This window comes from Pteropus medius, unplaced genomic scaffold (assembly GCF_902729225.1).
Source record: "Pteropus medius unplaced genomic scaffold, Ma_sr-lr_union100, whole genome shotgun sequence".
NCBI lineage: Eukaryota > Metazoa > Chordata > Mammalia > Chiroptera > Pteropodidae > Pteropus > Pteropus medius.
Genome location: NW_024356397.1, coordinates 1,706,502 through 1,776,275, shown reverse-complemented (window position 1 = coordinate 1,776,275; position 69,774 = coordinate 1,706,502). Strand labels below are relative to the sequence as shown.

General features: G+C 47.9%; 5 protein-coding genes across 5 annotated transcripts in view; all 5 read right to left on the bottom strand.

Annotated features, from left to right (window-relative positions):
• Window positions 1-3,614, bottom strand: part of LOC120602251 (keratin, type II cytoskeletal 2 oral-like) — an 8,274-nt gene extending 4,660 nt beyond the window's left edge. Inside the window, 4 exon segments of the mRNA XM_039862359.1 lie at window positions 282-342; window positions 1,693-1,913; window positions 3,034-3,257; window positions 3,260-3,614. Coding sequence (XP_039718293.1) covers window positions 282-342; window positions 1,693-1,913; window positions 3,034-3,257; window positions 3,260-3,614 — 861 coding nt within the window.
• Window positions 3,615-14,826: 11,212 nt separating this feature from the next.
• Window positions 14,827-20,532, bottom strand: KRT3 (keratin 3). Its single transcript, XM_039862072.1, is given in 14 exon segments — window positions 14,827-14,976; window positions 14,978-15,183; window positions 15,651-15,685; window positions 16,041-16,261; window positions 16,584-16,709; window positions 17,151-17,315; window positions 17,578-17,673; window positions 18,042-18,102; window positions 18,657-18,877; window positions 19,941-20,097; window positions 20,099-20,135; window positions 20,138-20,203; window positions 20,206-20,316; window positions 20,319-20,532. Coding segments are annotated over 14 exon segments (1,866 nt in total).
• An 8,349-nt stretch (window positions 20,533-28,881) lies between these two features.
• On the bottom strand, window positions 28,882-35,362 carry KRT4 (keratin 4). Its single transcript, XM_039862202.1, has 9 exons — window positions 34,874-35,362; window positions 32,995-33,209; window positions 32,009-32,069; window positions 31,171-31,266; window positions 30,496-30,660; window positions 30,110-30,235; window positions 29,455-29,675; window positions 29,163-29,197; window positions 28,882-29,072 (listed from the first exon to the last, which is right to left on the bottom strand). Exons 1-9 carry the CDS (start codon window positions 35,360-35,362, stop codon window positions 28,882-28,884), a joined length of 1,599 nt encoding a protein of 532 aa, XP_039718136.1.
• Window positions 35,363-41,627: 6,265 nt separating this feature from the next.
• Window positions 41,628-53,444, bottom strand: KRT79 (keratin 79). Its single transcript, XM_039862071.1, has 9 exons — window positions 52,961-53,444; window positions 50,782-51,002; window positions 49,667-49,727; window positions 49,467-49,562; window positions 44,137-44,301; window positions 43,794-43,919; window positions 42,918-43,138; window positions 42,201-42,235; window positions 41,628-41,927 (listed from the first exon to the last, which is right to left on the bottom strand). Exons 1-9 carry the CDS (start codon window positions 53,429-53,431, stop codon window positions 41,722-41,724), a joined length of 1,602 nt encoding a protein of 533 aa, XP_039718005.1. The 5' UTR covers window positions 53,432-53,444; the 3' UTR covers window positions 41,628-41,721.
• A 5,149-nt stretch (window positions 53,445-58,593) lies between these two features.
• KRT78 (keratin 78) lies at window positions 58,594-68,229 on the bottom strand. The gene is made up of 9 exons (XM_039862181.1): window positions 65,698-68,229; window positions 65,087-65,301; window positions 63,978-64,038; window positions 63,416-63,511; window positions 62,371-62,535; window positions 61,892-62,017; window positions 59,407-59,627; window positions 59,091-59,125; window positions 58,594-59,010 (listed from the first exon to the last, which is right to left on the bottom strand). The coding sequence occupies exons 1-9, from the start codon at window positions 66,061-66,063 to the stop codon at window positions 58,751-58,753; spliced, it is 1,545 nt and encodes a 514-aa protein (XP_039718115.1). The 5' UTR covers window positions 66,064-68,229; the 3' UTR covers window positions 58,594-58,750.
• Window positions 68,230-69,774: the final 1,545 nt, after the last annotated feature.

Below are 69,774 nucleotides of genomic sequence, written 5' to 3'. Positions count from 1 at the left end.
TTACAAGTATTTATGAACTGTTATTATTTCGTCTGTAGGCTGAAAACCCTGATCAATGCTTTACAAAAAGTTTTTCATTGTTAATTGACATTACTAATCAGTTCATCAGTCACCTTGTAAGATGTCATCCCTACCAGCAACGTACTTACTCAGAGCAGCTGTCCTCATCAAACACCTCATTTCCCTGTATGCAGCATAGGGTCACTGTGCCCAGAGCTGACTCTGCTCTCTCCATGGCGGCAGTGCCCAGAACCTTGACCTGCCTGTCCCAGCTCACTTACCTTCTTGAGTCCCACAAACTCATTCTCCGCCGCAGTGCGTTTGTTGATCTCATCTTCATACCTGAGACAGAAAGAGGCACACATTTAGACAGTGACATTTCAGAAGTAAAAAAAAAAAGAGAGAGACTCTCAAGGACTTATACAGAATGTCCCCTCCTCGCTCAGAGACAGGACCTGGGCTCAGAAGTTCCTCACACTCAGTTTAATGCCATCTTGAAATTCTTAATAATTTTTAACAAGGGTCATGCATTTTCACTTTGCACTGAACCCCAAAAAGTATACAGCCAGTTCTGCCTAGAGGCCTTTCAGAGGTCAGGCCACTTCGTCACTCTTCTCCCTCTAAGTCTCGATGGCAGGCTGAGGTATGGGCAGTCAGGGTTTGGGGAGACTCCAAGGAGCCAGACCACTAGCCCGGCTGACAGACATCACAAAGCACACTGTGCAGATGAGAGGCCCAGAAAGATATTTGCTCAGAGCCACTGTTTCTGTTTCTCTTTTCATTAATTAGAGTTGCTTTTGTAGAAATTTGGCGTAAGAGTGAATTCATGTCTTCTGAAGGCATCAAGGTTATGAGCTTTGTGCCTGTGAATGACTAAAATCTCCCACCAAGAGTTTAGATTTCAAGAAGGTCGAAGACCAGAATGATTCCGGGAGAAAAGAGGTTTTAGGCAATGGGAATATGAGTTGCCACTGGATTCCCAGAGCCTAGCAAGGAGCCTGCTACCTATGCGTGCCCACAAGATTTGTGCAGTTGAATTGGAATGGGGCCTCTCCAGAGCATGTGTGCCCAGCCCCGGTGGGTCCTGACCTTTGAGGATATCTGGAGCTCCCTCCCACATTGAGAGGCCCTGTTTACCTCTCACAGACCTCAGACGGTGTCCACTACAGCCCCAAACATGCAGGAGGTTGACAAAAGCTGCAGAAATGGGATTGGACTGGGCACACACAGAGTGCTGTACAAAGTGGGGCCTGGACAATCTGTCCGGAATCCCCAGGAGATCTTGGGCACTCAGAGTCCTAGTTGCTGCCCTATACCCACTGATTCAAAAATGAATAGGACTGGAGCACAGGAATGTGCATTTTTGACAAACTTCAAAGGGAATTCTAATGTATAGTAAAGTGTAGAGGTCTCTCCATCCTAAAAGGCTTCAAACTTTGGGAGGCCTTCTTGTTCGTCTGGGCTGATGTAGGAGGGAGCCTACTTGGAGACTGAAAAATACATCTTAATCAGCCACCTAGAAGTCTCAGTCCCCACCTTCTCCCAGCCTTCTGCTTGCTCATGCTGCCCTAGATAAATCTATCCAAGAGTATTGACTGAAGGTGTAGTTGGGAACAGTTAAAATCTCAAATTGGGGCCACGCCTCCCTGCTAATCCCCCAGGAAGTAAAAACTCCTCGGTCAGAGCCCTCACTTCTTTTTGAAGTCTTCTACCAGGCTTTGCATGTTCTTCAGCTCTCCTTCCAGGTTCCCTCTCTCCCCAACAGCCGAATCCAGCTGCCTGCGTAGGAAGCTGATGTAGGATTCAAAGAAAGGCTCCAGGTTGTTGGGGCCCGAGCCAGAGCCCGTGGTGTGCTGCTGGAGCAGATTCCACTTAGTTTCCAGGACCTTGTTCTGCTGTTCCAGGAACCGCACCTGGCCAGAAAAGGAAGAAAAGGGGGTCAGCCTCTTGAATTGGGCAGATGGGGCCACCCATTCCAAAGCGTAGAAATGTGAGACATGAACCCAGTTTTTCAAACTGCAATAACCTCTGGAGGTTTCGTTGTTGTTGTTTTGTTTGTTTGCTTTTTGGAATTTTGGAAGTTTGAGGATTTAGAAAAGGGAGAGCTAGAATATATTAGGTGCTTAGTCTATATCAATTTTTGCATATTCTGTCATTTAATCCTCACGACCACCTGTAAAGGAGGTGTTATTATCTGTATTTTGTAGATAAACTGAGGCTCAAAGAGCTTAATTAAGTGCCCAAAGTGATGTGGCTACTAAGTGACAAAGCTAAGAGTCAAACCACGCACTACCCTAGTCTATTGGGATCTTTCAGAATAAAACTAAAGGAGGGCAGCATAAATAAAGCTATTTATCATTGTTTTTAAGTGAAAACTTGTTCACCTCTGTACAGGCAGTAAAAACAGTCAACGAGATCTAACTTTCGCAATGTTGTTTCAAATTTTCCTTAGCTGTTTCCCCTCTCAGTTACTTGGCTTACAGCTGACTGAGGCTTAACTTGCCATCCCAGGCTCACATTCCAAACCCAGCACACCCTCTCCTGTCCCAGCATGGACCACTCGATTTGATAGCGGCTGAAGCACAGCACCATTCGGAAGGTTAAGTCAGTTGCTACTCATCATTGAGAGGCAGTCCCAAGATGTCTACTAGCGCAAGTTTGTTTACCAGCTAGTTTAGATTATCAAGCAATTGCTTTTCAAGAGCAAATAAACATTAGCTGAAACAATGTTACGACTAATGCCCTAGTCTCAAAAAGAGCTAAGAGCATGTTTGGACCCTCGCCTCATTTTCTGACCTCCCATCCCTAGAAGGAAATCTGAACCCAGAATCATTTCCCCATTTCACAGCTGGAAAAACAGGGCCCAAAGACCAAGAGAGGCATGCTCACTATCCTGTAGGAGCCAAGGCAGAACCAGAACAAGAAGCCACACCCCTGTCTCTAAGCCTGGCAGATCACACTGGCATCTTTCTATACCAACCCCCCGAGTGGCCCAAACCCCCCGCAACACCTCTGGGCTTTGTTTGTCCTCACCTTGTCAATAAAGGAGGCGAACTTGTTGTTGAGGGTCTTGATCTGCTCCCGCTCCTGGGCCTTGACCTGCCCAATCTGGGGGTCGATCTCCACATTGAGGGGCTGCAGGAGGCTCTGGTTGACAGTCACTTCCTGGATTCCCCCAGGGAAGCCACCAGACCCAAAGCCTCCAGGCCCACCAAAGCCACCTGGTCCTCCAAAGCCACCAACTCCACCAAAGCCCAGCCAGCCCCTCAAAAGCCCCTCCCACACCTCCTATTCCTCTGCCACCAAAAGCCACCACCAAAGCCACCTCCATAGCCACCTCCATAGCCACTGCCACAGCTGCTACGCCCTCCCCCAAAACCACCAGCCCGGGAGCCACCAGCCACACTGATGGAGATGCTCTTGTTGCCACCCAGATTATAGAGACTGCGACTGCCAAAGCCACCTGCTCCGCTCCGGATCCCACAGGCCCCTCCACCTGCTCCCCCAGAGCGGGCCACACAGCTCATCCTGCTGCTGCCGGAGATGACAGCGGAGCGGCCAGAGAAGCCCTGGCTCCCACCACTGAAGGACTTCTTGCAGACTTGTCTGTTCATGGTGAAAGAGCTAGGGATTGAGCTAGCAAATCACTTAGCGAGAGCTGAGAAGGATGAAGGCAGAGGATGAGGACAACAGAGGAGACTGGCCTTTATATACCAAGGAGTTTAGCTTGGCAGAAGGAGAGGCCAGCAATTAGCTGAGAGTCATCTTGGGTTTGGTTTGCCTCCCAGGCAATAAGTTATTTCTATGTTCCCAACACACCTCAGAAATAATCCTCTGGACCAAAATGACTTTGCTTTCTTAGCTTAATCACCCAAACTTGCCTTAGTTGACAAAAGACTGGAGCTCTCCTCCCTCCCTTTGTATGATTTCCTCAAGGGTCTTAGGGAACTCAAACAGCACCTGATCCAGCAGGATGACTGGGTTTTAACATCAGGGAATTAGGAGCCACTGATCTCCATGACACAGGGGTGAGGACCAGACAATCTTTTCCAGGTGGGCTGGGTCATTTCCTGCAGTGCCAGTGACTTGTCATCTATGCCCATCTCTTCAGAGAAATATCCAGAGGAGGATTTGGGGTTGGATGAGGGGAGATGAGAGGTACACTGTCCCCACAGGGTGCACTCAGGCACCACCTCAGCCAAAGACATCCCTGTAAGCCAGCCTGCCATTTGAGCTGAAAAATGCTGCCCATGGGAAACAAAATTGAAGATAAAGTGTCTGACCTATGGGAAAAGTGAGGGTCATATATGAAGCAAACAAATATGAAGCTTGAGAAGAAGAAGTGGACGTGGGCAAAGAGGAGTCTCTGACCAAGCCCCTCCACCACCATCCTAGACCAACAGCAGGGGATTTATGGATCCAAAAGCAACAGTGGACAGAATGTAGGCATCCTCCAGTTGGCTGATGAAGTCAGCTCAGAGAGCCCATTCATGTTAGGAGGAGAGTGTGTGCTGTATCAGATCTGGCAGCCTTAGGATCTCCTATCTCCTTCACCGTCTGGTCTGAGTTAAAGACCCCTCTCTGTTTTCCCACCATATCCTGTACTTTTCCCACGATGGCCATGACATAACGTATACGTCTGTATTTTTGTCAGTATCCCTCTAGGCCCTGAGCTCTTTGAAGGAAGGGATTGAATCCTACTCATTCTGAATCTCCAGCTTCTTACATAGGGTCAGCACAACACAAACATGTGTTAACTTGGCTGATGACCAGTGGCTAAGAATATGACTATCTAGACTCAGGTCCCACCCCAGTCTTATGGAATGAAAATCTTCAGAGGAAAGGTTTGAGAATCTACATTTTTAACAAGCCCTCCATGTAATTCTTAAGATCGGGGAAGTTTGGGAAGCCCTAGTCTAGTATAGACTAAAGGCATCTCAGCTGGGGTGAGGAGTGGGGAGATGAAGGACCCTTGGTGATGAAGTGGGTACACTGATGTGTTACTTCTCTAACATCCAACACCTCAACTGTCTTAAACCCCACGCCAACCCACCTCCACACCCAACCACAGGGCAAGAGACATTTTTCAAATTGTTATCTACATATGGGATTTCACGAGATATGACAGAAGTAGGAGAAAGTGATTCTAGACTCCCCCCAGAAATAGGTGGTTGGTATATCTCCAGAATTCCTGTCAAATTAGCAGCAAGCACTCTGTCTTCCTGGGATGGTTTCCAGACAAGGCAGTCTGGGGCAGAGGATTGGTCTAAAAGACCCCGGAGAACCTCGAATTGAGCAATTTTAAGTGCTCTGCAGCTAATTTTCAGTTCTTTACTCTAGTTTGTCTAGAGCCAGACTACCTGGTTAGAATCCCAGCTCCACCACTCACTAGTTCTTTGATCTTGGACAAGTTATTTATCTTCCATGTGTCTTGATTTCTTCAACTATAAAATGAGGATGATAATAGCAGGTACTTCACAGCGTTGTTGTGAGTATTAAACAAGTTAAATAAATATAAAATGCTCATTACGATGTTTGACACATAGTAAGCACTGCCCATTGAGCAATTGCTAGTACTCTATTTCAGGACATGGAGGAAGGGAATCGCTTATGTTTTGCCTTGGCTGTTCTCAAGAAAACTTTACACCCCTGAGAAACCAAAAAAAAATGCTAGTGGAAGGAAGCTGAGTGTGAGTGGAGAGTAAGAAAATCAAGCTGAGAGAGTAAAGAGTGAGATCTCTGCTGGGATGGATTTGGGCTGGGCAACCTTGGAATGTGATTTAATACATAAGTCTGTGTTCTGATCTGTCAAATCCCTTCCTACCTCGTTGGTTTGTGGTGAGCCTCACAGGATATAATATAAGTGAAAGTCCTTTGAAAATTACAAAATGCCACACAAAAGTAAGGTAATTGTGGTCTAACAGAAAGCTTGTCATCGTGGACTTCAGAAGACCTGGTTTCAAATCCTCATCTACCTCTCGCTGTGTAGTGATCTTGGACAAGGTACTTGACTTCTTCGTGCTTCTTTTTCCTTATTTGTAAAATGAGGATTCCACCCCACTTGCAGGATCGTTTTGATATTTAAATACTGTCCAGCAACAATGTTTGAATTTTTAAATCGACATTATACATTCAGACAATCCAAGTAGAAGATTCTTTGTTGGATTTTCTTTGGACATTTATTCTACCCATTAATTGAATGTCAGTCTCTCTTAGTAAGGTCTTTATTCATATTCTCTAAAATTCCTTTAAAAGCAGATCAAATGCCCTCCCTGGGAAGAAAGCTGAGCCAGGCTCGCCTGAAGTCCCAGGTGAGAGCCCAAAGCAAACAAGAACAGACATTAGTGCCTCCGATGCCTTTCCCCTCCCTTGGCTCCAGTGCTGAGGCAGCCGTGGCAGCGTCTTCGATGTGGCTCACCTCTGCCACCCTGGCATATGCTGGAGAATAGGGATGGAGAGAGGCGATGAGCAGATCACAAAAGCATGGGTTTGGGTTGGGTTCCTCTAATCCGCGAGTCTGCCAAAGCATCACCTTATTTATCCGGTTGGGGTTGTTTTCTCAGCAGTTGACTGAAGCTACTGGAGATATCCCGAGTTAGCATCCTTGGCAACATTTTTGTTATTCACTGCAGGATCGTTTAGAGCAGTGGCATCTTAATGGACTGCCTGGTGCCAACGGTCTGAGTTCTAGTCATTTGCCTGCCAGAACATTCTGTGTGAAGGTTGCCAAGTGGCTGAGCACTCTGGATCCTTATTTCTGCACCTATAAAATAGGGGGAATTGTCATCAAGCAGAGTTATTCCCTCTAGTGAAATTATTATCTGGCATTCATTGAAGTGAGAATGCTTAAGAGTGGCCTTTGATAGAATTGTGAGTGGAGGAATCATGAGACAGTAGTCATTACCAAGTCAAAGTGAGCAGACCTACCTTCGTACCAGGAGCTGAGGATGAGGGGTGATAGTTATATGCCCCTTCATGCGTGTGGATTCACAGATCCAGTTTTCAAGATCATCAATTTGTTCCTCCCCCCGCCACAAAAAAACAAAAACAAAAAAATTGAACAGCGATTCAGGATATGCTACCCCTGGACCGATCATTGCCATTGTTTTCTCCTTTTTAGCATGTTAAAATAAAAATTTATCACTACTGAAATAACTTTATTTAATGAATGAACAATAAAACTATATTACCATATAGAGCTAGCTAGCTCCCTTTATAGCTAAAGCTTGATAAAAAAGTAAACATCTAAATATAGCTAAATCTCTTAGTAAATCCTTTAGTAACTAAAGGATTTAGCTGTTAGGAAAGACAATTTATTTTAATTCTGGACTTATCTCCAGACTTAATTAAAATACTCTTCAACTCACCCCTTTAATCCTTATCTGGTACTAGAATATCTCCCAGTGGGTGGCTAGGGCAGAATTTCATCTCCTCAGATAACTGATAAAAAAAAGTTCTGTGGTCGAATAAATTTGGGAAATGAAAATTCTATAGCTTTCTCTTAGGGTTTTAATAAAGTTCATTTACATATTAAAAGCCCTGAGAAATCCTATAGAAAAGAAGCATTTACTTTTACTTAATTAGAGCTTCCCAAACAAACTTAAAAACAAAACTTTTCTCTCTTAACCCTTGTTAAATGCTGTTGAATATACTTAGAGAAACACTAGTTCAACTATGCATCCAAAATAGAAAAGAATATGTAGATAAGGCAGTCAGGGGGTTAAGGCATATAATGTCAAGGAGATTTGCCTCATCCCTGGAGAGAAAACACTTGCTCAAAGTGAGACAGAGAAAGCTGAGAGCATTCTTAGCACAGGGCCATGAAGCAGGAGAAGCTCTCTGGGATGTTGGAAAATAGAGAAGATCCCTGGGGACCAAATTCTCCTGTCAATGTATATTTCTCACCAGCCACGGATCCAAAAGCTATTACTCTTTCCTTAGAAAGCACCATGGAAAAGGGGCCTTATTCTTTTTCATGGCATGCTCGATTTTCTGGAGTTCAAATGACACCACCTCCTCCTTCTCTTTGCAGCTTGGAGGAGTGGAAAACATGGAGGCCTTGGAGTTAAGCAAGTTGTTATACCCTCAGACTTCAGTTTTCTGGTCTGTAAATTGGAGTAGCATAGCTTCTGATCAGGTTGCAGTGAAGACTACAGGAGGTAGTATTAGAAAGCCCTCATATAGGGCAGTACTCAGAATTTGGCAGCCCTTATGATGATGAGGAGGAGGAGGAGGAGAATGTAAGAAGCCTTCCAGGAAGTTATCAATTTGGAGGCTGAAGAAGAGGGTGGAGTTCTAAGGATAGCCCAGTTTAGGGTCAGTGAAGCATCAAAGTCTGATTTTTGCATAAAATTGCAAGGAATCTGCATATGAATTGTAAGTTACATAAAAGCCATTCTGCTGTTTCCCACTCTGGGGTTCATCAGTAATGCAATCCATCAATCAACGAATATTTATTGAGCTGTTATATATTTCCCAAAATTATGAGGACTATGATTTAGTGAAAATAATGTTTTTTTCCAAGTCTTTACTCCTATCACCTGTCTATGAAAAAAATATATAAATGACTGAGGTTGATTGAGTGCCTGCCATATACCAGGTAGTGAATCAGGCTGTTTACAAGTATTGTTTCAGAAAAGTTGCAAAAAAAACTCAGACCAGCAAGAAATCGGGCAGCACCCGGAGGTTTGGAGTAACTCAGTTTTATTACACTGGCGGTTCCAGAAGAGCTAGTGCTCTGAAAATCTAGGTGCAGAGCTTAGGGGCAATTTCACTTTTCTACCCATGTTGTTACAGTTGGCGTGGGCTGATTTACAGACCCTTGAAATTGCTATGGGCTACGGGCAGTTACAGATCATGGTATTTTCTATCTAACAAGTACTAAAGCAATACATCTTTAGGGGAGGGTGAGTTCTCAGTTCACCCTGAGATCTCTGGCCTTGCAGCAAGCATGTTTACAGAAGCAGAAAAAAGAAATGATTAGAAATGTTGGTCAATTAAGTGGGAAATTCCTCTTCGGTATCATTTCTAATTGTCATAAAAATTGTGCAAAGCCGGAATTTTCATTTCCATTTTACAGATAAGGACACAACCTTACTGAGGTTAATTAACTTACCTCAAGCCAATTAGCTGACTGAGCTGGGATTTTAATCAGACCTTCCAACTCCAAAGCCTGTTGTAAATTCATGGATCGTTTTTATCTATGTGGACTTCGGCAAGTCAATATACACCATCCCAGAGTGAAGAGTCCACTTTGACATTTAAAGAGCCCACTCATAGAATGTAATGGACAGCTAGCTGTACCTCGAAGCATCAACTTCTGTTAATGAAAACAGTTTTAAACTTACTAATTTCTCTTTGGCCTCAGAGAAACACCCATCATTATCAATGTATTTCCCCCAATCAGTCTCTCTGACTTCTCTGCTGGAGATTAGAACTCTCCAGAGGTGACCATGGGCCCGCCCACCCGCACAGAGCCTCAGCAGGAAAAACCTCTCCTGCTAATATGGGAACATCAGATTTGGTTTCTGTTTCCTCAAGACTCCAGAGAGCTGTTAGCACCACGTGCCAGAGCTGGTACAAGAGAGGACATCCAGGAGGCCGAGAAGTCAGCCACCCTCGTTCAGCAGCATAGCACAGTGGTTACGAGTGCAGGCTTTGGATTTGAGGCCCAGACCTACCACTGCCATTGCTGACACCAGTCATGTTACCCTGCCTGTAAGCCTCAATTCCTCATCTGGAAAATGAGGATAATTATTACTTGCCTCCAAAAATAGTTGTGAGGGTTAAATGAGATGGCATGTACAAAATGCCCAGCGTATGAACCAAAAAGTTAGTTGTTTAATGGTTTTGTTTCTGTTAGTATTTAACATGTTAACAATTTAATATGTTAAATTGGACAGCAATTGCATTTAGGAGTCTCCCCTACCCTTTTCAAGCACCTCATTAGCTCAGTGACATTCACAGCACCTACTATGTGCCAGGCACTGTGCTGGGCATTGAGAAGCACATAGATAAAAAAGGCATATCCATCCCTTCAAGTAACTTCCATTCTAGTGCGGAGAACAGACACCGAAACTAGTCATTTTAATATACTATGGTGAGTGATATGGGAGTTAAAAGAGTGATGGGAGCACAAAGAGACTTTCAGGGCCACATGGAAAGTCCAGGAAAGCTTTCGGGAAGCAGTGCCTGAGTGATCTTCAATGAGAAGTCAGAGCTAATCAAGTAATTGAAGGTAGAATGAGCATTCTTGGCCCTGGGGACAGATTGTCAAAGGCACAGAGGCATCAAAGAGCCGAGTTTATACCAGAACCACAAGCGCCTCACAGGCTACTGGCACAGGTTTTGAAAGTACCCACATAAAGCCATACTGTTTACCTGGCTTGTTTCCTATGTCTTTATCCGGAATAAAAGGACATTTCTATTTTAAAACAAACGAACCTCTAAAAATGTATATTTCCCTCAAATTCAAAATGGTCTCTGTTCAGCTCAGCTATAACCAATATCACAACCAAGGGCCCTTTCCTAAAGAGAGAGGTGAATGAAATGACCTCTTGCTTGATGCAAGGCTTCCCAACAACAGCTCTACTGATGTTTAAGGCTGGAGAATTCTTTGGGATCTGTCCTGAGCATTGTAAGATGTTAAATAGCAACCAAGCCTCTACCCTCTAGATGCCAGTAGCACTCTTCCAGTTGTGACAGCCAAAAAAGGTCACCGGACTTTGCCATATGTTCCCAAGTGGGAGGGAATTTGCCTCACTGAGAATCATCGATTTATTGCCATCTAGAACCACCTTTTCCTGCCTCTGTCTTCTCCAGGACTTAACGAAGTCATCACCATTTAGTGATGTCACCATGGACTCCAAAGGTACCAGATTGCTCCCACCATATCTCCATCAGTGATTTCACAGGAGAACCAACCAGCCTTCAGCCTTCAGCCTGGGCTGAAAATGTGGGTGGATGGTTCACTTGATTTTAGGCACAACAGAGGTGTACATTGTACAGTCTGCCACCAGAGGGACTTGTGAGGGATATAGATAGAATACATGAAGAGGTATTTTTAGAACTTAAGTGTGTTTTTCTTCATCATCCCAGTACTGTTACAAGATGTCCACATTTCTGGTCTTGGCTGCAGAGAGAGAATGTACCTAGGTTAATGAGATAAGAAGGCAGAGAGAAGAGGCAGCCCAAATCCCAAAAGATGAGATATCTGATGATTGGCTAACAAAAACCCCACCCCACTCTGGACAAGACGGAGAAGCATCACACAGAGATTTACCTACAAACTACCCAAAACTTTATATGCAAAACTTGATCATCAGCAATCACATCTGGATCATCAACCAGCACATTCTTGTAAGAAACAATCCCCTGATTTCCTTCACTGAGCCTTTTGTGGCTGTGTCGCCATCACTGTTGATACTTGCTCTGGCCTGTAGTGTAGCCTGCATCCCAGAAGGAGATAGAAGAAAATAACCTGAAATCTTAAAACAGCTCTAGGTCTCCTTAACATCAAAGGATGTCTGAGCCAGTGAGTCAACAAGCTCGTAGAACAGGAAGGTGCTGTGCTGTTTTGAGCTTTCTTTCCAGTAATATGTGTGGGGAGGCAGGGGGGCGTCAAGAGAGAGAGGAATAGGCAGAGAAGAATGAATGGTGGTACAAGTTAGTAGGGGGGATAGAAATTGGGTCCTCTATGTCATCACAGGAGGATGTACCACTCCACACCCAAGGAAGAGAGATGTGGAACAAAGCAGAGAGAGCAAAAGAAATACTCAAACATTGACCAGTGGCTCCAAATCCCAGTTTAGAGCCCAGACATACAAGTCAGCATTAGTCAACAATCTCTGTGAGATCACCCTGTGGGCAAAAAAAAAAAAAGAAAGAAAAAGCCTTAGAGGATTGGACAAGAATGGACAGCACAGCACCAAGTGGCTCCCTACTCAAAGAATGAAAAGTCTAGTCAAGTACAAGAAAGCAAACCCAAGCCCAGTGACTAAAGAGCACTTGAAAAGTCAACATACCAAGAAATTCTGTAAATTCCAAGGGGAAAGGAAGAGAAAGAGCACTCAGAATCAGATAAAGTTCCCTAGGGGTATTTCAGCCTGGAGTAGAAATAGTCAGGGCTGGGCTGAGACTATCTAGCTAAACATAGAAATATCTCCCTCAGTCTCAGGTCCTGGCTACTATCACTGGCTACTCTCTCATTTAAGAAGCTGTATGGATACCCCCCAGCCACTGGAGGGCTACTTTGGTAGTAGAGGTCTCCTATAAACTCTCACAGGATGAACGGCCAGTTACGGTACAGGGAGGAACAGCAAAAGCAAGAGGCCACCGTCCAAATGTAAGCCTTAAGACCAGTGGACAGTGTCCTAAGGAAGACTAGGCCTGTTCTGGGCTTCCCCTGGAACCCTTGACCTCTTAGGTGGAGACATTCTGGAAAATCTGGACCAGGCTTACTGCCTAGCTGATTGTCCTAGCAAACTCTAAGTGCTGGGCTTCCTTGGAGCTCAGCCTAGGCCCTCTTCTCTTCCATGCCTCAGAGAGAACCTATCAGTTCCATGGCTTTAGGAACCACCCTAACCATCCTTATGCTGACGATGTCCAAGGGTGATGTCCAGCCCTGACCAACTTCCCTTCTGAATCCGCCTTCATATCTCTGACGGTAGCCTGGATATCTCCACTCAACTATCTCTTGAGCAGCTCAAACTTACCTAAAGCAAAGTCCTGACGTTCCTCCTCAGACTCATCCCACCCTCTTGCTGGGAAACTGGGCATCCTGATTGAATCTTCCATGTCCTCTATGCCCCACATCTAATCCATTAACAAGTCCTGTCATTTTCTCCAGTTCAGACCTGGTTTCTTTTCTTCATACACTTCTCGCAACTTGAAGTTCTTTTATTTGTTGTTGTTGGGCTCCCTCACTAAAACAAGAGCAAGAGGCAACATTTTATTTTTGCCCACCAATGCATTTCCGACATGTAGCCCAGTGTCAGAGGGTAAACACTTAATGAACATTGGTTGAAGGAAGGATTTCAATAATAATGACTTCATCCAGGATGAAGCAACTGTCCCATAACTGGCCTGGCACATTCCCATAGGGCCAATCCTCTGAGCCGGGGCAGGCATTGAGTCTCCCCACCCATCTCTCCTTGACCCTAGAGGGATACCAGCCAGAAAAGACACCTTCCTGCCCCAAAATGAGGCAAATAACTGCTAAATCCCACCTCCTTCATAGAGCTGTCCTGGGAAATCAGAGTGGAAATGGCACTGTACTGCTTTGCCAAGTGTGGACAGGGGATTTCCACATGAATCTCTTCAAGCCCTAGTTGCTGATTTCCTTTGTTTCTTTTTAACTGTCGTTTTCCTTCTCTGAAATGAATTCAGCCTTGGCCTAAGATGGATACACTGCTTCCCTGGCCTTACCTGGCTAACCATTTCTACTCCATCGCCTGTGTGTTCTGAGTGTCCCCTCGCAGCCAGATGTGCCAGGAGGGCAGCAATGCAGCCTCAGAAACAGTGTGGGGAAGTGGAAGGAGCTTGGGTCTACCTCTGGCTCACACCGTCAGGTATTCTATGATCTTAATATTACCCTAAGCAAGCCACTTCACTCTCAGAGCCTCAGTCTTCTCATTTCCAAATGAAGTTCTTGGACTCCATGCCCGTGAGTCCTTTCGAGACACGACAGTCCAGACAGCACTCCGCATGGCTAACTGGGGACTTCCTGGCGCAGAGCAGACACCAGGAGCGTCCATGGCTGACTGAGAGAGCACGCAAACAAACAGTGCTCAGGTGCAGGACATTTTCTGAGGGGTGTTCATAGTTGTTTACCATGAAGGAGGTGCTTCCGTGGAAAATACTGAGTTAAAGGTATTTACCAGATATTCCTTGCTACGAGATTTATCTAAACCTCTAATATGTGCTCCAAAGAGAGAAGATTAACGGACACAAAGCCTTTTTTGCAGAGCTCCCTAACAGACTGAGTCAGACTTTGAGGTAAGTGGCTCTCAGGAAATCCCTGCAGGCCTGGGCTTCTAGCAGGTCACACTTTCCCAGGTGCAGCTTAATGCAGGAAAAGCTTTCAGGTTGTCAGCTGGAGTGGGAACCAGCATGAAGGAAAGAAGTCCTCTGTCCCCAAGCCCCTCGGCAACTCAAAGCTCTCTTAGGTTCCCCCAAATGAGAGAAGGCAAAGAGGAGATGACTGTCTGCGTGGGCCGCCTTCCTCCTAGAGTACAGCCTCCTGGAGTGTGCCGCAGCTCTCAGCCTAGTGTTCAAAGAACAAACCAACAACCAGATCTTGCCCTTTTAGATCCCACGCAATGAGCAGAGGAACAGTACTCCAGCGGTTCTGAGTGTGCACAGCCCACATGGAGAGAGTGAGAGAAGTCAGTCCAGCGGGGAGAAAGGTGTCCAGAGAAGACTCAGAGGCCCAATGTGAAACACAATGCACTTTATTGGAGACAGAATGGATCAGTAGAAGGGCCTGTGTTATACACATCAGAACTGTGGTGACCATTCCATCCACAGAGGGGACCCCAAAGGCAGCAGAAGGTGGCGGCTGAGGCCACACCTAGACAATCACAGGCACAGGCTGGAGCCAGAGAGAGCCTGGAATTTTCACGGCTGTGCTTGGCCAAGGATCTGGATGGAGGAGCTCGAGGCCAGGCTCTTCTAGCTCCAAAGATCAGCCCCACTCGGAGGGAGGGGGAGAACCAGGGGAGGCGGGGGAATGACGCTGAGGATGCTACTGGTGCCTTGTCAGGGGGGAGGAGCAGATGGGGACAGGAGGCGATGGGGAGGCAGCGGTGCCCATGCGCGACGCGTTATTTATCTGGAGCAGCGCTGGGAGGACTGGGAGAACGTGATGCTGCCACCTCGGTTGCTGCCTGAGCTGAAGCCTCCACCACTGATGCCACGGCGACCCCCGTAGCCAGAGCCGAAGCCGCTGCCGCTTCCGAAGCCACTGCCTCCACCCTCCACCGAATCCACTGCTGCCTCCAAAGCCATTGCATCCGCCGAATCCACTGCCACCGCCGAATCCGAATCCACTGCCACCTCCGAATCCACTGCCGCCTGCCCCGCTGAAGCCGCTGCCGGCGCCCCCTCCCACGCTGAAGCCACCGCCAAAACCTCCTCCATAACCACCTGCAGAGGCCGAGGTCGTGTTGCTGCTGCTGACCACGGCTGCAGGAGAGAGGACAGTACGGTGATCCACGCTCAGTGCCCAAGACACTGTGTTATAATTAATGATTTGCTGGGCCCAGGATGATTGAGAGGCGATCAAGGCCGCTTTGCACCTGATGACCATTGTGATACATTCTAATGTCATAAGGTGTTCAGCCCCAAAGTGTTAAGACAGCATGAATTGTCCAGTGGTTCCTTCTACATACAGTCAACTCTTGATGATGCCCTCAGAGATTAATCAGAATTTCTCCTCCCATTCATTAACAGGCTCCCTACTGGATATTCCCCATGTGTATAGACCTATTAATAGTGCCCAGAATCCAGAACAATTACAAAAACATATCTGCTGCCCTTTCCACCACCTCCAACACCCATAACAATATTTTTTAAGTTAGTTGCTACTGCCTTGTATTGCTACAGATATTTCAGAACCAATTCTCATGGTTGTGGTTACTTTAGCTACTTACAGATGCTGACAGCATTCTGGCACTCTCCAGACATCCTGTATGAGAAAACAAGAAAAAGCTCCATCACAAAGCAAATTTCCAACAAGTCTAAGAATGAAGGGGATGAATTCAGCAACCCAAACTAAATTCAGAAGCCTGGCAGATCAGTCCTGTTTCTACATGGTCCTGTGGGCCACGACAGAGACCCCTAGGCACACTGGTTGCATATGTGTTTTGTCTAACTGTGGAGAGAGTGGGTTGATCAAGACAAACGCTTCTCTGCGAGGCTTATGGAAGGTGGGGAACTCTCTCTATACAGCAGGCCTCCAGCCCCATTTACGTGGTCACTTATCCGGCCCTCAGCATGTGACTTGTGTCAGGGGAGATGGGGAGTTGGAATTGGAGACCCACCTGCACTCCTCGCCTTCCAGCAGCTTGCGGTAGGTGGCGATCTCCACATCCAGAGCCAGCTTGACATTCATCAGCTCCTGGTAGTCACGCAGCAGCCGAGCCATGTCATCCTTGGCCTGCTGTAGGGCAGCCTGCAGCTCTTGGAGTTTGGCATTGGCGTCCTTGAGGGCCATCTCCCCACGCTGCTCAGCTTCTGCGATGGCTGTCTGAAGGTTGGCATTCTGGAACAGGGGGAGATAGGAGAAAGCATGAGTGCAGTAAGAGGGTCCTAGGCTTGCTGAGTCTTAGAATAGATTATCCCAGAGCAATCTTCTTAAGGTCAGTCAACATCATCCCTTCACTAGCATCTCTATTTCATCTTCATCCATGGAGCTATTTCCCTTGTGGATTACCAAGTATCTAGACCGGCTTGGTCTTTGAACTCCCTGGAAGATGGAGATGACCTGAGATGACCCCAGAAGTGCATCCCAAACTAAGAGTCCTGAGATTCTAGCCCCCACCCTCAATGGTCAGCCCAGGCGCCAGCATCTATTGCCATCTCACCTGCTTCTTCACGCTCTCGATCTCGGTCTGCAGCCTCTGGATCATCCTGTTGATCTCCATGATCTCATTCTTTGTGCTCTTCAGGTCATCGCCATGTCGGCCAGCCGTGGTCTGCAGCTCTCCCAACTGGACAACAGAAGGGGAGATGGGATGTTCATGCAGCTTTTCCTGACTTCTTTCTTCATCTCTAACATCAACCATCCAACCTTGAGGTGCTTAGTAAGTGTTTGTTAAAATGAAAGAGTTATGTGTCAGCAGGGACACCTCTGAGGCAGCAGGGGAGAGAATATCTGAGTTGTTATCATAGAAGATTCTCCCCCCTCCCCCCCCGCCCCTGCAGTCCCTGAGCAAGCTAAAGTCAGTCCATGTGGCCTGGCAAGGGACAATAGAACCACCTTCCCCCAGAGGGCAGCACTAAAAAACCATTTCTGCAACTTAAAAACCATCAGAGGTATGTCTTCAGAGAGTAGAAGCGGGTGTATCCAGTGACTCATCACCTAGGAGTCCCACAGGCCACAGATTCCCTGAGACCTTCAGTGGATCCCCTGAGAGGGGCCTAGCTCCCACCTTGGTCTGGTACAGGGCCTCAGCCTCAGCCTTGCTCCTCTGGGCGATCTCCTCATACTGGGTCTTGACCTCAGCGATGATGCTGTCCAGGTCCAGGCAGCGGTTGTTGTCCATGGAGAGGATGACAGACATGTCACTGACATGACTCTGCATCTGGGACAGCTCCTGCCAACACAGAGGATCCTCTTTACTCTTGGGACTTCTATAATATGCACTCAGAGAACCAGAGAAACTCCTGACCCATTCACTGACTCAGCTTTGAATGTGATCTACCCCACCCTGCCCCGCAGCCCATCCTGCAGAACCCCAACAGGTGGGTTTATCTCTAGGCTCAACCTTTCCAGGACCTAACACCAAATGCCTCAGCCTCAAATCTGAAAACATCTCACCCTCCTTCTGTCCCCCTCTTAGTAGGAAATGCCCTCACCATATCATAGAGGGTCCTCAGGAAGTTGATCTCTTCTATTAAAGCATCCACCTTGGCCTGAAGTTCCACCTTGTTCGTGTAGGCAGCATCCACTTCCTGAGAAAGACAGAAGCATAAAGATCATAGTCCCCTAAAGACCAAGCAACAAACTGTAACTGCAGAAAGGAAGAGTCAGGAGGATCAGGGCTGGTGATTGATCAGTCTTTGTCTGAGGCTGGTCTCCACATGAAGGAGTAATATGCATCTCATTGAGGTGGTTTAAGTTCAACCCTATTCAAAAACTAAACGTGAATGAGCTGACTTATTTAGGGACCTTTCCAGACTAAGTTGCACCTGGCTGCTGTTTTTTGCCCCAACTGCCTGAACTTGGCAGCTCCATGGCAATGGAATAAGGAGATTTCCCCCAACCCAGCTGGAAACCTGCATCTACAAGGAGCCCCAGGAACCTCACATATAGCCCTTACCTTCTTCAGGGTCACAAATTCATTCTCAGCAGCTGTACGTTTATTGATTTCATCCTCATATCTGTCAGAGTTAAAAAGAACTAGCTGAGTTTGGGTTTTGAGGTAATCATAAACACCACTGCTCTCTATAATTCTGAACAATCATCTCTTCCGCCTTCTGTTCCTCTCCACCCCTCTTAGATGAATACATCCTTTTTACTATCTCCCTTTTAGGAGAGCCAGCCATTCCGATTTGTTCAGGCAGGCTGTCCTAGTTTTAGCATTGCAAGTCCCATGTCCTGGGGAAACCTCTCAGTCCTGGGATGGCAAACTGAGATGGTAGGTCAACACACCATGAGTTGTCCCAGCATCCTTCGGATCTTAGAACCAGGATCTTCCCCAACCTGGCTTCTGAAGAAGTGCTCCCTCAATTGTAAACTCATCCTGCTAGACACAATTTCATTTGTAAAGGACTATCCTTGGAGAAGGAAGGTGAAGTGGAACCTAATGAACCAAGCTGTCCTCCATGAAGATAAGGGGAGGAAAATAGGCTAAGTGCCCAGCAGGCAGGAAGAATGCAGTAAAGGCTGGGACTTCGAGACAGGGTGGCCCATGGCATCTGCCCCTGTCACTTACTTCTTCTTGAAGTCCTCTACCAGGTCCTGCATGTTCCTCAGCTCTGAGTCCAGACGGCCTCTCTCTGCCAGAATGCTGTCCAGGTAGCTCCGCCGGGAACTGATATAGTTCTCAAAAAGGGGCTCAAGGTTGTTGGTGCCTGTGGTGAAATTGGTGCCCTGCTGTTGGAGCAGGTTCCATTTGGTCTCCAGGACCTTGTTCTGTTGCTCCAGGAACCGCACCTGCAGTGCATTGAGTAAAGCAACATCAAACAACACTTGTAGCAGAGGAGTAGAGGGGCCTTGGCTCAGATAGGACAGGGTGTCTGTATCTCCCCATCCCACAGCATAAAGGCCTAGAAAGGACATGAAGATAGGCTTCAACCGTAGCTGAAGAGGATACTGTCAGATGGTCACATCGGTCAGGCCACTAAGCATGCAGCATGGTTTAGAAAGTTACAGAAAAAGGAGAGATGGGGCGAGGAAACTGAAAGGATTTCCTGCCTGGACATAGAAGTAAAGATGACCTCTCTGTTCCTGGAGATTTCATGACTATATCTAACTTCCAAAAATACAGTAGACTGCAAAAATGTACTTAAACCTTAGCAGCGTCTTTTCCTTCTAAGGCTCCACTAACATTCCAGTCCTTCGAAGGATGTGAGTCACTGGGACCTGATACTGATTGAAACACCATAATCATCGTGACAGGAAAAAGACAGCTAGTGTGACCTCTCCTGGTCTGAAGGTCACCAACCACTCCTCTCTTTCTGACAAGATTGATTAGGGCTGTAGACAAAGTTGCAAGTTTCTCCACAACCCCTTGGAACTAAGGTTCCACGTAAGCCTCTTTAATCCTTTCTCTGAGGCATACCTTTCTCCTGTGCTTGGCATAGAGACGTAAAAGGAACAGGCCTCCTGGAAAGCCTCAGAGGGCAGCTTATATTTGAAAAGCCTCCAGGTCTGGGTCAGACCCTTCCCTGACAGTGGTCATGGCTCTTACCATGCGCTGCCAGCTCTGCCAGCCTAGGCCTAGATAAGGCAACAATTGGGAGACTTGAGCAGAGAGTAAGACAAGCAGGGCTTGGGGATGTCCAGATCCACAACCATGTGATGGTTGTCCATGACCATCACACAATCATGTGGAAGAGCTTATTGGCCTTGAATATCTTCATAGGCCCTAAAATGCTGCCTAACCCCACCCCTGCCTCCAGCCTTTCCCATCCAAGATTAATCCTAAACACTGTGTCTAAATGTCAAACTCAAAGCCCCCAGCCTACAAATGAGGGCCCAATCAAAGTTTCATCACCTTGTCGATGAAGGAAGCAAACTTATTGTTGAGAGTCTTGATCTGCTCCCGCTCCTGGGCCTTGACCTGCCCAATCTGGGGGTCGATCTCCACATTGAGGGGCTGCAGGAGGCTCTGGTTGACAGTCACTTCCTGGATTCCCCCAGGGAAGCCACTTGCCAAAGCCACCAGGTCCACCAAAGCCACCAGGCCCACTCCACCAAAGCCACCTGGCCCTCCAGCCACCGGTCCACCAAGCCACCAGCTCCCTCCAAAGCCACCAGCCCTCCAAAGCCACCTCCCATTCCTCTGCCACCACCAAAGCCACCTCCATAGCCACCTCCATAGCCACTGCCACAGCTGCTACGCCCTCCCCCAAAACCACCAGCCCGGGACCAGCCACACTGATGGAGATGCTCTTGTTGCCACCCAGGTTATAGAGACTGCGACTGCCAAAGCCACCTGCTCCGCTCCGGATCCCACAGGCCCCTCCACCTGCTCCCCCAGAGCGGGCCACACAGCTCATCCTGTTGCTGCCGGAGACGATGGCGGAGTGGCCAGAGAAGCCCTGGCTCCCGCCACTGAAGGACTTCCTGCAGACTTGTCTGTTCATGGTGAGAAGACTTGATAAAGGAAAAGTGTGCAAGCGAAGTGAAGACACCTAGAGTCGGAGGAAAAAGGAAGGAAACTGAAGACCTGTGCAGAATAAAATCCCTTTATATACATCTAGGAGGTTGCTGGGCTCAAATGAAGAAGAGATAATTAAAGCTCAAATAGTAATGGGTTGGGTTTGCCTCCAAGGCAATAAGTTTGTTCCAGGCTGCTAAACACACCTTGAGAATAATCTGAAATGGTAAAAGTGCTAAGGTGGCAGGCTCACCTGACAGGGGGTGGTACCTGGCATTGCTCCATTCTTGGGGCATGGCCACCTCTTTGCTTTGTCTGACAGGACCCAGAAGGCATACTCATCTGCATCAGGTGCTCAGCAGCATCTGTCTGCCTGGTGCCCCTGGCCCTGCCAGAGCCGGCTTCAGCTCGGGGAAGGATGGAATGGAAGGTGGGTTCAGGAGGTTCTGGTCCTCTGAGGGGTAGAGACAGTGAAGCCCAGCCAAGGACTCAGGGAAAATATCTCAGTAGAAAGGCTGATACAGTTCACTACACCATCAGCACAGTGTCATTGAGAGCCCAGCATGTGCCCAGCTCTGTGCCGGATTTGGGGATGAAGTGATGACCTCTCTTCCTCCCTTCCTGGAAACAAAGCCCAGAACCAACACAAATCTGCCTCCTGGGTTTCCCCTCTATCTCAAGCTGTAGTTCAGGAGACAGAAGCATTTGAGTTCATGACTGTCTTCTGAGAAAAAGGTCAGTTAACACCTATGCACTTTGATTAGCCATTAGCGAAATTCAACATACGAAATGTTTGTTCGTTTGTTTTAAAAACTTACCAGCGAAACTACACACTAATCCATATCTTGGAGCAACTCTAAGGCTTTCTTTCTTGCTCCCCACATTTTTGGCACTTCTCTGCTTTCAGCCCAAATCCCAAGAAACTAAAAATTTAGATATTAATTCTACCACCAATTCAACAAATATCGACAGATTGCCTTACTCGTGCCAGGCACTGTGTAAGGCACTGGAGACTCATGAATGAGACACACGGAGCCCCTGAGGGGCCACTCTCTGGTTGAGGAGCCGTGCTCCTGGGAGGTATGCGAACTCACTACCCAGACCCACCACCAGCCTCAGTAGACCAGACCTGGCAGAGCCGGCGGCACTCCTGTAGGTGTCTGACTCCAAAACCCTGAGAATCTGCCAGCCTGGTGTTTTTCAGAGGCTTAGGGACTGGGCTTGGCTTGTCCAAGAGGAAAGCCTTCCTGATCAGCTCTGGAGCTTGCCAAGGTAGCCGCTTATCTCCCCAGGATGGGTCTTTTTCCGTCTGTCTGCTACACACTAGTCCCTGCCAAGGATGTGGCCTGTGTGGCCTTGGCAGGAGCCTCCTCAGAATGGGGGGAAAGGAGGAAAGGACGGGGGATTTTTCAACTCTCACTGAGCAGGGCTGGGATGGCCCAAATACAGAGGAAGCGAAGGTTCTTCAGTGGCCTGGTTCTCCTACTTTGTCCTTCTATCCTCTATTTGTTACCCCTAGGCTATGTGACATCCTAGCCCCTTCCCCAGAATAAAGCTGTAAACTTTCCATGAGCTTATTTATGGTCTTGTTAATAATACACTGGATCTCTTGGTTCTTAGTGCTGTGGTTTGCCAATAATAGATGCTCATAAAGGTTGGTTGAATGAATGAATCAATCAGTTGATGAATTAATGAATAAATTGTGCCTTTATACTGGATTACAACCAAATAAAACTAGTAAAAAGCTAGTTCAGATACCACCACATGAGGTAGTCCAAGCTAACTGAGATCACCTTAACATGACAAATCTAGATTTCTCAAATTCCGTGTTGAGATTTAAGAAATTGCACATGCAAACTAAGTGCCATCTCCTTCCCACTGGAAAAAATGTGGTAGAATCACAGTATCAAAAAAACAATCAATCACAGAATCATCTTGAAGTTGACTGGGCTTTTGAGGTCACATAATATGCCCCCTGCCCAGTACGTCTTACTTACAGCCCTGATCTTCCACAGCAGCAACCTAAGGTTTAATGGTATGTGAAATTAGCCCAAGGCCCAGAGAGTGGCCACACAGACACCCTCCTCATCTTTGCTCCCTCAGAGGAACCAGAGTTTAAAGAATGAACCAAATCCAGAGCTGGACCAGCCCCTCCCTATGACTAACCATGACCAAAGCTATTTAAATTCTTTATGTATCAGCATCATTAACCATTAAAGATGGTCAATCATCTCTGCCCCTCTGGATCTCACAGAAATAGAACTGGATGAATGAAATCTCTGTCAAGTGTTTCAATAAACATATCACAAAAACTAGGCCATATTTTTTTCTCTTAATATTTGAGAGTATGCATTTTGGAGCCAAATAGATCCAGTTTTTTATCATTTATTTTTAATTGACATACAACATCATAGTAGTTTAGGATATACATAGACCCAATTTTTAAATCTCAGCTTTGTCACTGCATGTCCATGAGCAAGTTCTTAAATCTCTCTGTGCCTCAGTTTCCTCACCTATAAAATTAATTTATTAATGTACCTCTCTCACAGAGTCATTGCCATGACTAAAAAGTGCCTAGCACACTAGTAATGTTCAATTAGTGTTCCCTATTATTTTTAACTATTTTTATTTGCAAGTCACATGGAGAATTTCAGCCTGCATACCTGTTGAAAGAATCAAGATAAAATGATGCTTCCATTTCTAAATTATTCATTGAGGTCATTGGGATGTGAGCACAGCTTGGAGATAGAGAGATAGAAATTATATCAACTCCACAACTTGGGGTGAAGGGAAGCAGGCCTCAGCTTCCAGGCCAAAAAATAGAAATCAGTGAACAAATATGAGGAGTGTTTACTGAGCAGAGGATCTCTTGGTCACCATGTGAGAAAGAATGGTTTTCAAAGAGCTCACAGTCTAGACAAACCAAACAATACACGACTGTGTAAAACTAGGTGCTACGTTGCAGGTGCTGTGAGAGCATGGAGAATCAGAAAAGCAAGGAAAATGTAGAATCACATGGGAAGGCTTCATGAAGGGACATAGCTGAAATTTTTAAGGAGGGCAGGATTTGGACAGACAGAAGGAAAGTCATTTCAGCCCAGATGATCATGAAAAGGCTGTGTTGTAAATAAGCACGATTGGATTCAGGAAGTGGAGACTGAGGGACTTTTGTCATTTGTGACTACACAACATTCTTGAACACCTTCCTACATTTGGATTATTTCCCACATTGTGATCCCCACCTTCCTGGGGTAAAATCCAAAACACACATTCCCAGATCCCTTTGCAGCTAGAGGCCAGGCCTTTCTATCCACCAATGAAATAGACCCTTGTGAGACTTGGGGACAACATAAGGAGATGGCCACAGAGAGAGCAATAGATCTTTCCAGAGAGCACAATGATGGAGACAACTAGGTCTCTGTGGTCAGAAGACGGGTTTTGTCATTTTGCCTCAAGCATCATGGGTACAGCAGCAGTTTTAACCAGATTAGATCCCAAGTGTGGCTAGGAATAGTTCCAGGCTATAGAGCTCCCAGAAACGCCATGAGCAACAATGTCCTTTAATAAATTATTTTCATTTGAATTAGACAGAAAAGATGTTCATGTTTGCAAGTATAAGCCTTTATTAGATACACCTACCTAAAGCAGAAAGAGATTGTGGGAGAAAACACTGGAGAAATGGGTGAGAACAGGATGGAGGGCCTGCCTTTTGTGCCAGACAGAATGAGGCTGCTGTATGGCCAGGTGTGGGGCCTGAAGTCCAGGGTAATGGGAATTCTTAAACTCATAGTGAATCAAGAGGTCGTCCAGTCTTGGAACATGAAACCCAAGCTCCAAACAAATTGGACCAAATGGCTCAAGCCTTGGTCCTCCACAGCTTGGCCTCGACCTACTTCTCCAGTGTTCCCTCCCACCACTTCCTGCCCTTAGTCTTGAGGGATGCTAAGTTGCATTGGGTTCCTGCACATACTGCACAGTGCCACATTTCCCTGTCTTTACTCTGATATTCTTGCTGCCTAGAGTACCTTCTCCCCTGCACCTCTCACCTCGACTCCAAGTCCACACAGTTGATACCAGGCTGTCTCCCTTTCAGGCTTCAAGATTTATCTCAGGTGTCACTTCCTCCAGGGAGCCTTCTTTGAATCCCTAGGCAAAAGATGCTTTTCCTTTGGTCTTCAAGAGCCTCAGTGTTCACATCTACTATCACTCTAACACTGTCCTGAAAGTATGGAAAATCTGTATTTAATGTGTCTGCCTCCCCAAGGCTCCACATACTCACATACACATAGTCACATTGAACTATATCCTCCTCAAGGACGAGGACTCCACTGTGATGCTGGTTAAGCTGAAGCTCTTAGACAGTGAATTTGCAGACGGAAGAGTTCCCAGTCTGATGAAGGAAATACTGCAGCCCCTCAGGACACCACACAGGGAAGGGAGTGTGATCAGAATGAGGCCTGAGGAGGCCTAGGGGTGACAGAGCAACAGGGTGAGCCAGTAGGGTGGAGCTACTCCACGGAAGGTCCTGGAAGAAAGGACTTCCTCTTAGAAGAGATTAGAATCCTGCCCACTGTCAGATCACTTCCCCCCATCTCTAGCACCCAGGCCTACCTGTCCTTCAAGGCCTCACTTAAATGCCACCTCCCGCATGAAGCCTCCTGTGGTTGCCAACCCCCTCACACATCCAAGACTAGAAGTATGAACTTCCATAGCCTTTGTTTGTAACTCCCAAGAGCATTTTTCTGTCTATCTGGTTACCAAGTTATTTATGTATATGTTTTTATCTAGACGTTATCATCTAAATTTAAAATTCCTCGAAAGCAAGTCTAATTCTTATTGTAACATTGCCTAGAACAGACTAGGCACTCAATAAACATTTGTTCATTTACTCAACCAACTTTTCTTAAATGTCTACTAGTGTCAAGCACAGTGGCTCTGACGTATCAAAATAAATAAAGCATGATTCCTGCCCTAAGAATTCAAAGGCATTAGCTAATGAATGGGTGGGTCGGTAGAGGGACATAGATGGTAGGTAAGCAACTGGCAAATAGCAATAAAACTCTTTGTCCAGAAAACCTCTTCCTAGTTTATCTAGCTTATCTTTAACCTTCTTAGAATTCTTGAGGATCAAATCCACAACACTTCAATTAAAAAAACTGCAGAAGCTGAACAATTTTTACCTTCACTTGAGTCAACTAGGAAACCATGGGCGTCAATGAGCCAGAGTCCTGGGGCTTCTACCACCACCAAGACGCCTCATGGTCATGGCCCGACCCTCTCAATCTTCTCTTCATGGGATAAAAGAGATGAATGTTCGGTCCCTACCTTCGATACAGTGAAAATATGGAGCAGGGACTAAAATGGCTTCTTCCCTCAGCCTGCCCCTCCCTTTGTCCTAGGCTGCTCCACTAGTACCATGCCCTGAGGAATCACAAAGGGGACACAGCTCCCTCAATTATTTCCCTAGGTAGCTGTCTCACAAACCTTGACCATCCACCTAAGCCATGGTCGTGGACATGCCTTATTCTGAGGTCCTCTGGTCTTAGAATCCAAAGCCTGAGTCCCAACAGTAATCTAAACCAAAATCCCACATGGGGCAACACTAATAATCAGCTCTTTGCTTTGTCCTCCTAGTTTTACCAGCAACAAGCAAGGGAGACTTCAAAAGTGGTAGCAAGAATTATTTGAAACTGAGAGCACCGAACCCAGAGCAGAAGGTCTTGATAAAGGGGGAGGAATCTATGCAAATGTGGTCATTGCTTGGGAGCCAGAGGCCTGAGCCAAACCAAGGATGAGGTTGCAGTCAGGGCTAGAAGTCAAGAGCTTGGAGAGCTGGGCAGACAAACCAAACAAATTAAGGTTAAGATTTGCCAACTCATGGTTGGGCCATTATGATGTGAGAAGTGATTTCAGCACATCTTAAGGTAAAGCATTGCAGGTGAGAGAGTGTGGGCCTCCCAAGAGGCAGGTAATGCAACCTGTGTCTCCACAGTTCCCTTGAACATGAAGAGCTGGCCAGAATCCAATTCATAGAATCTGAGAAAAGGGTGGTGCCAATTATCTCAGAAGTGGATTTTCTCCCAAATAGTTCCCTTCGATTAGCCGACCAGCTTCAAACCTATGGCTCATGGCCAGGATCCACTCCCTTGGACTGATCTGAAGTAGAGGGCAACATGAATGTTTTGTTTTTTTGTTTTTTTGTTTTTCTTTTCTGTACGGGAGTCTTCTCGTATAAATAAAAAAATAATAATTAAAAAAAAAGCATAGCTGCTTGGCTACAAATGCAAACATGTTTATTCTAAGATATACATGCACATTATAATCTACTACCTGACTTTGTATGTAAATCATCAAATTCAACTGAAAAGGCCCTGGAGACATTGCAGTGCCATTCAGGCTGGCACTTTGCTTACTCAGAGGGCATGAAAAATTCCTTAACCTACCCAACAACCTCCACCACCACCACCATCCCCAGCCTCTCAGTGTGGCCCCTCACAACCTGCAACTTCCTGGTGGGCGAACTTAAGAAACCGCTCCCCTTCTTCCAACCCTTGACTCCTCCTGGGCACCCCAGAAACTCAGAAAAGAGCAAGTCCAGCATTTTCCCAGGGGAGGAGTGCAGCGGTGGGAAGAAGTCAAAGACTTCCTGCTCTGACACTTGGTGTGAGCTCAAAGACAATGAGGAGATTAGGGTGGGGCTTGTGAAGGACCAAAGAGTCCTGCCCAGGGAGTGGCTGCTCCTGGCAAAAGGCCCCTGCCCAGTGATCCCAAGGCCCGGAGATTAACCCTTCACCATTTCACCCTGCTACCCTGAGCCTGCCTCCAGTTCTGCATGACGGCCCTGTGGGCAGAGACTGGCCTTGGGCAAACTGTGTGCCTTCTGTCTACACACAATCAGGGCCCCATGGGCACTGCGCTGGAGTGATTGGAGTATGAATGAACCCCCTGGCAGTGAAGGGTGCCAGGCACCAAATGGGTGGCCAAGGGAATGAGGGTATTCAGCATCTGCAGTAGGAAGATTTTAGGTCAGACTAAGAGTAGGGAGCTGTGCAGTCTTTCTCTGGAGAAGAAAAGATATGCTCATCCAGGTGTCTTGGAATTGATTTACTATAGAAACAAGGTATCCACAAAGTTTATACTCAGACTCCCACCTCTGACTATCCTCACCCCCATTCTGCCTTTCACCAACCAGAATCTCCAGGGCTGGCCTCAATCAGGCAGCTTCACCTATACTGCCCCAGAAGACCTGCCTCACCTCCCTTGCTCCCCTACCACCCAAGGACTCCCACCACTCCCCCAGACACAATCATCTGAGGAGTTGGGGAAGTAAGCACAGCATGAAAGCTCAGTGAGGGTAACATGGTTTCTCTTCTCCTTTCAACAATTGTGACCTTGTTGATACTTGAAACAAGTTCCTGAAAGCCTCACTGGTCCCATGAGATTTAGCCCAGTGCACGGAATTTCATAACTAGAGAAGCCTTGTTAGATGCTGAGTATAAACACCCCACAGGCTTCATAACCCCTTGTTATATTTTCAGTGGAGACCCCTAACTGCCTCTCCTCCTACCCGCTCTACACCCCACACCTTCAGACTTGAAACTCTTCCCTCCAGGTTCATTACAGGCTCAGCCCAGATTGCCTGCAGCTGGTGATCTTTATATACGTGTTGGTTGTTTTGAGTCTGTGCCCCTGTTCTGCAGGCAACCTTCAGGCTCCACACACTGTACTTCTCCCTCAATAATCTGGGTATTTAAAAAAAGAGACCTGAGAAACTAGCTGATGACCTTGATCAATACAGGCAGACCCCTCAGGCCCCAGTCTCCTTTGCTTTCCTTTGTGTTCAGGAGACTTCTCCCCAGTGAAGAAGAACAATCGCTCGGAATGAATGACAAAAGCATTTTATTGAAAATTCACCCGAAAATGGATAGAGAGAAGGAGAAAAGTTGGGACACTGAATGGTTCTTGTCCTGACCATGCAGGGCCAGTTGCTACCAAGTGATGGGGGAGTCAGTCTTGATACAGAGGGATGTCTGAGATCTGATAGGAGATGGCACTGGGCTGGGAAGGGACATATGTGATCCCGATGATTCTGGACATGATGCTCCTAGTTGTGTTCTCTGTCCATGGGGGTTGAAGAGTCAGCTGACACACTCCCCATTCCAGGTGAGTCACCAAGCCTAAACTGAGAAGAAGCTACCAAACTCCAAGAGGACAGAGTCCACTCCCTGGCACTGAGGTGACACTGAGCTCCAGAAGGGGAGGGTGCAGACAGAAGTGAAGGAAGCACAGAGACACCAGGACTGGGCCCAGGTAGGCTCAGGGGACTGCAGGGACCTCATTTCGTCTGTCGGTGAGCTCTCTTGGTCAGGGTGGTGCTAGAGATGATCTTGTTGCTGGAATTGACACCGCTACCAAACCCATAACCACTTCCAGAGCCAGAACCAAAGCCACTGCCCAGGCCAAACCCGGAGAAGCTTCCTAATCCTCCACCTATGCCTCCTGCACTGGTGGCACCACCGACCACAGCTGTGGGAAAGAGGAAAAGACACGGTTATTTCTCCAGTGCCAGCAACCAGGAGTCACAGCTCAAACCAAAGTAAACAAATGGATACTTACAAATGCTCACAGCATTCTGGCATTCTCCAGACATCCTGTGGGGGAGAGAAAGAGTGGTGAGCCACGGCAGAGCCCAGAACCACACTTTGTTCCATCGGCAGGTGTCAAGTACCTTTCCCATCTTTAAGCAGCCGAATTTAAGGCCTGATTGTGAACCTGCTATCTAACATTGTCCTGGTTCATAATGCTCCAGTGCAGCATTGAAGCAAGTGGCCCGGCAGAAGTGCCCTGGACCTTCCATGGTCCCAGACCTCTCATTCTTCATGTTACCACCCTGCCCTCCCCTCCTCACCGGAACTCCTCGCCCTCCAGCAGCTTGCGGTAGGTGGCAATCTCAATGTCCAGGGCCAGCTTCACGCTCATGAGCTCCTGGTAGTCGCGCAGCATCCGGGTTAGCTCCTCCTTGGCCTTCTTCAGAGCAGCTTCCAGCTCTGCACGCTTGCTAAAGGCATCTTTCAGGGCCAGGTCCCCACGCTGCTCAGCATCAGCCACAGAGGCCTGCAGAGTCTGGCACTGTCGACGAGGGCATGAGATTAGGCAATCAGCAGCATCCTGCTGTCAAGACCTCTGCATCTGTCCCTTCTCTTGTAGGAGCTTTGCATGAGTTAAGATGTCAGAGTTCTGCCTGTCCTTCTCCCCACCTTCCCTGATTCTTATGCATTTCATCCACTCCAGCAAAAGCCTACCAACGCCTTCATCAGACTGATTAAATAAAGATGAGCAAAATCCTATGAAAAAGACCAAAAAGCCTTATGACATGGGGTGGCACATCATGTTAAATAGTATATTGCTAAAAAGATCTGGGTATGACTTACGCAAAGAGTTACAAATCCCCTGCAGACAAGCTCAAGATCTTCCAGCCTGATGTCTTACCTGCTTTTCTTCTGTGGAGGCGTCTGCCTTAGGACCCTGGCCCTGCACTGCATCTGAAAGGAGAGAACACCTACCTGCTTCTTGACATTCTCAATCTCAGCCCGCAGCCTCTGGATTATTCTGTTGAGTTCTGCAATCTCACTCTTGGTGCTCTTCAGGTTGTCACCATATTGGTCAACTGAGATCTGGAGCTGCTGGAACTAAGGAGACATAAGAAATGAGGGGTCACGGATGTTTGGGTAGGGTCTCTTCTTAAGTCAACTTAGTAAGAATAGCCACAGGTAGCAAGGATAATACAAAATGTCAAATAATCTCAATCGAACCAGAATAAATAATGCCTAGAAGAATCAATTTGTCTCTGACTTCTCTTGGGCACGAGCTGATGATTGTCTGCTCACAGACATCAAAAGAAGAGCCCCCGAAAGCCACACCCAACTCCTGAGAGATCTCCAGCACCCACCTTGGTCTGGTACAGGGCCTCAGCCTCGGCCTTGCTCCTCTGGGCAATCTCCTCATACTGGGCACGGACCTCAGCGATGATACTGTCCAGGTCCAGGTCCCGGTTGTTGTCCATGGACAGGACCACGGATGTGTCACTGACATGGTTCTGCATTTGAGACAGCTCCTGTGGGAAAAATGTTTCACATCAGGCCCCCTGTATAGTCCTCTCTAATCTCTGTCACAAGAAATCTGCTACAAGGTTAGATGGAAGCAGAGTTGGCTTTCCCAATGTGTAGGGAGGGGGAGGATGGGCAAATTTCTATGTAGAAATCAAATGGTTGGTGACATCTCAAAACAGAAAAGCAATGCACATAGTCTTTACTGCTGCTCCCTGGGAACTATAAGATGATCCATGTCAGTAAGCATCCAGTTCAATGGGTAGAAGGAGATGGAATGTGTCCACTACACTAGAGAAATGTTAAGTGGCAATAAATTCTATCCTCTGCAGTCTTTAAATCTTATCATCTCTTCTAAGATAGCATCTGGTTTTGAGGACCTATCCGTGACCTTACAGAGAGCCCACTGCCCTGAAGTGAAGGAGCTAGAATCCTTCCAAAGAACTGTGAACTCCAACCAGCAGCCTCATAGATGGAGGATTCCCTCCCCTGGATATGGCGGGGGATAGAGTCCTCACCGCAGCATAGAGGACCCTCAGGAAGTTGATCTCATCGTTAAGGGCATCGACCTTGGCCTCCAACTCCACCTTGTTCATGTAGGCAGCATCCACATCCTGTGCCAGAGGAGGAGGGTAAGACACAAGGTACAGGAATTACAACAAGGGGCAGGGGATGTTAAGTGTAGGGAGATAAAGCTCCCCAAATTCAAAAGAGTGCATGGTTTATCTCAGGAGGCCTGCTTGCATAAAAAGGAAAAGGCTGGTCCTATGGAATTCCAGGAAGAAGAAGATTAAGTATAGATAAAAGGAGTGTCAAAGGGAGTGTCAAAGGAAGTGTCGATTGTACCTTGATCTTCAGGATGTTACTTTAATTATGTTATCTTGGGATACCAAAAGGAACAGAATATGTATAAAAAGAAGGATAAGAAATAAACTCGGAGAGACAGTCGTGAGATCTGTTCTCCCTCCTGCACCCTGTCTGTCTTCTCTTTTTTCTCAGTCCCCGCTCCCCCATTCAGGTACCCGGTTTGACTTGGTCGGCTGGCTTCCGACAGGTAAGTGACACACGAAGGTGTTCTCAGCAGCATTTAGGAAAGGCTTCTCAACTCCAGGTGCAGCGTCGAGAGAATAATCATTTGATATATTCTGCTAAAGCCACTTGAAGACATGAGAGTTAATTATCCAAATGGACTTTTTTCCCAGCCTTAATTCCTTAGGACCTGGTTCAGTTAGATCTGGATAGTACCAAGTGGGGTGGAGATGAGGCAGAGAGGGACCAATGCCATGATTCCAGACAAAGACTACTCTCGAGAGAAGAGTGCCCTTACTGCACTTCCTGCCCTCCTTCATCTCTTACCTTCTTGAGCACCACAAAGTCATTCTCGGCAGCTGTGCGTTTGTTGATCTCATCTTCATACCTGGGGGTCAGGATGGGAAGGAAAAGACAAAAGTCCCACAGTGAACCAGTGTTTCTCAGCTCTCCGATGCTGCTTTTCAAACATCTATTTAGAAATATCCAGCTAACTGGCTACATTTCCCATGTTCATACAGATATTCATTCAACTTATATTTATTGAATAATGACTATGTATAAGGTACCAAACTAGACTCTGATTTATTTAGAGAAGTGAAAACTAAACTTTAAAAAGAGTTAAGAGATAAGATGTGAGGAGAACCAGCAAAGATCTGGTCGATTTTATTTCTATAGAAGGGCCGTCCTTTGAGCCATTTGGTGGATGAAATTCTCTTTGTTTCATGTGAGAGTGAATTGAGAGAGGGGGTTGGTATCTTCTAAGCTCCACCCCAGAGTACGTATATAAGAGCTATGGATCAAATGTTCATTATATGTCCACCACTATGCTACCTGCTTTCTCTACCTCATTTAATTTCATTTAATTATCAACCTATAAGGTAGAACTATTATCCCTATTTTAAGTATGAAGAAAACTGAGGTTCAGAGAGGTTAAGCAGGTTACTCAAGATCACACAGCTAGTAAGTAGAAGAATCAGTATTCAAACCAGGTCTACCTATCTCTACAACCTGTATTCTTCTGACTATGCTATAGTACTTTTCATCTGTTTGATTTCTAATCTTGTTTGCATATGGCAAGCAAGCCCAGCTCCCTGAATGTATCATTCATTTTATGTTTGGGACAACTTAGGATTACTAAACTTCACCCCTATTGAAATGTGACATAGAGATGTCAGACTAGAGGACCTTCCTGACCCCTTTGGAATATCTTCAAAGCCTGGGATTCTAAATGACCGGAGAAGAGCCCAGGGATCCTGGGGCATGGCTAAGTAGATTTGTCGGATGGCATCCCCTCTTTCTTCCTCACATACTTGGCCTTGAAGTCCTCCACACTGTCCTGCATGGTCTTCAGCTCAGACTGCAGGCGGCCTTTGTCATTGACCAAAATATCCAACTGCTTCCTCAGGGCACTGAGGTAAGTCTCAAAGAAGGGCTCCAGGTTTTTGCTGGATGTGGTGGTCGTCTGCTGCTGGAGGAGGTTCCACTTGGTCTCCAGGACCTTATTCTGTTGCTCCAAGAACCTCACCTGTGTTTAAAAAGGTACAGGCCAATTGATGAGGGCCTGAAGCTTTAGCAGGAGCGCTGGCCAAGGCCAACACCAACCCTATCAACCCAAGCCAACCAGGTGGCCCAACAGCCATCCGACTAGAGCCAACATGTCACAATTCCAGGAACCATCCACTGGGGTCAACATGGTGGCCCCACTTGTGAGTCCATAGCAACAAATGGGCCATGTGGGTCATGGAGAACAGAGCACAGCCAGAGCAGCAGGGCCCGACAACGCAGCAAGAACAGCTTTCCCTACAGAGATCCAGAGGCCCTGGGAGGAGATGTTGAGAAGAACACTGAACTTCTATGAAATAATAAAATAAAACAAAAATAGGAGATACCACCAGTCTGAGGGCCTACATTCAAAGTGATCCTGATCCACGGCAAATAAATGATAAATTCACTGCAGACTTTTTAAATACACTTACTTATAACTGGACCTAGTGTGTCTCTGTGAACCTGTGCACAATCGAGTGTAGTTAATTAAGATCAAGGCCCTAGACATATTCTGAGCCTTAGCTAGACTCAATTCTGCAAAGGGACTTCCCAGAACTTTTCCTCTCTCTATGGAAAGATCTAGACAGATAAATCAAGGTAGCAGCTTAGCATGATATTTCCACTTTATGGGCTTCAGAATCAAAATAAAAGTAGGTAAGGGTAACTGATCACAGTCTGAACCCAAAACGTGAGATGACACAAGGAAGCACCAAACCCTTGGTCTTGCTTTTATCTCTTCACGTCCTAGAGTCACAATAAAGCCTCTTTAAGCTACCATAGGTCTCTTCAAACTAGCAAGAAGAGCAAACATTCCCACTCGCTCTAGTCCAAAGTTGCTCATTTTTGCCCCATACATCTAAGAAAACTAAGACTTCGATGCACAGAGAATCGGAGCATCCTTGACCAAATGTGCTACTCATCCATTCAGTCATTAATCACTGGATGACTCAGCTGTCTAAGGCTGATCTGCTTGCTATCATCCATCGTATTTGGCTGTAATTAAGCTTGAGGACTTGAACCTCTAACCCCGTGTGGAAAAGGAAGTTAGACAACAAAAAGAAAAGGGGAGACCCATCCTCTCATCTCTTCTAAGAGACTCAAAGAAGCAATTTTGCCCAGAGTCAAGAGGATGAAAGCAATGACCTTACAAGGTCTCGTTGGGATGTAGATTCTGCCATTGGAATCAGTTCCTTTTTCATTTGGGAAACCAGCCTGGTTTTCTTCTGCTCCAACAACAGAAGTGACAGTAGTTAAATTATTTTATTAACTATAATATAATTAACAATTAGTTATTAGTTAATCATTAAATTATTAACTCTTTATTTCTGAAACCAAAATCTGAGAAAAAGCAGAGAAACAATGAACCTACTTTATAGCTGGGCCAACTGGACCCAGAAAAGTTGAATGATTGGCCAAGTATCACACAGAGCATCTAGAAAACTCCAAATATTGAACCGCTTTGACAGACTATCTTCTCACCAGCCATGGGACAAAACAGATTCAAAATAATGACTCCCCTTTAACAGCTGGAAAATGAAGACCCAGAGTAGTTCAGTGAATTTCCTGTGGCAGACTCAAGACTGAAATGCCAGGACTCAGGAATTCTGGCTTCCACCACCTGGTCAGGCCAAAGGGATGGCTCACCTTGTCTATGAAGGAAGCAAACTTGTTGTTGAGGGTCTTAATCTGCTCTCGCTCCTCAGTCCGGACCTTCTGTATCTCGGGGTCAATCTCCACATGGAGTGGGGTCAGCAGGCTCTGGTTGATGGTGACCTCCTGAATCCCCCCAGCAGGGCAGACGGGGTAGCTGGCACCACCCCGTCCATTGAAGGAGCCCCCGAATCCACCTCCAAAGCTGCTGGCGCCGAAACCAGCACCAAAACTGCCAGCCCCAAAACCTCCAGCAGCCCCAAAACCAGCACCTTGCCGGCATCCAGCCATGCTGATGGAGATGCTCTTGTTCCCCCCGAGGTTGTAGAGACTCCTGCTGCCAAAGCCCCCAGAGGAGCAGCGGCCCGCACCCCCAGACATGGAGGCCGAGCTGAAAGCAGCCCTTTTGCCCCCACCTATGACGGCCGAGCTACAGCTAAAGCCCTGGGACCCGCCTCGGACACGCTGCTGTCTGGAGATCATGGCTGGAGAGAGGAAAGAGAGATCAGAGTTGTCAGAGAGAAGCACGAGAGGCCAGCCCAGTGACTGTCACAGCCTTAGCCTGGGTCTCTTATATGTGCTGGAGCAGCAGGGCTTGGTTGCAGGGGCATAAAGGGAAAAATCTGAAACATCTCTGGGCTTGGCCTTTGGCACCAGCCCATCCTTCTCTTACCTGCTGAGCATGTCACTAAACACACCTACAAGAAGTCATTTGGAGGGCACAGTTTACTGGATCCCAACACTCCCCTCCAGGAGAACCTGCATCAGTGCCTCAGGGCCTCCTGTGTCAGAGGCCCTGCCTGGCCCAGCCCTTCAGGTCCCCCACCCACCGCACTTCCATCTCACCATCCTCCCAATCAGCCTCCCTGCTCCAGACAAGACAGCTCATTGCTCATTTATTCACGGCACAGAATTTGGAACCTAACGGCATGGGTTCTAGTGCACAGCCTGCACTTACTAGCTCGGCATACCTGGAGCAAGTCACTCTCTGAAGCTTAGTTGCTTCACCCGTAAATTGGAAGTAATACAAATATTTACTTTTACCTTCTCTCAAGATGCAGTGAGATTACAGTTAATGAAGTACTTTGTAAACTGTCAGAAGCTGCACATATATTTGTTATTATTGACATTATTATTCCTCCATCTGCACTTGGCTCCAAATACACATACAAAGGGGGAAATCCATATTTCAGCCTTACAGCCTTCCAAACCTAGATCAAAACTCACCTGGACTTGACACACAATTACTGAGAATATACATGCCAGGTGTGGAGTTAGGGATGGAATAGAGCTAACTCTGCCTTGAGCCCTCTGGCCTCGTGTTCCTTCTCAGCCTCTGTTCAGGTCTCTGTTGGCAGGATTCTAGATCAATGTTCTCCATGCTGGGTCCTCATTGTGTGCACCCTGCTGCTCCCTTTGCTGCCCAGTTCTGTGCTTGCCTCCAACAGGACAGAGCCTGTTCTGTTTTCCCATAATGGTCCCAACAGTCAGGGCAGGACTTTGTAACTTTTTGGTGCTGGAGACCTCTTTGGCAGAATGGTGAAACCTATGAGCGCCTTCTCAGAGCAATGTTTTCAAATGCATTAGCTTTAAGCCCTAACTTAAATTCTTCTGCACTGAGTGCAACAGATCTGTGTTCAAATGCCACCTGTTGCCACTAACTAGCCGTGCAGTCTTGAGCAACTAACCTCTCTAAATTCATTCAACTCATCTTCTCAACCATAAAATGGACACCTGTCTCATAGGTGATAAGACAATGTACCTACAGCGCCTGGCACATAGTAGGTCAGTAGGCTTTTATTCTTTTTCTTGCCCAGGATTTGCCATTGTCACTCACAAGGAGAAATTAGGTGAATCTGCGTCCCTCTCCTCTGTTTAATCAACCCCTCATGAGACTGCTCGTCCAAATCTGGGGAGCAGCAGTGACCAGGGCCTGGATAATTCCCACAGGCCCAAGCTGACTGTGACCAAATGAAAGCTGGCTATGGCAAAAATGAGTATCTCCCTTCATGCAAAGGGACAGGGCAGGGCCTGTGAGGTAAGAAGAGGTCAGTGAATCCAGACCTTGGGGGCTGGGTTACAGGGAAAGCTGGACGACTGGGAGCTCTCTCTCCTCTGACAGCTCCTCCATTCCCCACCTCCACCTTCATCCCCTCTTCCTGCCCTCTTCTTACCTCTACCCACGATCTGCACCTCACCCTCTGTCTCATATACCTCGGCCTTTGCTGAGCTCTCCCTGCCCTGCCCTTTACGCATATGGAGAGTGGGTGGAAAAGCTGTGGCAGTGAGGACAGAAGGCCCCTGGGCTCCATCCAAGGTCCACTGAAGAAAGCCCAAGGGGTGGTCCGTCTACCTGTAGTAAGCAAGCATTCCAGAGCCAGGACCATCTCCTATAAGGAATGGGATTGAACGTTCACTCATCCTTTCAATGAGTGTTTAGTGAGTAGCAACTTTGTGCCAGGCACTGTGCAGGATACCTTATATGCATGTGATCATTTAATCTTCCTCAAGCTCTATGCAGTAGGTATCATTAGCCCTGCCTACAATGGAAACCTGGGACCTCAGGCGGGTAAAGTAGCCCTTGAGTCACACAGGAGCATGTGGTGGAGCTGGGACTTGATCCCACATTTGTCTGGTCCCAAAGACTCTGCACTCCCAGGCCTCTCACCTACACCATCCCATCTAGTATGAAATCAGCTCTAATTTGTGCAGAGGCCAATCTAGAACTGGGCACCTGAACGAACCTGACTGAACTGACTGATCCAGTCAAGGGGGCTCTGAGGGCCCTAGCAACCCAGAGTCTACCGATTTCCATAGTGACCCCAGGAGTGGACCCAGCTGGGAGGGAAGGTAGAGCTACGCCAATTCTCTGGGGCTGCAGCTGCAAGAGCAGAGGAGAACTGGAGCTGCTCCCTGGCTGTCCCTGGGGGTTGAGGGGACTTTCATGGGCTAGGAGGAAGGATTCTATCCACAGAGATGAAGCTCTAAGGTGGCCCATGACTTGTCCTTTGTATCTTATAGTCTATAGCTGTGAACTCCACTACTAGGAGAAAACGAAGTGTACCTAGAGGTGTGTCTACTTATGTCTAGGGCCCAGAACAAAAAACAAGGGGGCTGGAAGAGATTTAGGAAGAATTAATACATGATGTACAATCAGTCTTATTTTGTGCCTGTGGGGCACCTGAACCACAGAGCCAAGACTGAGGTACTTCCTGTGAAGATAACTCTAAACTGAGGTAGCCACTATTCCAGAGACGAAAAGTAAGATGAAGGAAAACCCAGTGCTTTTCAGGTAGAAGGGACTCTCATTTAGAGCTGTCGTTGTGTGCTAGACACCGGGTGCTTTTCTTATAACAGTTCTGTTCCTCACAACAATCCTGAAAAAGAGGTGTTGCTATGCTCAGTTTAGAGTTGCAGACATTGAGGCTCAGAGAGGTTATGTAACTTGCCTGAGGTCACACAGCTAGGAAGTGGTGGAGGTGGGAGGCCAGTCCTGACTTCAAATCTTATAACCTTAACCTCCACAATGCTTTATATTGGTAACTCCATCCCACACATAACCTGCAGAAAAAAAAAATTTTTTTATAGAAACTTATAAAGACCCATAGCTTATGGTCCATCAGAGCAGCAACGAGGTCTTGAGCAGCTCACTGCATTTTCTGCAGAGGTGTCTCTGCTCCTTCTGTCCTTGCTCTTGTCATACGATTGGTTGTTTGGTTTATGTGGCCCTGATCTTACAAGTACTCAATTGGTATGACATTGTCCCAAGGGGCCAGTTTTGAGTCTTCCAATTAACTAAGTTTAAATTAACTAAATTACAACTCCTATAATAAACCTAAACCAAACAGGAAGAAAGTTCAAGTTTAGAGCCATATTCTGTGGTTTTATTATTAAGTCAGAATTGCCAGACGTTCACAAAATCCTCAAACTGTAGCATGAGAAACCAAAAGTAGATATAGGAAAGAGCTTCTTATTCAAGAGAGCTTTTGCCCACAAGTAATAAAGGCAGAGAGAAGAGTTTCTTCCCTAGAAAATGGGAAAGATGCCTCCTATCTACCTGGGCCAGAGGATGGGGATTGGACAGCATGACTCTTCCTGGCAGCAACTGCTAAAAGCTGGTCCTGGCCTCACCCCCATAGCTTCTGCTATTGTTCTCTATGACCCTTCCTTATCTGGCAACTGTTACAGACCTTGTCAAGAAAAACGAACAGCTGACAGGGGTGTGGAGCAGAGGCAGGTGGGTGTGTTTGCTGAGGCCTTTCTGGGTAAGGGAGGCAAGCCTTCCATTCAGCCCTAGGATTATGAAGATCCCGAAGTCTTTCACTCTCAGCCCCAAATCTGGTGTGTGGTATGGGAAAGCACCCCCGCCCTCTTTGGCTGGGTCCAGGCCCTAGCCCAGTTCAGTCACAGTAACTCAGCCTCAGCAGCCCCACTGTGCCTGAATCACTCTTTGGGGAGCCAGAGCCAACCTGAGGATCACGCAGTCTGCAGAAAAGAACCAGTCAGCATTTCGAGAAGGGGCCAGTGAAGGACAGTGAGAGGATGGGGACTCCTTAGAATGGGGGCGGGAGAGCACTCTTTGCACTGGATCCTCACCTTCCCGGGGGTAGAGAGCAGCCTCTCCTGGTTGCCTACCCTGGACATGTACAAATAGAGGTTACCCAACACGTAATAGGTTTGTTCAGATTTTCTATTTCTTCTTGATTTAGTCTTAGTAGGTTGTATGTTTCCAGGAATTTATTCATTTCTTCTAGGTTGTCCAGTTTACTGGCATATAGTTGTTCATAGAACACTCTTTGATCCTTTATAATTCTGTGGTGTCAGTCATAATGTCTCCTCTTTTGTTTATAATTTTGTTGATATAAGTCCTCTCTCTTTTTTTTTTGGTTGATATAGCTAAAGATTGCCAATTCTGTTTATCTTTTCTTTTTTTTAATTTTCAGGACGAAACTTATTTACAGTGAAATTCACAAATCCTTCTGCCATTGCAGAGTGATTTCTTGGATTTTTCCCTAGCTGTATGGCTTGTTCATGTAGACCCCAGGCGATTTTTCCTTGCTGCTGCTCCTTGTTACCGTTACAACTTTGATTTGGTCTCCAGAGGAATGAACAGAGCTTCTATCATCTATGCCATTTTTTTTCTTTCTCTCAATTTTGTTTATCTTTTCAAAGAACTAACTCTTAGTTTTGTTAATCTTTTCCATTGTTTTTCTGTTCTCTAATTTATTTCTGCTCTAATCTTTATTATTTTCTTCTTTCTGCTAAATTTGGGCTTAGTTTATTCTTGTTTTTTCTAGTTCTTTGAGATACAAAGTTAGGTTGTTTATTTGAGATCATTCTATCTTTTTGATGTGTGCGTTTATAGCGCTAAAGTTCCCTCTTAGAATTGCTTTTGCTGCATAAGTTTTATAAGTTTTGGTGTGTGTATGTTTCCATTTTTATTTGTCTCAAGAAAATTTTTTATTTCTCTTTTAATTTTTTCCCTGATGTATTGATTGCTCAAGAGAATGTTGTTTAATTTCCATGTATTCATGAATATTCCAGTTTTTCTTCTGTTACTGATTTTCATTACATACTATTGCGGAGAGAAAAGATATGTGATATGATTTATTTATTTTTTAAATTGTTTTTTTAATTTATTTATTTAAATTAGTTTCGGGTATACAGTACATTGGTTAGACATCTATATAGTTCATAAAATGATCCCTCCATTTGCTCCCTCCCTCCCCTATGGTATGATTTAAACTTCTTAAATTTGCTAAGACTTCTTTTATGGCCTAACATGTAATCTATCCTAGAAAATATTCCGTGTACACTTGAGAATAATATGTATTCTGCCATTGTCTAACAAATGTGAACTTTTATTGATGACTGGTTGAGAGGGCTAAGAGAGAAATTATCTGACTCCGGAGTGACCTGGGAAACCAGAATCCAGGGAGAAGGAAAGCAAAGGGAAGCAACTATTGTCAAAGCTGGATGCTTTACACATGCTCTCATCACATGCTGCTTTTACAAAGGAAAAAACCGAGGCTCAGAGAGGTTAAGTAACTTGCCCAAGGTCACGCTGCTAGTAAGTGGCAGAGCTGAGATTTCAACCCAAGTCTACCTAGTTCTGAAGCCCAAGATCTCTCCACTGAACAATCCTGCTGCCTGCCCTACAGAGTGAGTGGAAGGCTCAATAGCATCAGGTGATGGACTGGGTGATAGGCAGCTGCTCAGTAACTGGGTCCTGCCTTGAGCAACTTACATATTCCCTCCAGCTTTCTATGAGTTCTGCAAGGGAGAAAGTAAGAGCCAAGGCCTAAAGTGGTGATGGTATTGAGCTAATGTGCTTTCAGCATAATGATTGGGGCATAGTGAATACGTGGTTACTGCTGCCTCAACCACCAGGAAGTTAATCTGTTGACGATTTCAATTCCCCAGGCAAAACAGACTGGAGCCACAGACAGCTAGCTGCAGTTGCCATTTATTGAGACACATCATAGGCACAAACAGGGGAGGTAGGTGTGGGTAGATGTAGGGAGGGGTGTGTTTGGTGGGAGACTGGGGAGGTTGAAAGACATTTAGGGACCACTCCTGACTTCCCTTCCTCCTCCCCCAGCCAGCCCTGAGCTCAGATCAGATGAACAGAAAAGGTGAAGGAAGCTGAGATGGCCTCAGTAATTCAGCCTCTTCTCAGTGGTCGAAAGCTCACCCCTAAGTCACCCAAACACATTACTCAAGCTAGTGGCTTTAACCTCCTGGGGCTGTTCCTGCTCCTAAGGAGGTGGGTGGGAGGCAGCAGATATGGATAAGTGGGGTGGGAAAGGACTGCAGGGGCCCCAGCTTGCAAAGCTCAGCAGCTAATACCTCCGACTGGACGACTTGACCGTGGTAGTCTTCCGCAGGATGGAGGTGCCAGCAGAGACGGGTCCTCCCTTAACCGTGCTGTAGCCCACACTAGTGCTGAAGCCGCCTTTGCCAGTGACCCCACTCCCACCCAGGGAGATGCCACCCCCGAAGCCAGCCGCACCGCCTCCGCACACAGTGGTGGAGTTGCCAGTCATCGCTGCAAGACAAAGGGTCTGAGTGAGGCAGGGCAGCCATCCTAGGAGAAGAACAAGGGGCTTCTGGGAATCAGTGAGGGGTGGGAATGAAATCAGGCAGTGGAGCCATGAGAAATGGATAAAGAGGCCAGGTAGGAAGCCCATTCTCTAGGGACCTCTTGAACCTGTCTCCAGGGACTCAAACGGAGGAAATGTGTGCTTTTGGCCAAGGACAGATTGAATGGACTAGGCAGAGGACTGGGGCTGAGCCCAGGGCAGGACAGCAAAATACTCACAAATGCTGACAGCACTGGGACATTCTCCAGACATCCTGGGGGGGGAAAGAAAAGCCAGAAGGATCAGTGATCCCTCTCCCTCCCTCTCTCTGCCTTTACAGTGGGTTAATTCAGTTGGTCAACTCTCAAGAACCAGGGCCCATATGACAAGATCAGGAAACATGAGAAGAATGCCCATGTGGCCACGTTGCGCCAGGGGACCCTTCCGGCAGGCCCTAAAGCCAGGACTGCAGAGAAAGCAGAGCTGCAGCAAGCCATGCTGCCCTCCCCCACCCTTCCATTTCTCCCCATGTGGGTCATGGGCAACACCCCTGTTCTGATGGATGATAAATAAAGCCTATGCCAAAATAAAGCTGCCCAGTTCCTGGCTAAGTTGACTTTCTTTATATCTCATGCCTTCCCCAAGGACAGAGATGATGAATTTTTTTTCTAAGCTTCCACTGGTGGTAGAATCTGGTGGATTCCTTGGAAGAAGAAGCCTCGCTCCTGTTGTCCTGCCAGGCCCCTTAAGGATTACCAATGGTTGTGCTGACCAAGGAGATATGCAGCAGAAGCAGCGAACACGAGTGGGAGAATCTCCCTAAGGTGATGAGTTAGGAGCCCAGCTTCCTGGTTCCTCCCTTATCCTCCTGCTTCCAGCACCAGAGCCAACTACATGGGCTCCCTGACAGGGCAAGGCAGGGAAGCCCTCAGAATCAGGGCAGGAGGGGACACCACCTGCTCTCCTCGCTCTCTAGCAGTTTGCGGTAAGTGGCAATCTCCACGTCCAGGGCCAGCTTGACGTTCATGAGGGCCTGGTAGTCACGCAATAGCCGGGCCAGGTCTTCCTTGGCCTGGAGCAAGGCTGTGTCCAAGTCTCCAAGCTTCTTCTGAGCATCCTTTAACGCCAGGTTCCCGCGCTGCTCTGCATCTACGATGGCTGTCTGCAGCTGCTGGCACTGACCAGGGGATGAGAGGTATTGGGAATACCCTCCGGGGTCATCATGTTCATCTCTCTGTTCTTAGCCAGGCATCGCCATCCCCCACCAGCCCCACCACAACCCACTGGGAAAGAAGAAAATCAGAAACATTCATCTGAAAGAAGAGATGCTATTACACAAGCAAGGTCATGTGGCACTAGTGAAAAAGTCCTCACTGAAGTCTAATCTAATCTTAGTCCCTGTCACTGCAACTCAGCCTAGTGCCTCAAAAGAGATAAAACAAATAATACAACCTCACAATTAACCAAATATGATCTGAGTAGGAGCCCGCACTTTTCATCTATACCCTAGATGGAGTCAGCATCTATGACCTGGACCCTCGAACCTTTAGCCACTGCTCTGACCTCCTGGAGATAGGCTCAATCTTCCTTGGAGGAAGTCATCCCACCTGCTCTCCCACTAATGTGCTGTGTAACCTTGGACAAGTCCCTTCCTTCCTCTGAGCCCCACTTTCTTCTCTTCTAAAAGGAGCATGTTGATTTTGATTGTTCACTGTTTGTGTCCATCTACCAGGAGAAGAGCAGATCTTGCCCTTCAGAATGACAATAAGAAGCACCCCTGCACCTCCACCAACACCTGGGCCAGTCCCTCAGGCTCCCTACCAGAGGCTCACCTGCTTCTTTGCTGCATCCACCTCACCCTGCAACCTCTGAACAGTGCGGGTAAGCTCAGCAATCTCGTTCTTGGTATCCCGCAGGTTGTCCCCATGCTTCCCAGCTGACACCTGCAGCTCCTCATACTGGACACAAAAGAAGTGGTGGTGAGCTATCAGTTAGTTCCAGGCCCACATAGTAATCCCTGGCCCCCAGGCCCATTCTCAAAACTGGAGGTCCCTATGTAGCCTGTCTGTGTCTGGCCCTGGGCCTGCAGGGAGCCCAGTGGCCCAGGCCTCTCACAATAGGGAAAGGTCTATGTCTAGTTCTAGCCCACACAGCTGAGCCAGCCATTCTTCTCACCTTGTTCTGGTACCAGGCCTCGGCCTCAGCCCTGCTTCTCTGGGCAATCAGCTCGTACTGGGCCTTGACTTCAGCAATGATGCTGTCCAGGTCCAGGTTGCGGTTGTTGTCCATGGAGAGGACAATGTTGGTGTCAGACACATGGGTCTGCACTTGGCTCAGCTCCTGCATAAACAGAAATAGCTGCCACCATGTTCTGGGAGGCAGTCAAAAGATGAAGGACAGGGGTCCAAGTGACATTGGTAGGTCCATGCCCTTCCCCAAGCTCTACCCTAGAAGGCCTCAGTGTCTCTGGCTATGAAATAGGGCTCCCATTTCACAGGTAGCATTTCTTTTTGTGCATTTGCAGGCTCCTAAGAGATTAAAGAAGGGAAAAGGGAATATCTACTTATTGCACTCAAGCTGGTGCCAGGCCCTGAGCCAGCACATTCACTAGTCCCTTTAATCCTCAGGACACCCTGTGAGGCAGGCAAGGCCATGGCTGGCCCACAGGGTGCTTTTGTGCAAATTGGGAAAAGGCTCCCCTCTGGGCAGAGGCAGCCCATACCAGGGACTGAGCAGTTAAACAGGGGCCTGATTCAAACCTCACTCGCCACTCAGTCAGTTAACAACTTGCACCACCATCCAAATTGGTCCTGACTATAGGCAGGTGAGGAAAGAGGCTTGGAGAAGAGAAGCGACACACTCAGAGTCACCAGATCCAAAGCCAACCAGTCTAAGTGGGGCCCAGATGAACCAGTCAATTGAGTGACAAAGTCCAAATGGTTTCCTCTAAAAGACACTGACATTTATAGACCAGGGTGATGTTCTCAGACCCTGCTTATGTTTCTAGGACCATGAGCTTTCACATACACAGGCATTTAAAGATGCCATTAACAGCAGGTTTGGTTTCTGTGTTCTAGCTTTGAGACCAGCTCTATAGCTAGGTCATGACTGTGTTGGCTCCCAGTTGGGCTATGGTTCTGTCCCTTCCGTGGTCGTCCCTTCCCCAAACCCCAGCTCTGGTCAAATTGGTCATCCACTCAGTGCTCTTGTGTGGCTCCTCAAGAGGAGAGAACCTTCCCTCTAAAAGTCAATACCTTTTGACATATTCTTGTCTCCAGCTTTTCTCACACATTGGCCCTTCACTACAGCCAGTGAGATTATAATAGATAGAGACAAAATAATAATAACAACAGCTCTCATTTAGTGATCATTTCCTTTGGTTGAGCCCTGTGTTAGGCACTTGACAGGCACTAACTCATTATCCACCCTTTTCCGATAGAACAAAAAGAAACTTGCCCAAAATCACAAACTAATAAATGAGGAGTCCAGTCTCAAACCTAAGGAGTTTGACACCAGAACCTGATATGGCATAGTCTAGAGATAGACAGAAATAGAGAATTACCCAAACCAAAACTGATGTCCATACTGACATAGATTTAGATTATTAAATTATCTTTTAAAAGGTGAAATGGGTTGGGGGGATGGGGACAGAAATCTAATCACTGAAATATTTGTGGTTTAGTGAAAAGACATGAACTCTAGAGAAAAACAAAGCTAAGTTCAAGTCTCCAGCCTGACATTCACTAGCTGTGTGACTAGGGTTGTCACTAAGCCTCACAATGCCTCAGTACCCTCTTCTGTAAAATTGGCATGATGTAACATCATGCAGTTCATGTGAGGATTCAGACCCATACATGGTCAATGGTGGGTGCTCAGTAAAAATGCATTATTTACCCAGACTTCTCTGAAGGTCAGTCAAGGTGCCCATGAAGCATGTTTGCTACAGATGACATCACTTTGTCACAGTTGTCTTCCTACCCATTATGACAACACTGCCAGCATCATCTTGTAGGATCATCCCCTCAGCCTCCCCAGCTCAAGAACTCTCTACAGTCCCACGCCAGAGTGTGGTGGTCCTGAGGAAAATCAACTTGGAATTTTTAAGACAAAGAGTCAAAACCTATCTACTAGACACCATCAAGAATGGATGAGGGTCTTGCTAGAACCAGGGGACAGAGAGGTCAGGCTTTCCAAAGAAACAGAGCCAATGCATGTAAAGAGAGAAGAGCTCCGTGAATTAAAAGATGTGTCTCCTTAGTCACCGGGGACCCTGAAGAGAAGAATGGGTGGAGAGCCTCTGGGCAAGGGGAAAAGAGCCAGAGAGGCCGAAGTGATGGCACTGGAGCAGGGCTGGGACCCTGCAGGGACCCCCGCACACACACCAGGCCAGAGAGAGGCCATGAGGTTCATTTCCTGCCCTGGGAGACATGCCCAGAATTGGTGGTTGGCCCTCCAGATTTCCTTAAGATCTGGCTGGACCAAAACCAGACCATGAAATCATTTACCAAGTGCCACAAAGGCAATCACAGTTGATTCTCCCATGAGACAGAAAGGGAATGACTGCTCTGGCCTTTATTCTCACTCCCCAAGGAGATAAAGATAGGTGATGAGTAACTTTGACAGGAAGTGACCATGACTTGGTCCCTAGCTCACCTTCCCTGTCTACCTCTTTACCTAATTCTCTCACCCATTCAATGCCCAGCCCACCCGCTGCTCCCCAAACACACCATGCTCTTTGGTGCCTCCTCGTCACTGTGCAGGCTTGGGCCCTGGCTGCCAGTTCTTCACACTCCTCTTTCAGAAACCCTGCCCTTCTTTCAAAATCAACTCAAATACCATCTCCCCTGAAGCTCCTCCAGACCCCAAGAAGGATCATCCACAGCCTACTCCGTGCACCTGTCCCTGTCATTGTGATGGCTCTCGTCACATGGTAACCCAGCATAAGAACGTAAGCCCCTCAAAGGCAGAGACTTTGCCCTTCTGTTGTCTTGTGGAAGGTACTCAATAGATATGTATCAAATGGACAAGGAATAGCAAAGGAAAGGAACACTGGGTATGTCAGACATGTGCCTTAGAGAGTATGAAAGCTAATTCCTACACATTCAGAAAAGAAGAGTTTGGGAATCATTGGCCTAAAGAGATAAGAACCTAAAAGAGAAAATGAGGAAGCCCCCTCAAGCAATATCTATCAACGACTATCAAAGATCCCAATAAAGAAGAAACTGAGGAAGACCTAAGAAATCAGCATGAAAGCACAGAACATTCCCCAACAAGCTCCATCCAGACAGGCCATGTAGAGATGCTGGAAGGAGAGCAACACTGTCAAGGATGAGCCAGAGAATTCTAAAACCAGTGGACAGGAGCTGTTGGATAAGCTCTAGGCAAAAACAACAAGGGAGGCAGCATCAGGCTAACCCTACAGAAGATCCAGGCAAAGCCGACAACTCAACTGCTATGTCATTTGTTCTTTTCCACAAAGGGGAACAGTCATCAGACTGGAGAGGGCAAGGTGTTTGAGAAGAAATGGAAACCCAAAACAGATACAGAGTATGAGAGGCTTTGGCCTTGTTGGCATCTCAAGGGTCTAGGCCAGAGGACCATATCCTAGGAGGCCATGGAGGTTGCCGAGACAATGAAATATCCTTGGTGATCCTTGAGAAATATGGAAAGTGAGAGAGGTTCCAAAATCCAGAACCCTAGATGCGGCAAATGTCCTCATTTTCAAAGGGGAGAAATTTTGACTTCTCCAAGTTAAACTTGATGTCAATCTCCTATGACCCTCTAGTATGAATTATAAAATGTGTGTGAGAGGCTGGGAGCCAGCAAGACTTCTCTAAGGAAAAGTCAAACCAAACTGTCTTTTTCTGTGGTTGCATTACAAAGCTGCTAAAGGACTGCCATGGACATTGTTGGACCAAGCCAATTTTTTTGGAAGGCTTTTTCTTTTCTTCTCTTTTTGAAATGCTTTTATTTTTCCTGGCATTTAAAAAAATAAGACAAAAATGTGGGCCAGAGAATGGCATGGTTAACTGGATTTTAAGGTAGCTGAGCCACTTAAATCACAAATTACTGAGCGAGGTGAGGTCAGGCTAGTGAGAAGGCACCACAAAAGACTTAGTTTTCGGACTAGGACTCTGTTATCACTCTATCTGCCTCAATGTGTTTATCAATCATTTACACTGAAATAGTATCAAATAACTAAACTGAGAGTTCATCAAGTCTGCAGATAACCCAAAGCTGATGCATCACTAATATATCCAATTATCCAACTGGAAATCTCCAATATATAGATACCAGAATCCAGTTTCTAAGTGCCCACAATGACCTAAAACGATGGGATGAAACCTCAAGAACATTTCACAGGTAAAAAAAGGAATCATCAGCTCTTGCATTCAGTTTCAAAAATTCAGTTTCCCATATACAGGAAATTGGGAGACAGTGGATGCCTGTCTCACCTGAAAGCACTCATGTGAAAAAATCCAGGGGGGATTTAAAGAACAAATATGGTGGAGTTTTTTCTAAAAATAACACATAAACTAGTGCAATATTAGGCTGCATGAATGGAAGTCTGTATCTGTAACTTCCCACCCCATCCCTCATTTCTCTGAATGCTAGACTCAGAATTTCCCGAACTTCCTCCTGAACTTCAATCCTCTAATCATCCTGACTTCTAAAGGGCTGTCATATGAAAGACATATGTCACGTGGAAGATAATTGGATATGTGCAGCCCATAGGGGACAAGCAGGGTCAACCAAGAACAGAAGCCACGGGAAAAAGGTTCAAGTCAGCTTTCTAATAGAGTTGCTCAACAATGAAAATGCCTGCCTCAGAAAAAGTGGTATTCCAGTAGAGGCCAATATCTCCATCAGGAATATTAGAGAAGGGCTTTGAACTAAGTGGAAAGTTTACCCTGAGGTCCCTACCTTTTCTGAGAGTCTTTGATTCTAAAATCAACTCATGTTAAGTTCAACCATCTCACTCAAGTCTTCAAAGCCCCTTTTTTCCTGGGACCCCCTCCCGGATTCTTTGACCTGCCCACTGCTCACACCTCATCTCCTGCTCCAACCTGGAATCTTAGTCCCCATCTCAGCTCTGCCCATCTCTGCTCCTCCATCCCTTGCACCATTACAAACTGAGCAAGAAGGGGAACACAGTATAACATGGTACCAAGAGTCAGACTTTGAAGTCCAAGAACTAGGTTTTAACTCCAGCACTGCCTCTAACTAGCTACGTGACCATGAGCAAGTTGCTCTGAGCCTCAGTGTCCCTAACTATAAATTGGGGACAATAAGAGTACTTAGATTATGAAGTTGTCGATAGGATCATGTAAAAAGCTTATCCCAGTGCCTGGTCCACCTTAAGCACTTAATACATGGAAGCTAGTATTAATTAAAGGTCTAAGATCATCTTCTATCAATTGAATCACACTGGTGAATTCAGATCAGAGCTCCAGGGGGACTCTCCAATGTTGTATGTAATTATTCTTGTCCATTGACCATCTCACCATTTCATAGAGATGATTCAGAAAGTCGAGTTCCTCGGTCAAGGTGCCCACTTTGCCATGCAGATCCATTCGGGCCATGTATGCAGCATCCACATCCTAGAGGTAAGGGAGAGAGCAGGGCAAATGTCTTAGTTTCCAGTAAGCCGAGCGCTATTGCAACCAAAGGACCACTTGCCCCCACTCCTCACCACCCTGCTCACCTTCTTGAGTACCACAAACTCGTTCTCAGCGGCAGTGCGTTTGTTGATTTCATCCTCATACCTATTACACAGAGAAGACTCAAGCCAGGCTCAGCCAAGTTCTGCCTTTTAAGGCATCGGACCCTCTTGGCTTTAGGGAAGCCATTATGGGTACCATAATGTTCAAGAACACCTTTTGGGAGCAGCTCACCAATGAAGAAACTTGGGGTATGGTCTTTATATTTCCCCTTTTGAGGAAATGGGCACACAGTATTTGTGCAACACTATGGCAGTCAAGAGCAGTCATCTCTTTAGATCAGAGCTCTTAAGAGGCTGTATAATAACAGGTGGAGATATGTCAACAGTGGTTGAATTTTGCCTTCACTTTCAGCAACAGGATGGTATTTCAAACAACTAACTTCTCTCCAACTGCCTTTGCTAAGACTTTAAGGTTTAGAAATTGCCTGTGTTGAGTTGTTGGAAAAGTTATGAAAAATTATACCTTAAAATTATAAATATACACATCAATCAATCACAATGTGTAAAACGTATTTGGATCTTGATTTGAACAAAGTGTATTTTTGTAAATTTATGACATTAATATGATCATCGGAAGCTCAAAATTGACTGAATATTTGATGATATTAAAGAATTACTATTTCAAAAATTTTAGGTGTGATTATGGCATTGTGTTTATGTTTACTAAGTCAAGTTATGTAGATGAACTATCTGAACATCCCCAGTAAAATTTTTGTGAATTAAATGACACGATGGCCGGGATTTGCTTCAAAAGAATAAGGGAGGAGGGAAAGTGAGTAGGCGTACAGATGAAACAAGATTGACTATGTTGGTAATTATTAAAGCTGGGTAATGAGAACATACAGATTTATTACACCATTCTCCTTACCTTGTAATAAAGAATTTTTGAAATTATGAACAACAATACACAGACAAGTGTACCAATTCTGCAGGAAGCAGTGGGTCCAGCACCTCAGCACCTGAGGGAAGCAGCTCTGACTGTGCATCCCCCAGGCAAGTCCCAAGGCCCTAAGAATGGGGTGGCCCTCTCTGAGGAGATTTCCCACGAAGCCCCCTTCCCATCCCCATATAACTCCAGCCTGTCCAGCCCTCCTCACTTGTTCTTGAAGTCCTCAACGAGATCTTGCATGTTCCTCAGCTCCGAGTCCAGCCTTCCCTGCTCTCCCTGGAGGTTATCCAGCTGCCTACGCAGGTTGCCAGTATAGGTCTCAAACAGGGGCTCCAGGTTGTTTCTTGTGACACCTGAATTCTGGCTCTGTTCCTGCAGCAGCGCCCACTTGGTCTCCAATACCTTATTCTGCTGCTCCAGGAACCGCACCTGAGCCAGAGCAAGAAGATTACTGGGCTGGCATCATCCCCCGGGGCTGGGATGGACAGAGGAGGGACTGAGAATGGGGCCCATCGCCACCGTCTGTCCATGATGAGGACATTGCAGGGGCAGTGCAGGACCTACATCGTGTGAGGAGAAAAGTTCCTGAGAGAACAATCTTTGCTGGAAAAAAATAGTCCAATATAATGACAAGGACCCTAAAGAGTTAACGAACATAAAAGCCCCAGCTCAGTCATTTACTATTGGTGACAGTCAAGTTCCTTTTCTCACTTGCCCTGGGTAAATTGGACTAGATCAATGTTTCTGAATACAATTCTACATCAAAATCAACTGTTAAAAACGCAGATGCATATGCGTGTATATATAGTATATACAGCTATATATGTATATATTTGTGATTTTATATATATATATATACACACATACAGAAAGAGAAAGAAAACAAATGTGACAAAATGTTTAAAATTGGTGAATCTGGGTGAAAGAGTATACAGGAGTATATTGTTCCATTCTTATAACTTCTCTGCAAATCTGACTTCTTTTTTTAAGTTTTTTTTTAAATATCAATGCCCAGCCTTATCTCAAAAGACTCAGAAGGGGGCTCTTGGCATGGGGGATTCTCTGCCCGGCCAAGATTCATGGACACCAAATACAGACAACCTTTCAGGCCTCCAGCAACCGGGTCATGATTCATAGGGCATGAGAGAGAATTTTTGCTTGTTTAACCTCTGAGACAGTCCCAGAGAAGAACCAAAAGTCTCTAGGTGAGAAGGTGAGGAGGGTGGGCGGAATGGCTTGCTTCACCCTCTGCCATCCAGTCTCTCAAGGTCCCACCCCCACAGCACCCCAGGCCCACAGTCACATGGCCCAGGGGACACCATGCAGCAGGTGCACCTGCCATGAGCAGTAATGAGCCTTTTTAGTGCCAAAGACCATGAGGTTCATGACCCTGCGTCCAGGCCCACGTCTGTCTCTGAGTACCCATATGAGCCTGGGCAAATCGCATGACTTCTCTAAACCAGTTTTCTCTTCTTAAAAATGGACACAATATTACTTATTGTGATTCCTCGTGGGACATTGTGGGTATCATATGAGAAAGGGGACATGAATGTCCCTCGGGAACACACAAATCACTGAACCAAATTATAGTCAATCACCAGGATTTTCCTCATCGTGATGTCACTGCTTGGGGTTTAGGGTGGGGGTAGACATCGCCAGCAAAACTGACCTGGAAATGCCAGAGAACAGTACAAGAGCCACCCCAAACCCCTCCTGGATGCAAGAGAGGGAGCCAGGATGCTCTCAACCTGGGCCAGATCAAACTCCACACCCCAGGTCGTGATGACCTGGTGACTACCCTCGTCATTATCCACCCCAAACAACTTCTCGGCTGAAACAGGGAGGAAGAATAGGAAAAGCAAAAAGGAGACTTCCCCTAAGACTATATCCCCCACAATCACATGAGTCCTGATCACATCTCTGTCCTTAGGCCTCAACCAAGACTGAGAGAATAGGGAACAGATGGAGCTCCTTGGGTAATTTGTTTGACACTTGAGCCAGTTTCCCAGCTGTCAAATGACAAAAGGCAATAAGGGCCACCTGCTAAGAGGAGCAATGAAGACAATTCACTATGTAATGTGAGCTAAGGCTTCTGTGTAATGCTACTAATAACGACCTAGGAAGGGCTAAGCATGGTCAGGGTGCTCTTGGCCAATAGGCTTCATGAGTAGATGCAGATTCACCTGAGCAATTACAGTAAAGATCCAGAGACTCTCTCCTGCCAACCACATCTGGGCATCCTAAGCTCAGGCCAGAGGGGCTCCAAAAGTCATACCATCAACCCCCACCTGAGTGCATATGGGCTATTACAGCCTCCGCCCAGCCCACCCTTAGAGGCCTTGCTTCTACTCCAGGGGCCCTTTCTACCCGCTTCCACCTCAGCCCACCTTGTCGATGAAGGAGGCGAACTTGTTGTTGAGGGTCTTGATCTGCTCCCGCTCCTGGGTGCGCACCCGCTGGATCTCCGGGTCTATCTCCACATTGAGGGGGGTCAGCAGGCTCTGGTTGACAGTGACCTCCTGGATGCCGCCAGGAGGACAGACAGGCCCCATTGTCTGCCTTCCAGCCCCCAGGCCCATGTAGGCCCCACTGCCATGGCCAAAGCCTCCTATGGTTCGCCCTGAAGAGGCCCCTCCAGCCACACTGACCGAGATGCTCTTGTTGCCCCCCAAGTTATAAAGGCTCCGGCTGCCAAAGCCACCCATGCTAGGGCCAGAGCGGAGCCCCCCACCACTGCTCCGGGACACCGTCACTGAGCTGAAGCTGGTATGGGCCCTGGACCCACTGCCTCCACTGGCAGAGTTGGAGCTGAAGCCCCCTTTGGTGGAGTACATCTGCCGAGACACAGAGGACCGCATGGCTGTCGGAGTGGCCGGAGCACAGGCTGAGAGAGCTAGGAGGAAGCACAGTGAGTTGCTGGGCCACCGATGGGCTTTTTATCTTTTCCCAACTGGGCTGGCACCCCACTTCCACAGACACTCCTGCCCCATTGCCCCAGGAGGAGAGGGAAGGGCCCTGTGGGCTGGGGGTGGGGGGTGGGGAATCCCTTCTCCCTCAGCAGGAGGGAGGAGCTGCTCCCAGTTATCACCTGTGCTCCAGAGCTGGGGCTGAGTCAAGACTGTTTGGGGCAGGATGCCACCTTCTCCCACCTGCGGCTCTCCTGCCTTGGAACAGGATGATATGGGTTCCCATGGCCACCTCCACCACCCAGTGGCTGATTTGGTCTCCTCCCACCCAGCCCTGGTGGCCGCCATCAATGGGGCTCTGTTCTGTGGGGTTTGTCCCTGGCCCCTGTTGTAAGCCAAGGCCCCAGGGCCCGGGCTGTGCAGGTGGTGAGGGAGGGAGCGTTGGGCAATGGGCTGTGGAGAGAGTGCCTAGGCCTGCTCCAGTTCCGCCTCCCAGCCCACAGCCTCATTGCCCCCTGTCAGGTCTGGGTGGGGGACAAGGTGACAGAGTAGGGGTGGGGGCAATCTGTTCTTTTGTCATACACTGGCAGACTGTCCTCTGCGCAGAGACCCTGTACTGGGCAAAGTGGACGCAAGGATAGAAAGAAGGTTCCTGCTCAGCCACGGGACTTGGACATTTGACAAGGACGTGGAAAGACCTGGGCTCCTTAGGCAGTGCCCAGAAGCCTCAAAGGTGAGGGGGCAAAGCATACTCTTCTAAGGGATCAAGAGAGGTAGGGGGCTTCAACCATCACCTGAGACCACCCTCTTCAACCCTCTGCTTAAAGCAGAGCCTCCCCAGAAGGGCCCAGCCACTTTGGAGGGAGCTGGAGGTGGGCGGAGAGCACATCCCATCCTGGCTGGACGTAGATACAGATCCAAGAAGTATGTATTCAACAAAAGCCCCAAGAGGCCCATGGAGAACCCTAACATTCCCGTCCATAAGGAGCCCCAGTGCTTGATTCAGAAAGAGCCAGGGGACTCCTCAAGTCACTTCACACAGTCCCCTCTGCACACCACCCCCCTCAGGCTACTGGGACCAAACGCAGCCCCGAGGAAAGACTTCAAGACAGCAAATGTTAACCAAATGTTAAAATGAGGGAGAATTGAGTAGGTGACTTTAGAGATTGTCCTTCCTCACATACTTCAGCTTTCAGCAAAAAAGTGTTGGGGGGTCGAGGGGGCACAGAGAGGAGGGAGACTTGTCTGAGGGAAGGAGTGAAGACAGCACTGTCTGTGCTCCTCACACAGCTGCCAGGCCTAGGTCCTCAGGATCCCAAAGGAGAGGCTGTGGGACCACCTCCACAGCCCAAGAAAAGCAGGCGGAGAGTAGGCCCACTCCAGGCCTAGAGGAAGGATTCTTTTTTAGGGCCACTGGGAAACTCTAAGTGGATTCCAGTTTCCAGAAGTTGAATCTATTCCCATGAGGCGTAGAGTGAAGGGCACTCACAGAACTAGTCCCTTAACTCCCAAGAGGGGATTTTCCTCCCTGCTTGGAGCTAGGTTACCAGGCCTTTGGGGAGAGGTGAGGGGAGAGATAAATCCCCACCAAGCTGTGTGTCCTCAATCAATTCTCAACCTCTCTGGGCCTCCTTGTTTCTGCCTGTAAGCAGGGCCCGCCAATGAGACTTTTCAAAAAGCACCGGCCTGAGATTGCAGGACAGAGCAGTCACTTCCCACTAACCTTTGTCTCCCGCCCCAGAGGCTGTGATCACTTTCTCAGCCTCCCTTATCTCTCCTCGATGGGGACGTGGGAGGGAGAGACAGTTGTGAGTGGGGCCCCCCTCCCTGGGGAAAAGAGTGATGTCAGCCCTCTGAATCAGGAGCAGACAGGGTGGTGAGAGTAGAGTGGGCTGCAAACACACATTCCACCCCTCCGCAGAGACTGACATCTATACATATTTACCTGGCACTCTGTGCCAGACTTTGTGTTGGAAGCTGGTGACAGACAAGCAGGCAACCCAGGGCCTACTCCCACGGTTACCTCCTGGAGACATCCTCCCTCTTACCCAGGCAGGAAGTCTCACCAGTCCCAGCCCAGAGAGAGTTTGGGAGCCACTGTACCTCCTTCCGCCCTGACTCTCCACTTGACTTTCATACAGGACACTCAAACTCAGACCTTCTTTCTGCAACCCAAGGAGGAGCAGTTTCCTCCTGCTGCTGCTCCTCGGTTCAAGGGCCTCCATCTCTGGAGACGGTCACCTGCCCAGGGTCCTTCTTTGCAGCAGGACAAGAGGTGATGGAATGAGGGATGAGGCAAGACACCTGAGCACTCGACATGGGCCAAGATGGGTACTGAGCAATAGAAAAGATACAAGAGTAAAGAAAACACAGTTGCTGCCCTCGAGGAGGTTATACAGCAATATAACCTTCTAATCTAATAGTCACGATTATTATACTCAGCATTTATTGAGAACTTACTATAGGGCAGACAGGAGCCTGTGTATTTTCTATGCAATAACACCTTTAGTTTCCACATTGGATATTTGCCTCCTTTTCACTCCATCTCCATTTGCCAACCCCCTTGACACTGGTAGGCTGCTCCCTTGTTTTCTGGTTTCCAGGTGGGTTTGCTAAGGGGAGACCCTAGCAGGAGATCTGGGAGGGAGGAAGAGAGAGTAGGTATTTCTTCCCGCTCCCTCCCTGCTTCAGTGCTGGCTGTATCCTCTTTCTAGGTGGTCTCCCTCCACACTTCTTGCAACTCTAACATCTAGTCACTCCACTTCTCCTGTCTGTCCAGCTCTACGTAGTGTGACCACCTTGTCCTGATTTTCCCAGGACTGTCCCGGTTTAGCAATGAAAGTTTTACCTTCCGGAAAACCCCTCGGCCTGGACAAACCAGATGATTGCCACCCAGCTCTAAGGTGGCAATGGCTTCCCAGTGCTGCCAGCCTCGAGTCTCTGCATCCTGCGTTTCTTTCCTTTGCCATGCCCACACCTCTGTAAGTAATCCTTTCGTTAAAGTCCGTTGAATTGAACCGTCATGGGTAAATTTGCTTCCTTCTGGGATCTCGAATGGGACCATGCCCACATGGCCCTGCGAGATGGGTATTATTATTAATGTCTTTTCACAGATGAGAAAACTGAAGCATAGAAATGTTAAGTAACTTAGTCAAAGTCACACCACTAGTAAATGGCAGAGCTGGGATTCGAGCCCAAGAATTCTAGCTCCAGAGCCTTATGCTCATCCACTCATGCCTCCCTCACAGAGCGCTGAAAAGCCTCTTTCTTGGGTACTTTTGATGGAGAGACCCAAGATCCTTAGAAAAGGGATGACCTCCCCTTAACGCAGAGAGGAATGGTGTGACCTTCTGCAGCCCAAGCCATGGAGTCTGGAGCAGGCCTAGGTGGGGAGGGAGAAGACAGAAGGGGCAGTGCAGGAGCCAACGCAGCTGCTGTGGTAGGGGTGGGGGACGTGACCCTCCCTCCCCTCCTAGAACCTGATGCCCACTCTCCTGGCTTCCTACCGAAGAGGGAAGGAGAAGAAGCTTCCGGTCATATGTTCAGACAGGCCCACGAATGGGATAGAGCCAAGGGTAAGGGGGACGGAGCCTAGTTCTAGTCCCAAGTTCCCATCCGAGCCCCCAGCACAAGCTGAGCTGCTGATCCTTATCCCGGGTGCAGGAGAAGACACCACCCAGAGGTCCCGGGCTAATAGAGAAGCTAGGTTCCAGAACAGAACAGACAGAAACAGAGCCCCGGACAGCAACGGGAGCAGCAAGGCTGTGCCTGGGACAAGAAGAGTCTGGTGGATTCAGACATGGGCAATTAGAGAAGGTTTCCAGGAGGAAGAAAATCTGGCGCATGGGAAGAAGGAGGAACAGGGACGAAGAGAGCTGTTCTGGGTCAGGAATAGAGCCTATTCTGGGGAATTAACCAGGGAACAAGCTATGAGAGATGCTAAAATATCAGTGGAGATGGAGGAGATGGAGAGCACCCCAGGGAGCATACTGGGGGGCTGGAAGGAAGCCTCTGATAAGCTGACTAGGGTAAGATAGGATATAACCCAAACAACCACAGATATTCTACAGATCGCCTTCTGTGGAGAGTGGGCTGGGCAGTGGCACAGCTTTTATTTTGCTGGGTGAGATGTGTAAACCTGGGGGCTGAGCTGACTCGCTGGAAGGAGTGGCAGAGATGCTGCATGTTGCCACAGAGAACCTTTGTCCCTGCCCTTCAGCCTCTCCTCAAAATGCCCTAGGGTCACATATTTAAGGCTATTGTTCAGCATCAGTGCTGCATTATTAACTTTCCTAGGGCATCTCTGTTCAGGAGAAGGGCCGAGTCAAAGCTCAGAAATGAGAGATGGGACAGAAATGAGAGAGGTGACAAGACTGAGGTTTGCCATCCTGAATGGAGCCGGAGCTGGGGCATCATGAGGAAAGGACTAGAAGAAGGAATAGGGCACAGAAGGGCCTCACCACAAATCCCCATCTCTCAATCCAGGGTGTCTGAATTAACCACAGGAGACTGGCCGCTGGCCTCAGAGGCCAAGGGCTCTGAAAAGGCAGATCGGTCCTCATGAGTGGGGGACAGGGGGTGGGGCAGGTTATGCTGGAGACACCAGAAACCGAAGGAGTGGGAGAGATTGAACCCATTAGGAGGGCAAGCACGGGTTTTGTCTTGCTTACCAAAGTAGCCCCAGTCCTAGAAAAGTGCCTCAAACGTGGTTTGCACTCAATACCATTTGTGAGAGGGAGGGAGTGTGGGCGGGAAGAGAGGAAGAAAGACTTATCTCCAGGAAGAATTGGGAGCTGCTTCAAAGGCTGTAAGAATTAGAGAAATAGAGGCCCAGGAGCAGGTGACCTTTGGTTCTAGCTTCTAGGCTCTGGTCAGTGGTCCTCAGACCTTCCCCAATCCCCAGAAGAAAATACTTGAGATAGGGATACAGTTTGGCCAAGCCCCACCCAGAGCTTTCCCAGCTCAGCCTGAAGGCCTTGGTGAGAGAAGAGGATGAGGGTGGCTGGCTGGAGGATGGGGCACTGAACACCTTGGCCTGGGGTGGGCATCAGATAAATTAGACAAATCAGTATTCAGAGCAAGACCAGAGTAGATGAGCACTCAGAATAGCAGGCAGGCATGACTTTATTGACTTTTGCAGTATCCCCCGTGGGCTGTCTCAGGTGGTAGGCAGTGAACACATAGCTAGCCAAGCAGGGATGGGAGTGATGAGGATGGGGGCAGGGCTGAGAACACTCGGGAAGGTAGGAGAACAAGTTGCTGCCACGGCACTCAGTATGTGATGGATGTCTTGAGACTTGACTCAACTGTCTTCATCAGGATGGTGTGGCAGCTGGAGCTGGAGCCAGAGCTGGGCATAGAGCAAGATCCCATAACGGAGCCTTGCCCAGAGCCCAGGATGATGTTGGAGCCTCCGGTCACGACGCTGGAGCAGCTGGGCCCAAAACTGCCTTTCCTGCCTCCAAGTCCACATGTGCCCACCAGGCTCTCACCAGCTCCTCCAGACAAGACGGCACTGTCTCCCCCGATGGCTGCCAAGAAATGCACCAAGGTCACAGCAGGGCCTCATCTCCCCATGGGGACCCCTCTCCCGAAGTCCCCTGATACTCACAGACAGTGACCTGGGTGGTACATTCCCCAGACATCCTGGAGGAGAAAGGACAAGAGGAGCAACTGCTAAGAAGGGCTGTAAAGAATGTATCCCCAGTACTTTTAAGCCACTTTGAGCAGCTCGCATGCCATCGGCAGTTAAAATCCACGGTCCTCAATTTAAAACCCCTCCCAGCAGAATGGGTTGCCTTCAGTGGCTTAAAGTGTCAGGAAGTCTCTCAGAATCCCCCTTAGCAAAGAAAGCTCTGTGTGGGCATTCCATCCTCCACCCACCCTACCTCAAGCACATATTCCCAGGTCCCTCCGACAGGCCCCACCTGCACTCCTCGCCCTCCAGCAGCCTGCGGTAGGTGGCGATCTCCACGTCCAGGGCCAGCTTTGTGCTCATCAGCTCCTGGTACTCACGCAGCAGCCGGGCCATGTTCTGTTTGGCAGTTCTCAGAGCAGCCTCCAGCTCAGCCAGCTTGGTCTGAGCATCCTTGAGGGCCAACTCCCCACGCTGCTCAGCATCGGTGATGGCGCCCTCCAGACTGGCATTCTGGGAGGGGTGTGGAAATGAGGGAGGAAATGGCTGTAAGCACAACATGACCTTCCAAAGCACCTACTGTGGACATAACTTGAAGACTGGGTGAACTATAATTTCATAATCTCAAAATTATCCTTGGCCACCTCCCAGCTGCTCCCATTCTAAAGGAAATTATTGCCTCTTCTCTTCCTTACCTCTTATAATGGGTTGAATAGCGCCCCCAAAAATGTCATATCTACCTAGAACATCGAATGTGCTCTTATTTGGAAATAAGGTTTTTGCAGATGTAATGAAAGATCTCAAGATGCTATTGTATTATATTCAGGGTGAGTCCTAAATCCAATGACCGGTGACCCTAGAGAAAGATGAGAGGACACAGAGACAGACACAGAGATACAACATACACAGAGACAGAGGCAGAGATTGGGGCGATACAGTGAGCAACAAGAGGCTAGGAAGAGGTAAGGAAGGATTGCCCGCTAGCTCCTTCAGAAGGAGTGTGGCTCTGCTGACACCTGATTCCATGCTTCCAGCCTCCAAAATTGAGAGAATAAACATCTGTTGTTTCAAGCCACCAAGTCTGTGGTACGTTGTTACAGCAGCCATAGGAAACTAATCCAACGTTTTGCCACCTCAGGTGATCTCTATTTCTTCCCACCCCCAACCCTCAGCACTTAACCTGAATCTCTCCCAGAGTACTTAAAGCTCTTCCTGTCCTGTTCAGGTTATTATCTACAAGTCTCATCTTTAGAACCACCATGGTCCTTGATTGTTTTTAGAACAGCCCCATTTCAAATATTTGATCTTATTTTCAGAGTTTATCAGACCATGTGTCTCCATTTCTGGTTTGAAAAATACACTCTCTGTACTAACCTCTCCACTGCCACAGAAAACTAGTAGTAGAACAAGACCGCAGTCTAATCGGCCATCCAGCTGACTGACCCTCACGTTTGGTTCAGGAAAGAAGGCATTCCCTAAAGGCTCTCATTATTCTATTCCCATACAAGCACCCTGCAGTTGGAGAATGTCATCTCCATTCCACAAATGAAGACACTGAGGCTCAGAAATGTGGTAAGGGGCAGACCCTAACCCAGGACAGCTGATGTCCAGCCCACTGCCCTAACTGTAGCCTGCAGGGCTCCTCCCAGGGCCTGGAGCAGGTGAGCTCTGTTCATCAGGCTCGAACATAAAGAGGGGGAGTAACAGGGGCTGTATCCCCCAAGAGGAGTTCTCACAGGAAGCGTTTATGGGGGGAGCTGTGGTTCCAGGTCTGGGGATGTGGTACCCACTCTTAAGTGCTGGCGGCTGGGCTGAGACTTCATGTGTTCACGTCACCTGAGTATACTTAGTGTAGAAAGCAGTCTTGGAAACCTTGATTCCCTCGGTCTGGCAGGAGGCCCTGGAATCTGCGTCTTAACAGACACCCCAGGAATTCCAAAGTAAAGGGTCCAAATTTATGGGAAAACACTGTGGCAGCAAATTGAATAATAGGATTTCTGGTTCTGCATCACAATCCAGAGAAGAGCAGATAAGGACGCCTGGAGACTGAGTCTGGCCTTTGAATGCACTGTGCTCCAAGGACTCTCCCAGGAGGGCCCCGCTGGGAGTGGATGGGCCACATGCCACTGGGAGTCAAGCTGAAGTGCCTGAGGAAACCACCTGACTCTGTGGTCTCAGCTCTCAATGCCGATTCTTCAGATTTGAGGAAAGTCAGCTTAAAGACGGTTGAAAACCTAAGAATTTGAAACCCTTCACATCTAGAAATGAGGTCTCCAGGAGGAGCAGGAAACCACCTCCCTGCCCTTGCTCTCCTCTCCCTCCACCTCTCCTGCTCCTTCCCGTGCCCAGCACCAACAGCGCCACCTCCTAAGGAGGCTCAGCTCACCCCACTCTACTGCCCACGTCATCTGCTCGCTGAGGTCCTGGCTCTCACCCTCCTCAACAGGGGACCAGGAAACTCAGTGCATGGCCTTAGAGTCCTTGCTGAGCTTGAAGAGTAAGAGTCAAAAGAAGAGATAAGAAAAGAGACAAATTAACCCTCTCCCCAAGGAGCTTAGAGCAAGATGTACACCCAGACATAGAATGCAGTATGAGCAGCACCCCCTGGAGCTGTTCAATGCAGAGCCCATGCACCTTGATTTAAATGGGGCTTGAAGTTCTCTCCATCTCGTATTGTCAAAAGCTCCAGCCAGCTATCAAGGTTTCACACAAACCCAGCGGTGACTCTGGCACAAAAGCCATAAGAGGTAGGGCTTGAGAAGCTCTGGGACCCCCACCTGCTTCTTGAGGTTCTCGATCTGACTCTGCAACTTCTGAATCGCCTGCTGCAGCTGAGAAATCTGGACTTTGGTTTCCTTCATGCAGTCCCCGTGAAGCTGGGCAGATGCCTGAAGTTCCTGGTACTGAGGGGGGACAGAGGTAGCACCGTCAGTTGAAAGGACCCTCACCTTTGACATCAAGACCGTGAGAAATCCCACGTCCCCATTCTTTTCCTCCTCACATCCTCATTTGGAATGTGGGTTAAACACGACACCAGGACATGGTGGGATGTGCTTGCAGAAGTCCAGGCTTGTTTCCCACAGTTTCCCCGGGTTGCCTCCCTCCTGGAGGAGGGAAATGGTCGTGCCCACCCATCCCTAGAGCTTCAGGGAGGTTATCAAAACTGCTCAATGGGACCGAGGTGGACGATCGCCCTGGGATATGAGCATAGAGACCCAGCCTTTGCCAGCATGGAGCTGCCCTCCGGACCCAGCACCTTGGTCTGGTACAGCGTCTCAGCCTCGGCCTTGCTGGTCTGCGCGATCTCCTTGTACAGGGCACGGACCTCGGCGATGATGTCACTGAAGTCCAGGCAGCAGTTGTTGTCCATGGACAGCACCACAGACATGTCACTGGCCTGGGTATGGAGCTGGCCCAGCTCCTGCAGGGAAGACTGACTCAGTGTCCACCCACCCCCAATCGCCTTTCCCTCTGGAGCCCCGTACAGGTGGGCAGGATGACTGACATCCCGCCCACACTCTGTCAGGGGGCAGCCCTCAGTCACACCGGGTGGCATCGAGCATGCCCTGCCTTCTGCACAGCTGTCTCCTCATCTGAAATGACGGCTATAGGAGGTAGTCTCCAATGGCTCTTGCAGCTTGGACATTAGAAGAAAATGTTCCGCAAGACCAGGAGTCACCTGGTCCCCATCACTCCTCCAACCTCTTATCACCCTCCCCTCCCTCTCACCTCTGCTGCCCAAGCCACTCAGCCTCCTTGTATTTCTTCAGACACCAGCACACTCTCTGGCTATGGGCCGCTCCCTCATCCTAGAATCTCCAATTCCCGCCTGCATGGCTCACTTCCTCACCGCCTTCAAAGCTTTCCTCAAATTTTATCTTCTAAATAAGGCCACCCCGACCACCCTATTTGAAATTGCCACCTGCCCTACCCCCCACATTCCCAATCCGTTCCCTGTTTTAATTTTCCTTTTTTCCATAGCATGTATCACCTTCTAACATACCATATAAATTACTTATTTATTAGGTCTATCATTTATTGTTCATCTCTCAATAAAAAGCAAGCTTCGTGACTTTTGTCAGGTTATTCACTGGTGTATCCCCAATACCTGGCAATCTACATGGTACATTCTCAGTAATTGTTTGTCAACTGACTAAATGACTGTGATCTAAGTCACCCTAACCAAGCTTCGCCTCCTGGCCCCTCCTACTGTAACAAGAGGGAGCCTGCCTCCCCTGTCACCTCCCCTCACTCCCACCTGCCCTTGGAGACCACCACTTCTGCCCTTGGCAGATCCTCACTTCTTCATACAGACGCCTCAAGAAGCAGATGTACTCTCTGAGAGCCTCCAGCTTGCCTTCCAACTCCATCTTGCTCAGAAAAACCTCATCGACATCCTGGGGACAAAGAAATAGAAACCGTGTATTCCCAACTTCCTCTCTGTGGACCCTACTCTGCTCAAGAGTTCTGTTCACATAATGCCCAACACCCACACTCGGCCATCTCTGGAGACCCGCTCCTTCCTCCTCCAGCCCCACCCTGCCTTGCTCTCTCTTTTGCCTGACACTGACCCACACCACCTTCAGGTAGCCTTTCCTGATTAATCCCAACCAGTTCTGCTTCTTTTACTCCCTCTTCACCCTCTCCAGCTGTGACACCCAAAACTCATCACATGGTCCTCAAATCTTGTCCTGGGGTCCTTGTGTCTAGGAAGAAGTCTCATTTCCCTGGGGGACCCCTGCAGGCAGCATGAGAGTGTATTCTGCACTAAGATCTCCTGCCCCTTGCCCTCCCAGCCCAAGACTGGGCTCTACGCACCATGGGTGCTCAGGATCCAAGTGGAGCAACTAACTCAACCCTCACCTTTTTGAGGACCACAAAGTCGTTCTCGACCGTAGCGCGCTTGTGGCTTTCCTGTTCATACCTGCCAAGTAAGTACAGAGGGATGCTGCCTGAGGTACCTAGATCAGAGCCCATGTTGCTCCCCCAAGCACAACCTCCCTGGAAGGCCATTCTTGCCTTTAGATGCTCCAAAGCAAGACAAACAACCAGCCTGTGTCTCTACCTTTCCTATCAGGAAGTTTTGTCACATCCTAGCTATGTCCATCTCTACTCTTTCAGCCCATGTCCCCTTAATGACATAAGGCCACCTTACTTCACGTTTATATAAGGCACATTCAAACACCTTTTCCCACTTATTGCAATCATCATTTGAAGCAGGCTGTTTGGATTTTATCAGAGAGATTATACAACTTGCCCAAGTCATAGATGATTCACTAGTCACATGGACCTAAAACCCAGGTCTCCTGGCCCCAGTCCTGGGCTTCTTCCAGGGCCCGCTTCACCTTCTATCCCATCTTCCCAACTGCTCTGGGAGGTAAGAAGGTCAGGTGACATCTTCCCAGTTTTCAGATATGGAAACTGAGGCTGGGCTAGGTAAAATGCCTTGCCCAAGGCCACACAGCTATCCCTTGCTCACAGTCACTGAACCCAAGCCTCCTGTAGTCCAGAGCTCTCTCCACACCTCCAGGTGAGCCTAGGTGGAGAGCCCAGAACCACAGCCTGGCTATGAATCATGCCAAGAGCCTGGGGATGGTCCCACGAAACGGATTCCCTTCTACTCCTAAAACCAGAGAACATCTGAGTCACTTTAGTCCACATCCTGTTCAACAGGAATTTCTCAAGAAAAACCCACTGAGACATTGTTTAAATAAGCCCCTCCAAGGCCTGACAAGAAACATGGGCCTGGGAGCTGGGGCTGTTGGAACCGAGGCTCTCCAAACCTGGGTATCACGGTCAGCAGAGCCTCCTTACCTGCAGCAGATGGGGCACCCTGAGAGTCAGAGGGAATGGGATGCAGAGGGGCTAGAGGGGAGCCCAGTCACATGTGTGTGGGAGACCCTCAGCTGACAGCCCCGATCCAGCCCTCCCAGACCCTACCCAGGCCCCATGGGGAACTGTGATCTGCCTACTTGGCCTTGTACTCCTCCTCCTGGTTCTGGCAGGACTTCAGCTCAGCGTCCAGAGCCCCTCGTTGTCTCTGGAGCTCCTCCAGTTGCTTCCTGAGCTGGGCCAGGTAAGCCTCAAAGAAAGACTCCAGGCCCTGGGAGCTGTCACTCACCCCCAGCTGCTGTAGCAAGTGCCACTTGGTCTCCAGGACCTTGTTCTGCTGTTCTAGGAACCGCACCTGCAGCAGAAGCAGAGGGTTCCTGAGGCCTCTGTGGAACTCCTTGGGCATAGCCTCTAAAAAGTGAAGCCTCAGGGACCCTCCAGTCAGCCCACCTTTCCCCTGCCTCCCAACCCAGCCTGGGCAGGGACTGACTCATGCCCTTCTACAAGACTCTGAGCACATCAAAACAGTCTGAAGGACTAATGAGAAAAGGCCTTCTCACTGCTGGCTGGCTATTTTCTGCCACTGAGCCCCAACTATGGAACAGCAGGGCCTCAGCATAACCAGAGAGACTTCCTTGCTGCAGAAGTAATTAGAAAAGTGATAGGCCAGACTTTCTCATTCTCAAGGCCACTGAGAACAGTTTCTTCAAGGGAGGCACTGAGACAGGGGCCTAGCTGAGTTGACCCTCACCTTGTCAATGAAGGAAGCAAACTGGTTGTTGAGAGTTCTGATTTCTTGGGTCTCCTGAGTCCTCACCACCTGGAACTGGGGGTCAATCTCAATCTTCAGTGGGGTCAGCAGATCTTGGTTGATGGTCACTTCCTGGATGCCCCCTGGAGGGCACAGGGAAAGCCCAGGCCCACCACTGTCCTCCCCAAACCACACCCCTAGCCTTCCCCTTGACCCCCAAGCTCTTTCAAGAGAGCCTCCTCGGCACCCCCGGGAGGAATTGAGGTTCCTGCTGCTGAAGCCGCCCCTGCCTCGGCCCCTGGAGCGAGCAGAACAGGCTGAGCGAGCACTGAAACCCCTCCGGGCCCGGCATGGGGAGAGAGACATGGCAGAGACCCACAATCACACAGCTGCAGACAGAGAAGAGTCAAGGTGTATGAGTTCCTGCCCTGAGGCTCTGGCACGAGACTTTTATCCCCTCCTGTGCCTGGGCTGGGCCTTGGAGAGCAAGATGCTCTTGGCCTGACTGTGTCTGTCACTGAGTCCAGCTGACCTACTCTGACACACCTGGAGAATAGGTGCCTGGCACGTGCAGAGCCCAGAGAAGTAGGAGACTCAGACCCTGCCCTCAGACTCCCAGGCTGTGGGAGAGCTGGGCATGTCCCCACGACAAGGAAGCAGCCAGAAGCCTGAACTTCCGTGCTGGGGATGGGGAGCAATGGCTCTGAGCAACATCACTGAGGATCATTTAAGGAAGTCTTCCTGGAGAAGGCAATGGAGAAGAAAGGAGGGACATTCAAGGGGAAAGAAGATAGAGGTAGTTCAGATGGAGCATCTAAATGCCCTGGAGATGCCGACAGAGAGAGAAACTTCTCAAGGAAGAATCTACCTACAAGAGTTGGAGAGGAAAGGCACTTTACAGCACTAAGAGAAACTAGGAGGTTAATAAAGGTGTTACTGTCATTGTTGGCTAAAAGACACTCTAGGATTTGGAAATGAAACAGAAAAACACAGTGTCCAAGTCCCTCCTCCTGCCCAACCCAGCAATCATCCACAAGGTACCACCCCATTCAAACCAGGCATCTCCATCCAGTATTGTGGCCACTGGAGCATTTCTGAGCCCAGCCTTTGTCCCTTCTACAAACGCCCAGTGCCAAGTCCATCCATCAAATCAAGCACTGCATTGTCAGGTTACAAATCAGAGGCACCTAGGCTCTGAAACAAAATGTACACTTAGAAACATACTCCTTTGGGGCACGGGGAACAGAAACAGAAGCATTAGGATTTCCCACAGGATAGATTCTGTCTTTGCCCTGAGAGTCTGTTAAGTGGAAGAGCCCCAGAGTGCACCTGGTATTGAGTGAGCCTTCCACCTGCTGCAAGATTCCTGGAAGGAAACATCAAGCCACCCCCACTGAAGCAATGGGCAGCTCTGATTTTCAGAAATTTCTGAAATTTCCTCTTTACATGGCAGGCAAGCTATTTCTCCCTTCCCCCACCCTAGCGCCTAGGATACTGGGACCTTTGATAATGCATCTCAAAAGAAAGACAAACAGAGACTCAGAATAATGAACACTCAAGACATATGCTATGAGGAAGTCAGTCCTAGCAATGCGAAAACCATCCCCTAGATACTCCACCACGCCCCCTGCTAGTCAAAGGAGAGTCCCTGCCCTGCAGAGAATTAGAAGCCCCTTTCTCCTTGCCCTAAATGAAATCGAATGACAGATGACCTCGAGGGGCAGAAGAGGACAGACCTTCGGTGGGGAGAACAAAGGAGCTCAAGGGACTAAGGGGCCAAGTGAAGAAGAAAAGAGGAGAGAAAAGACCCAAGCAGGGGATCCAGGTGCAGCGAGGAGAGAGAGGCAGTCTAGAAAATCTTAGAAATGGCCTGAATCCTACTAAAGACCCACCTCCAAGCCCTACCTCCTGGGGACCACTTTGCAGAGACAAGGAGGGCCAAGTGCCTTCCTTATGAGTCCCACAAATATGCCTGAGAAAGATCTCCGTGGACTGGGCTCTATTACCCCGCCCGCCACCCCGGTATTAAAAGATGGAGGACAGAGGTCACACTTGGGACGAAGCCAAATCTACCCTCCTGGAACTTCCCCATATTTGTAATGTTATAGAATATTACAGAACCCCAGCGAGCTTCAAGGTTCAATGCCCTCATTTTATACTTAAAGATTCTGAGGCCTCATAGGGTGTAGGGTGGGGTACAGAGACTATACTCCCTTGAGTAATAAGAGATTGCACCAGATGACCTCTAAGCCTCTGACGCATCGCTCTATGGCCTGAGTGACTTGCTCAAGGCCATTCACACAGCAGACCAGACTGGAGCCAGGACCCCCAACCAGCTTAGACCACTGCTCCAAGAAACAGCCCACTAAATCCTTGACCAGAACCCCACCATGTCTCTCTTATCCACCACTCGATCCAGCTCAGGGTCTGGCATACACTGGGTAGTAATAAGCACTTGTTTTAAGAAATGAATTCTTATCCATGACAGGAAACTTCTTGAATCCCCAGGATCTCAAATGCTCCTGTAATCTGTTTTCCCCTGTTGGAAAAAAGATGGTACAGTGACGGAGAGAACGACAAAATGGTTTAGAGATTTTACTCCTCGGCCCCTCACAAGCCGAGTCGTTTGTTCCTGCACAACAAGGTACACAAAGGGATCCCAGTTCATGCAGGTGCAAATGGCTTGAACCCTGGGTGTAACATTAAAGTCGGTAATGCGAAGGCTCTAAAGGGTTATATCTATTGGGTCATATTCCTGCTCCAAGTCAACTATTCTTACCCACACCTCATGCTCTGCAGCCTCTACCCACCTTATCCTGCCTTTGGGAAAACTCTGGCCCACTCAGCTCCTCATAGCTTCCTGGCGGCCCCTTCCCTCAGTGCACACCCCTAAGATCCCCACCCTGCCCCGGCCACAGCTACAACTCTCTAGCCTTCTTCTCTCTAATTGCTCTCGAGGCTGTTCTGCTTGTGCAGTAAATTTTTTGACCAAAAGCCATTTATCACGCTATTTATTTACTCAACAAGATATGGTTGAGCACCTACTATGTGCCAGGGCCTGTGCTGAGGGAAATTTTGCAGGGATCGAGGTCCAGCCTTGCACCGAGAAAGCTTAAAAGGTAATTAGAAAAGTAGTTAATTGCAACTATGATTAAGAAAGAAAAGTACAGGGCATGAAAGAAACCTAACCTAGTTTACCCCCTAATTTATTATCAAACACGCCAGGAATTCTCCTGCCTTTGCACTTGCTGCTCCCTCTTCCAGCAATGCTCCTCTCTGGTTACCCACACAGCTAAAAGTCACCTTCCCTGGCTACCCTCAATGAGAATTGCAACACTGAGGCCATCCCTCCTCTGACACTTCTTATTTTCTTCCTGCTTGCTTTCTTTCCATTTAGGACTTATCACTGCCTAACACACCATGAGTTCTATTTACTCATTTTATCTGTCAGTCTCCCTAAACCAGAACATGAGCTCCATGAGGGCAGTATTTTGTCTCTTTCCTCACTTCTATACCCTCTGCACTTAGAGCCGTGTCTGGCACACATACAATAGGTGCTCAATAAATATTTCTTAAATGAACGGACCCCCACTTAATTTCATTTTGTTGATTTTCTTCCATCTTTCAAACTCTAGAGATCCTTGTGACTCTTCATTCTGTTCTCCAAAGCATTAATCATTTCTCACCTATCCACCCAAGACTGAGAGCTGCACACATTTAAGAAACATGGTCTTATTAGTGTTTGTGTGTGTGTGTGTGTGTGTGCGCGCGCGCGTGTGGGTGTGCGCGCACGCTACCTGTCTTTACTCAGCCTCCCCTCCCTGACTACGGACAGCCCAAAGACCTCCCATGATCCAGGAACCATGGAACCTTCCTTCAGTTCAGCCTTTACAGCTGAGAAATATATGCCAAATTCTAACCCAGAATATTCCATAGATCTCAAACATTAGTCATTCTCATTCAACCTTCACCATCACGCCATATCGTCATTCTATAAGAACTATTATGAACTTAATATTTCTCTTTAAATAAAATCTAAATCAATTCATTTTTTTCCTTATCCTGACCCTCAGCAAT

Excerpts from the sequence above, each read along its gene's own strand:
- KRT79 (XM_039862071.1), bottom strand. The coding sequence starts at position 53,431 with ATGCGGTCCTCTGTGTCTCGGCAGATGTACTCCACCAAAGGGGGCTTC. Across the intron at positions 43,920-44,136 it reads AGGCCTGGTACCAGAACAAG|TATGAGGAGCTGCAGGTGTC; the intron begins GTGAGAAGAATG and ends TTTTGTGTCCAG. Across the intron at positions 43,139-43,793 it reads TGGATGCAGCAAAGAAGCAG|TGCCAGCAGCTGCAGACAGC; the intron begins GTGAGCCTCTGG and ends TCCCCTGGTCAG.
- KRT78 (XM_039862181.1), bottom strand. The coding sequence starts at position 66,063 with ATGTCTCTCTCCCCATGCCGGGCCCGGAGGGGTTTCAGTGCTCGCTCA. Across the intron at positions 62,536-63,415 it reads TGAGGCGTCTGTATGAAGAA|GAGCTGGGCCAGCTCCATAC; the intron begins GTGAGGATCTGC and ends TCTTCCCTGCAG. Across the intron at positions 59,126-59,406 it reads CTGGAGGGCGAGGAGTGCAG|GATGTCTGGGGAATGTACCA; the intron begins GTGGGGCCTGTC and ends TTTCTCCTCCAG.
- KRT4 (XM_039862202.1), bottom strand. The coding sequence starts at position 35,362 with ATGATCTCCAGACAGCAGCGTGTCCGAGGCGGGTCCCAGGGCTTTAGC. Across the intron at positions 32,070-32,994 it reads GTGGAGGACTTCAAGGCCAA|GTATGAAGATGAGATCAACA; the intron begins GTATGTGAGGAA and ends CCTGACCCCCAG. Across the intron at positions 29,676-30,109 it reads TTGAGAATGTCAAGAAGCAG|TGCCAGACTCTGCAGGCCTC; the intron begins GTAGGTGTTCTC and ends CCTCGTCGACAG.